The 72,089-nt window shown below is 36.5% G+C and overlaps 4 protein-coding genes and 1 long non-coding RNA gene across 6 annotated transcripts in view; 3 read left to right on the top strand and 2 right to left on the bottom strand.

Annotated features, from left to right (window-relative positions):
• Positions 1 to 4,263: 4,263 nt before the first annotated feature.
• On the bottom strand, positions 4,264 to 10,311 carry LOC136208768 (uncharacterized). The gene is made up of 2 exons (XR_010677279.1): positions 10,173 to 10,311; positions 4,264 to 4,583 (listed from the first exon to the last, which is right to left on the bottom strand). It is a non-coding gene; the product is annotated as an uncharacterized lncRNA (long non-coding RNA).
• On the top strand, positions 4,410 to 9,120 carry LOC136208767 (uncharacterized). Its single transcript, XM_065999960.1, has 7 exons — positions 4,410 to 4,809; positions 5,564 to 5,955; positions 6,056 to 6,086; positions 7,233 to 7,306; positions 7,431 to 7,615; positions 7,906 to 7,986; positions 8,723 to 9,120. The coding sequence occupies exons 1-7, from the start codon at positions 4,410 to 4,412 to the stop codon at positions 8,781 to 8,783; spliced, it is 1,224 nt and encodes a 407-aa protein (XP_065856032.1). The 3' UTR covers positions 8,784 to 9,120.
• A 6,878-nt stretch (positions 10,312 to 17,189) lies between the features above and the next one.
• LOC136209832 (uncharacterized) lies at positions 17,190 to 44,673 on the bottom strand. 2 transcript variants are annotated; one of them, XM_066001431.1, is made up of 35 exons: positions 44,216 to 44,673; positions 43,220 to 43,935; positions 42,353 to 42,478; positions 42,177 to 42,262; positions 41,549 to 41,657; positions 39,328 to 39,423; positions 39,152 to 39,214; positions 39,011 to 39,070; positions 38,002 to 38,070; positions 35,535 to 35,616; positions 35,222 to 35,274; positions 35,034 to 35,132; positions 33,717 to 34,949; positions 32,344 to 33,345; positions 31,940 to 32,275; positions 31,210 to 31,468; positions 30,822 to 31,044; positions 30,335 to 30,719; positions 29,349 to 29,498; positions 29,017 to 29,238; positions 28,657 to 28,878; positions 27,556 to 28,209; positions 25,907 to 26,161; positions 25,463 to 25,807; positions 24,677 to 25,083; positions 24,172 to 24,601; positions 22,042 to 23,349; positions 21,160 to 21,420; positions 20,788 to 21,078; positions 20,227 to 20,703; positions 19,105 to 19,536; positions 18,691 to 18,969; positions 17,998 to 18,549; positions 17,704 to 17,913; positions 17,190 to 17,608 (listed from the first exon to the last, which is right to left on the bottom strand). In XM_066001431.1, the coding sequence occupies exons 1-35, from the start codon at positions 44,271 to 44,273 to the stop codon at positions 17,489 to 17,491; spliced, it is 11,670 nt and encodes a 3,889-aa protein (XP_065857503.1). In that variant the 5' UTR covers positions 44,274 to 44,673; the 3' UTR covers positions 17,190 to 17,488. The 2 variants fall into 2 exon arrangements, with proteins under 2 accessions (XP_065857503.1, XP_065857502.1); XM_066001430.1 differs by having other exon boundaries at positions 24,677 to 25,086.
• Positions 44,674 to 62,197: 17,524 nt separating this feature from the next.
• LOC136208292 (pentatricopeptide repeat-containing protein At1g25360) lies at positions 62,198 to 65,076 on the top strand. Its single transcript, XM_065999106.1, has one exon. The coding sequence runs from the start codon at positions 62,318 to 62,320 to the stop codon at positions 64,709 to 64,711; it is 2,394 nt and encodes a 797-aa protein (XP_065855178.1). The 5' UTR covers positions 62,198 to 62,317; the 3' UTR covers positions 64,712 to 65,076.
• Positions 65,077 to 69,494: 4,418 nt separating this feature from the next.
• LOC136208844 (V-type proton ATPase subunit E-like) overlaps positions 69,495 to 72,089 on the top strand; it is an 8,223-nt gene continuing 5,628 nt past the window's right edge. Inside the window, exons 1-4 of the mRNA XM_066000097.1 lie at positions 69,495 to 69,730; positions 69,900 to 70,000; positions 70,615 to 70,771; positions 71,099 to 71,295. Coding sequence (XP_065856169.1) covers positions 69,629 to 69,730; positions 69,900 to 70,000; positions 70,615 to 70,771; positions 71,099 to 71,295 — 557 coding nt within the window. The 5' untranslated portion in view covers positions 69,495 to 69,628. The remainder of the gene's footprint in view (positions 69,731 to 69,899; positions 70,001 to 70,614; positions 70,772 to 71,098; positions 71,296 to 72,089) is intronic.

Genomic DNA, 72,089 nt, shown 5'->3' on the forward strand with positions numbered 1-72,089 from the left:
TTAATGCACTCTCTAAAAATAATATAAATAATTGACTTTTAGTGATTTAAGAGTGATTAAGACATTTCATCTCCAACAATACTCTTTATATTCACTTCTTATTTATTATTTTATCATTAAAATTATTAATTGTTGTTATATTTACCAATAGTGTGAGGAGAGAGACTCCAAAATAAAAAATTATTAATAAAAAATAAATTAAGAAATACTAAAAGGTGAAGAGATGCTCTCTATTAATAGAGAGGATGGAGATACTCTTAGAGATTTGAGGAGCTACTAAGAGGCTGTTGGAGCTGATTTTTCATTCTCCCTAATCAAATTTTAACTTAAGAGTCAACTTAAAATTGTTGGAGATACTCTAATGGTCACCAAACTATTGTTTACTCATATTTTTATTTGTGTTTTTTTTAACTTGGTTGACACACTAAATATAAAATTGGTGCTTTGAAATTGATGGGTACAGATATTGAAATTGTCTCTTTCAAATGAGATAAGCCTTCTTCACGTTCTCTTGATCAAATATTCAATTTTTGACTATTTAAATAACCTAATTAGTCAAATGCTGCCAGCCGCCTGCTTTCTATTAAATTTCTTTTTTAGCATACGTTAATTAGCATGCCTCAATTTGAATATTAATAAAATTTATATTTTTTAATACTAGTTCTTATGCTTAATAAAATATATATTTTAGTCGCATGCTGCAAATAATTCATTTTATATATATTATATTATGCTTAATAAAATATACTATATTTTAGTCGCATGCTGCAAATAATTCATTAAAAATATATTTATTTGTTTCTTACGTTATTATATATTGATAGCATGTGGGAAATGATTCAAAGTCACAGTATATCCACGACTTGATATCCTAATTGATTCAGCGGACTACATACTAAATCCTTGCTTTAAATACAAATTTTGTCATATTTATTTAATTTATTAATTCGGAAGTTGAAAACTAGCAATCATTGAATTGATTAGAAACTTATTATTGGAGATATTAAAAAAAAATGACGGAAAACTTAGCCCTACCCTCAAGGACGGCCGTCCAATGACACGCTAGATAAGTTATCTGATTGGCTGACTTCGAAGACCTTCAAGAATACCCTAATGAGGGATTCAACCACAACAAATACTAAGATTGGAATCAGGACACTCGTCGATTTTCGTAATGAAGGCTTGACTTGCATCAACTTTGATAACCCTTACTTTTTGGGATAACTATTGCATCAGAATTGGTAAGCTCTTGGTCCAACAAATAGATGGATGTGTTAATTATCAAGTTTCTAGGAAAAAACGTTGGCTTTATTACATTCCAACGAAGAGCATTCGAATTATGGAATCCCGAAGAGGAAGGTTGACATTATGCATCTTGGTTTTGGTTTCTTTCTGGTACAATTTGCGAACTTGTCCGACCGTGACTATGTGATACAAGGGACCCTTAACTGTTACAGAGTCACTATCTAATTGTTCGAACTTGATCACCTGATTTTGTCCATTCCAGTGCAACTGTGACATCGACCATGGTCTTGCATTAATTGATTTTAAAATGGTACAAATTTAAAAAATTAAAATAAAATGACGTGCAACAATGAAAGAAATAAATAACAGAACATCCCTTTTTTTACAACAGTCCATGAATTTATAGAAGCAAACATTACAGACGTGTCACTGATCAAAGCAAACACAAAACAGTACTCATTAAGCGCTTGGGTAACTTGGAAAAAACTCTCTTATTTACTTAACATATTCCAAGAAAACAACTCCAAAACTGTGAATCCCAAATAAATAAGTAAACAATCTCCTAAGAAATTTATATAGACTCAAAACTATAATCTTTTACAGCCTCAAAAGAGTTCAAACTAGGATCAGATGCACAAGCTCAGCTAAAGCTGTTTAGTTACAAAAATAGAAGCTGTTTACCAATGTTTCCTAGCATATTCAGATATCTTTGATGACTTGGAACATAACAACTCAACAATGGCATGCTTAGAAAATCTTGAAAAGCTTATCAACTTTTAAGAAACTTTAAACACAAATTCAGCTCCATGATCTTCTATAATGACGACCATCCTTTCCAACACTCTTGCATTTTTTCAACAGAAACTCAATAAAGTTGAGTGCAAGCTTAAATTTATCATCATCTTTCCCTTAGAGACCAAAAATTTTAACAATCAAATGCAGATCCCTTTGAATTCCAGTAGTTCTCTCCAAAATCATTCAAGTCTAGAAAATCATAATACGTTGCACAATCAAGATGCCGCAAAGTTATAACTAATTTCTCAAGCTCTCGAAAACTGCGAAGAGCATATGCAATTCCAGAAACGTTCTCAACAATATTAGGACCGCCATCAAATTTCAAACATTTGCCTCTTATCAATGGAGAAGATACACCTCTCATCTCATAACCTGCTAGAATTTTGATAAAGCAGCGCCCAATATTTAGCTCCTTTACATGGTGAAGCTGCTCAAGCACCATCCTCCCCAAATTTTCATTTCTTTCGTACACCCAGTAACAATTTAAGTCAATAGTAGCACAAATTGCAGGTGGAATATTAATCAATTTAATTGTTGCAACATCCCAAGAATAGAAATGCAATTCCTCAAGGTTAGGACATGAAATTACAATTGCATCAGTTGCGGCAATCTCTACTAAAACTAACTTCTTCAAAGAGTTTGAATCAATAACAAGCTGTTTAAACTCATAACAATGGATTAACTTTAACAATTGAAGTGATGGGTTGTCGGATAGAACTTCTTCAATTTGTCCATCAGAAAAACTAAAAGAGCCGCAAAAATTACTTGTCACATCAGGAAATTCTACAAGGTTTGAACAAGAAATTTCAAGAACAAACTCTTCAGGAGGATCTACTAAAACTAATCTTTTCAAAGATTTGGAAGCAATACCAAGCTGATCAAACCTGCTGCAGGAGTTAATTTCCAATTATTCAAGTAACGGACTGCCTGCTACAATACTTTCAATCGTTTGAGTAGGCAACGAGCAAGATTTTATATACAAATCTTTGAGACGTTCCCAATTTACGCTCCTATTAGGGATCAAATTACAATCAGTCATATGTAATATAATCAAGGAGTCATTGTTGAAAAAGAAATTGGGCAAGTTGATTTTGTTTTGGCAATAGAAATTCAAAACTAGCTCCTCCACCTCTTTTCTTATCGCGAAACGGAGTTTGGCATTATAGTTAGAATCCTGAGCAGTAGATTTATGGCATTTAATGTGGAATTTCTTGATCTTTGAGCAGTCATGAAGAATTAGGGTATTGTCAATACCTTCATCAGAAAAATCAGATAAATACAAAATGAGAACAGATACATGAGTCCACTGTTCTTGCCACCGTTTTGACAAGAAGCTAGTATGGATAGCTTCCTTGGTTGATGGCAAAAGGAGAGGATACGCTGAACAATGGAATCTGGCAAAGCATTGATTCGGTCTTCTTTCGGCTCCACATTCACCATTTTGCTTCCCATTTCGTCAGTCCTATGGGAAGAAAAGATTAAGCACTGATTCAATCTTCTTTCTGCTCCACCTTCACCGTTTAACGTCTAAACCAAAATCACTGTTTGACTGCTGTGGAAGTGGAAGAGAGAAAATCTTTGAGAGCGACCAAGACTTGTCTCAACAGAACATCCCTTTAACAGTAATGTTGTAACTGAAACTGGAAAACCCGAAATTCACCGAACAAAACAATGAGCAGAGTCGCGGACTAAGTCGCTTTCTTTAAAACACGTGGAACTGCCAGAATGTGCAAGCAATGTAATTTCCGGTTGCCTCTAGGATAAAACAACCATCTCGTATATGAATTCGTATTACACCGTACGAACTCGTTTCTGTCTACACTCTATAAATGCTCAGTTTCGATTTACTCAAAGAAAATTGTATTGTAATTCTCTCTTTGGAATGACAGTCTCAACATGTATTTATACAAGAAAAAATAGTTGTTATGCTCTGGTTTAATGGAGAATAAAGAGGGAGAGAAATCAAGGAAGATTACTCGTTATTAAATCTTAATCATTGACTATGACCATTGACTATGACCACTGAAGAAACGATAGGAGAAAAGGAATTTAATTAAAATAAAAAATAAGATCCGAATTATTGAAAGTAATAATAAAAAATATAGAGTCCACACCATACCAACCCAACCCGGCCCAGATTGAACACTAAGGTTGAGCTTTTTTTCATAAATTCAAAATTGGACCAAGTAGACTAGCCTAACAATAACCATTGCCCAACAGTAATTTACTTAGATTCTGAATGATCAAATAAATTTGATCATTCATCATTAATAAACTTAGATTTAACGGTGAATCAAATTCATTTAGTCATTAAGTTGAGATGAAAACTACTGCCTTTAAAATTGACATTTTATATAAATCCTCTAGAAATGGGCTTTGTATCGTTGGTCCCAAAGTCCAATTTCATTAGGCCTTTTTGTAAACCTCAAAACTGCACATTCATTTGTCGTAAAAGTTGCAAGAGACGCACGTGCGGCCCGGGCTCCTACCTGCAAAATTTTCGATATTCCTTCGTCGGTCGCCGTAGCAGCCTTGTCCAGAACCTGAAAGAAAAAAAGCTGATAAGTTCAAAAAAATTCAATCGAAAAAGAAGGAGACTAATAATGGGAGATGGGAGAGAAGGCGACTGGGAGTGCTGTGGATGCAATAATAGGAACTACGCTTTCAGATCCTTCTGTAATAGATGCAAGCAACCTCGACTCCTCGTCGATATCAAAACCCCTGCCGGCTCTAAATGGCTTCCTCGTCTCGGTGATTGGATCTGTTCCGGTTAGTCATTCTCTCTTTTCTACTCTCTTTATGCATTTCTTCATCTTTGTTTTATAGCTATTCGAGTTATGATGATTGGAGGAAGATCATGTTCTTTTACATGGAATTCCTTTAGACTTTTATGTATGATAGGTTCAAATTACTTATGGTGTAATCGTTAATTGTTTAGGTGTTCAGGGTTTTTATGTTTGATAGTTTCTGCGAGGGATATATCATCTTCCTAAAATTTGTTTTTATTTCCACATTATTGCTTTATTCTGAAAGAACTTTTTGCTACTTGTTTCAGAACCTTTTCACAGTTTGGCAATTTGTTGCGTAAGTAAAGCTGCCAACTAAACATGATGATAACCATTTTTCAAAACCTTTTACTCTGCCACATTGTTGTTGACCCGAGCTTCACATGGTGTTCTGTGTATATAGTTTTTAAGATATCCACGATAATGTAGGTGGAAATTTACTGTAAACTTGTGTTGCAGTCTTTTATAGGTTGGCTTAAGCAAGTATAACTTTTTTTTTTTGGCTCATTTAGTTCATTTCTTTGATGATGATTTTTCAAGTCTATTTATTGTCTATGATTTTGTCACATGTTATTAAATTCTTGTCAAATTCAAATAAAAAAACTTGCTACCAATTAGGTGTTTTTTGTATGTGTATTTTCGTATGGGATGGGCTGGTTGGTGTGCACGTACATGGCGCCCTTTTCAATCTTCGTGGCTGCATTGCGGGTTGTGTGTGTATGACAATGGATCAATAGGTTGCACTAACAACAATTATGCATCAAGAGAAAAGTGCAAAAAATGCGGGCAAGCAAAGGAGGTAGCAGCAATGCCAGCAATTGTAATGCCTGGAGCTTCTCTCCCAACTTATTCACATTATTTTGCCAGGGCTCCAGGAGGACCAGAACAAAAGATGAATATTGGATTACTAGGCAATGGTGCTTTACATCAGCCACACCCTTTGGCTTCAGCTTGGTCTGCAGTAGGACCTGATAAGTATGGAACTCAGTCAGCTTCTACATGGCCTTTGGGTCGAAGCCATATATCTGGACCTCCGTATGCAAGTCATCCTCTCTTAGTTCCGAAAGGATGGCAAAATGGTAACTGGATATGTAATTGTGGCTTCCACAATTACTCTTCGCATACACAGGTATGAAGATGATACCCTAGTGTTCCGATGTGCAGATATTCTTGTTACAGATATATTTTCTTTTATGGTGTCTCTGACCCGGTTGTTTTTGCAATTGCAGTGCAAGAATTGTAATGCTTCTGTACTACCAGGTATGCTCTATGATAAAGAACGGCCTAGAGGGACTACTAAGGGCAGAATAGGAATAAAAAATAGTACACATGGTTATTGCTAGAGGGAGTGATTAAGCTGTTTAACCTTGATAGTTAACCCATCAATTCTATTTTGCAATCCATCTGTTGTTCTCTTATCAAGAATGTTGAACCGAGTTTCTACACGTTTCCATTCTTTCGGGCTTTCGATCCGGAAGGTTGGACCAATTGATAGAAACTAAATCACTAAATCTCATAGAAATAGGAAATTAGAACTAGTGTTGATGAACTTTTTAGAAATTGACCAAAAGAAGGAAAAGATAGAGGAAAATGAACAAAACAGCTTCTGCTCCCACAGGGAAAAGCCCCTGCCCAAGTCTAAGCTGAGACCCAAAGATTAACTCCTAGATGAATTACCTCAAAAGCTCCCCTCCTCTGTACAAAACTCATTTATATATAATCACTCTTTTAGCAATAATCACGTGTCCCCATTTTTATTCCTATTCTGCCCTTAGTCCTTCTAGGCTGTTCTCGATCACTCTAATTCTTTAATCCCATAATAATAATTTGTAGGCTATTGGAACAGTTCTGCCACTACCTGTTTTTTACATACTGTAGGTTAAAAGAAAAATGATTCTATGATGGTTTTTGTTGCTATTTTGTAGAAAGCTATATCAAAAGTGTGATATTATGGGCTATACGTGCTGCACAACATTTTAATTTTGTTTCAATTAAGCACACTTAATTCAGTTATTTTGTCGTAGTGAAATCTTGTTTCTCTAACTCTCAGTCTGGTTCATGTAAATTTCACACGTTTTTTTATTTACTTCTTGATCATTATCCTCTCAAATTCTACTTGGGTGCATGAAATTTGTTGTTTACAATCCTGTATAGTTATAGTCTACCTGTACCTGCATAGTGTTTATGGGTAGAGGGTTCAATTTAGTAGATGCTTTTGTTGTTAGGAATCTTCAATTCTCTTAATGTTGTTTACTATAATTTGTTTAACTTGTTTTCTATCTGATTTAATTTATGTTGTAATTTTAGTTCTCTCATTCTTGAATCCTTCCCTTTTGTTGTTTGGGATGTGTTACTTGCTGCAATTTATTTATAATAGCCTTTTTGACCCTCTTTGTTGTCCTAAAGCTCTTGGAACAAAGCGATTGGCATCTGAGGAGTTTTCTCACGACTGGGAGAATAAGAGATTGAACTCAGGAAATGTACGTAATAATTTCTTTCAGCTTTCAGTTTTTTTTTTTTTTGTTGGATTGTTTCAAATCAGTGCTTACTGCTTACTAATTGTAGTTGGTTTTTACTGTTGCTTATTTCAATAAATGCTGACAGAATATAAAGATAAGTGGACAACAGCAAACATATGTAGGAATTGACCAAATGATAGGGGCCATGGGTGTTGCGAGACCAGGAATGTATTCTACATATATTAGTATTGGCTCAGGTGTATGTCCAAATTGGCAAGCACCAGTGCAATTTCCACAACAAGTGGCACAGCCTGTACATATTGGAAAAGGGTAATCTTGATTGAGTTACTCCTCCCCAGACTAAAAAAGTTATCAAATTAAACATCTCTATTGAAAGTAATTAGCTCCTCATGGTCATGTATAAGTTCATTGTGCTGAAATAAGCTGTAGCATGTATAGTTTACTAAAAGTTGGAATTGAAAAGAAATATGCCGTAATGGCGGTCACCTGCTTGGTCTTATGTTAATGTCTTTGGATCAAATTAAATAATAGTGGGACTTCATGTCTTCTATCAATTGCTATAGCTGCTATATTAATATGTTTTCCTCGTGTTCTGACAGCGCAAAGCAATGGCGTAATGGAGATTGGATGTGTACAAATTGCAGCAATCATAATTATGCGTCTCGATCACAATGCAATAGGTTAGTTTCAAAATTTCCTTCACTAATACCCATGATTTACCTAACTGCATTTGAAAGGTGGCTTTTCCCAAAATCATCTAGTGTAGTGGTGTTATGACTGACTTATGCCCATCAAATCTATTCTTCCCATCTCATTATTTTGAATTATATTTTATATGACCTCAAGTTCTCAACAGTTTTGATAAGCATTGAATTAATGGTGCTATAAAAGGTTTACTGTTAGCTTTGGATTTTTGTGCTGTCCATACTGGGGATCAACTTTTCCATATAAACGAGGAGAGTGATAGAATGTGTTGAATCTCTTAGCAATTTGGGGGATACTGTTGAACTGAAGAGCAACTCATAGTGACTACATTTCAATTACTTAATATTTGTTTGGCAAAAGCTATTGATTTGGCCCCTCTACTTGGCAAAATTTATTCAATTAGCCCATGTACTTTGATTTGGTCTCCTTTAGTCCTTGTAAGGAGCAGAATTTGGTGAAAAATAGAAGTGCAGGCGCTAAAAGAGCCTATCAAAGTACAGGGGCCAAATTTAGGCAAGTACAAGGGCTAAATTATACCTTTTGCCTTATTTGTTTATTTAAAGTACATGAGCTTCTAATTACTTGCCAGTTGGATTTTGTTTGGCAAGGTAATTTTAGCACCTCGTCCTTGTATAAATTACATTAACACTCTTGAAATATAAAATGTCAACATTGTGAAGTCTTTTGCTGCATTTTGAACTTGTGGTATAGGTGTAAGACTCAGAAAGATGCTATTGCACAGCCAGTTCTACAGCCAGTCAATGCTGTGTAGCCGTGAATTGGAGGGTTGATAAGTTGTGTTCTAACATTGATGCCCCGACCCCCATTGAGGTTTCTATTTCATTTTTGCTGCAATGTTTGATAATGGAAAAAGCAGAATTTTTAACTGCTGATTCAATTGCCATATACCGAAGATATTGTGGAAATCAGTGGTCTGGTCATTGATAAGCCAAATTAAAAGAAGCTATCATTAGCATGATAGCTATGTTTTGGTACCGAAGATTATACACACTGTTTGTTAAGATTTGTGTATCAATTGGTCTACTTCCTGTAATTGAATGCCAGTTTTTTTGTTGCAGTGGAAATCTGATGTTTATTGTTTCACATGACTAGGGGGTGTTAATGAGCTAGTATAGTTCGCAAACTATACGGGCTCAGCTTGGTCAAAATTCGATTTGAGTGGGCTTGGCTCGAAATATTCCCGAGCTTACTTAAGCTCAGCTCAAAAGCTTCTGAACATGCTCAATTATTTTTAAATTACTACATATATTTTTGTTAATCTTTAACGATAATGATCTCTCCCGCAATGTCGCGTCATAGAATTTGACACAACAAATGCAGTTTTATTAAGCTGCCACTTCAAACTAAAAAAAGGTTGCATCGGTAATAGAATTGGTTTGATTGTACTGTTGCATCTAGAAACTTGAGGCAATGTTGTGCAAAAAATCAGTGTCCAATATTTAATTCAAAATAAAATAATTAATGATTGGGAAAAAAAAAGGTAACTAGTAAGGAATTCTAACTCAACTCAGATTTTAGGCATTTGGTTAGTCCCGAAATCAGGAATTTAAAATTCACAAACGCTAGACATTAGTTAGTTTCTCCATTTATAGCTCTTTTTCTTGTGTTAGTGTAATCCACATTAGGAGCATTAACATCTAACCACGTTGACAACGAGGTCATTTGTGAGTGTCTTCACCTGCCAACTAACCATGTTGGCAACGTGATCATGTGAGTTTGAATTTTATCTTTTTCTATTTTCTATGTTACTTAATTTATGTATGTACCACGAATTTGGTTAAAGTTTCGATGTTACCGATTAGTAAGACTTGAGATATTAATGAACCATTACCCTATCTATGACTGTTGAGTTTAATCAATAGACTCTTGTTTATTGATGTTGTACTGTATTCATTCAATCAATGCTACAAAATTTCTATAGAGTAAAAAGCTACCGGAAACATCTATTATTACATTACATGAAATGAGGATTGATTGATTTAAGAGTCCTTAAAGATAGCGGAAGGAGCCAGTGGAGGAGTATCTAACTGATAAAGATTGAAAGCCGGCCCGACGAACCGGAACAGAATCCAACCTCCGATCATAATAAAAATGGAAGCATAAGCAAACTTATTCAACCAAAACAGCGCACCTTTCTCACCTACATAAAGTTCAAGTGCCTTCTCTGTCAGGTCCATATCCTCCCACTTCTTTTGAGGTTTAGGAGCTGTCGCCTTCACATCTGCTTTCATCTGTTTGTTCCTCTTTTTTGAACGCCGTTTGAACCGTATCTCCACTGTTTCCGGTGGCGGTGGCGCCGGTGGTGGATTGTTGTCTTCAGTACTACCTCCTGTGGTATTGGTGGAATTGAGCACCGGAGATAGTCTCCGGCGAGGTTTGAGAAAGAGATTTGTGTTGATGGGAATGGGTGGTGGGAGTGAATGTGATTTTGAAGGGAGGAGTTGAAAAAGCTTGGACTCCATTGTTGTCTTCCTTCGTTGCGGAGGAGAAAAAAAATTGTTTTGTTTGTTGGCTAACGTTATCCCTTTTTTGTCATGTAAATGACCATCCTGCTGACCAATCATTTAGTGCCACATGTCATTATAATCGTGGTACATTAACCCCTCTTTTTAAAAGATTATTCACACTCAGAGTAGGGTTGGGTAAAAATAACCTGACAAACCGGTAATCAAACTGAAAATGATAAATTGAACTGAAACAATGGTTAATCAAACCGATGGTTTTTGTTTAGGTTGAAAAAATAGTCTGGATTTGGTTTCGGTTTAGGGTGTTTAAAAACCACAGTTTACAGTTAATCAAATTGTTTAAAATATATATTTTTTTTGTAATTACAGACAAAATAAATACAAATTATATACAGACAAAATAAATATAAATTATATACTTAAAATCTAAGGTAGATACTTTGTAATTATAAATTATATACTGAAAAAAAATTATACTTTATAATTACGTGTAAATTACTATTACATACAAATTATATACACAGTATATACTTAAAATTATATACAAATTATCAGGCCAATATTATACTATACTAAGTACTTAACTTATTCTATTCTTATTCTATTCTAATTTCTATCTTGAAATTACGTGTAGTTTAATACTATTTAATAAATTAGGTTTGGGTAAAAATTATGATTAACCATTGATTTTTGGTTAACTATTGAGAATTGGTTAAAAACCGTTAGCTGCAAAACTTAACCGAAATTAATGGTTAACCGTTTATACTGTTAACCGATATGCCTGGATCAGTTTTAGTTTCAATGGTTAAAAAACTGATAGTTTCGGTTCGGACATGAACCGGTTAACCGAACCGTGTCCACCCTAACTCGGAGAACTTTTATTATATATTGGATCTAATACACTCGACCAACAAAAAATGGATGGATATCAATTCATGAGAGATGATTGATGTTAACAAATAAACATATATAAATGGTATTACTTGATTGGACGAGTGTATTGCACTGGAAATATAGTATAATTTCTCTTCACACAAGGTAGTGCATTATTAATCAATCTCCAAATAGAAGAAATTTACTTTTGGAAGAACATTAACCAGCCACAAGACTTTGATATCGATCCATAAAAAAAAATAGAATTAGAATATAAATTACAGAATTAATATTATGCAATGTTATCACAGTCTCATTCTTCAACTAATTGCAGTTTTCAGTGTAGTGCCTAGACGACTTATGATATTTGCAGTACTGCTCTTTGTCCGTCTAGGGCTTGGGCGACCTATCCACTAAAGATTGTTTGCTTGAATGCATATGCTTACAGAGTTGCGGTTGTGGTTTCTTATCAGAGTAATGGACCTCACAGCCCGTTGAGTGGCCTGCTTTTGTTACCTCTTTTGAATCCATCCGCTCTTCCTCTCACCTTGGGTGGAATGGAAGAGGGCCATCATCTCCTTGTGACTTGGAGGAGTCATTTGGCTCGGCTTCCTGTTTAGCTTTCTCCTCCCTCTTGTCTTTCCCATTGCTTTTGTATTTTTCAGACTCCTCATAGCCCGTCGGCCGGTCATTATCATGATAACTCAGAAAGTTTTGTGTCATGGCCATCAGTTCTTCAAAAATACAGGGAAGCTTGTGGTAACATTTCTTCCTCATGGGTTTGCGAGTTGTCTCTTTCGCTAGTGCATCATGGGTCACCTCTAGGCTCATGCACTTGACCTAGGAGGCAAGATGATGGAACCGAGTGAAGAAATTTCAGAGAGGCTTCATTGTTCTTTGTCGTAGGTTGTTCAGGTCGGAGCTAATCCTTCTTACCTTTGTAGCTGCCACAAAATGAGACAGAAAAACATCCTTGAGTAGATAAAAGGAGTTAATAGATTCAGGGGTTAGGCTCTTATACCACTCTTGTGCACTTCGGGATAAGGTTTTGAGAAAAACCTTTCACATGATGACCTCGTCTTTAGAGTAGAGGTTAATGGTACCCATGAAAAAGGCAATGTGGTCGTTGGGATCCTTCATGCTGGAATAGTAGGACAGTCTAGTAGTATTCAAGTCTTTAGGGAAACGGGTGTTGATGATTCTGTGGACTAGTGGGGTTTTGCTAGAGGTGACATTCCCACCCATCACTCCGCGGAGAGCCCTCTTATCAAGGAATATTTGGACCTTAGACTCTAGCATTTCTTCGACCTCCATGGGGACAATATGGCCGAGGGTCGAGATTACTATTGATCAGATGTTAGGTTGAACTTCTGCCGAAACAGATTGAATGGGTTGGACTATGATTGCAGCTTCTTCTACGACAAGTGATGGTGCCCTGATGGACGACACTATAGAGTTGAAGTGGAGGGTTATGTTTGTGCAGACACTTGGCCCCTCAAGAATTCCCAAATCTTCATGTTATCCTCCTAAAGGACTTGTTGTTGGTCGATAATCTTCATTTGGGCTACCGTTTGAACGACTTGAGTGGATTGAAAGCTCATTATCATATTGATGATCTGCTTGGAGGGTTGGTTGATTCTTCGTCAGAGTCAATCTTCATCAGCATGGGGCCCAAACTCTATGGTTATACTATTGGGCTTTGTTAGACTTCAGTTGAAGGGGGACTAGTGTTGGCAATCAAGGGGTTCACCATCTCCTTGATCGGTGTATGGGTAGTTTGTCAATCGGTCATTATTGTGTTTCACAAAATAATAGTGGGAGGGATGATTTTCAATAATGAGAAAGGAGTTGTATGCTACTCCACGCTCAGCACACCAAATAATAGGGTTATGGAATTTCTGGCTAGTGCCTTCCTTTGGCTCTCCTCCTGTACCGGGAATGGTCCATGTGGACACTTCGACGATCAAGTCAGTATAGAGAAACTAAAGTGGAGAAAGATACAGGTTAAAAGAAAGTTAAGATTGGAGGAAGAACGTACAAAGAGCTAATATTGTAGACAAATTTTTTAGTAAGTTCGCTAAGACGTAAAAGAGCAATTGTCGTCTTGCCAGAGGTTATTAAACTTGATTTCTTGATTTGACGTGCATCGACAGCATGACATGGGGTAATGAAGGTGGAGAGTGTGGTTTATAAGGCAGTGGAGAATGTTAATCTTGGTCATAATAGCAGTGAACCATATATTCGAGCAAATGTTAATCTTAGTCAAAATATTTTCCAAGTTTCTCTAATGCTCCTTTTCGGACCTTTACTTCTCAATTTCTTAAAGAGAAATGATCTAATCTACAACCTTTCCGGTGATTCCTCATTCTTCTCTCGCATCGGAGTTCTGGTTGCCTAACATCGTTAACTATTCTTCGTTCTCTATAGAAATAATTGATGTCATACAACTAGAAACGAGTGTAAATTGAAGAAAACTGATGGTGATTAATTAAGTTTTTAATAAAAAAAACGAAAAAGTCCTTTTTAAGAGTTTTTTCTCTATTGGTTAAGAGTTTAGTAACAGCTAAAAACATATGTAAATTCAAGAAAAACGATGGTGATTAATTAAGTTTTTAATAATATATGTTCAATGTCGTTTTGATTAAGAATGTCTCGGTATTTGACGGATTTATTTTCTCTGATGTTTCTTTTCCTTTATTTGTTTTTTCTCCTTTCTCTCCCCAATCATGGAATCCAAGAATGAGTCTGTATACAAAAATAACTTTGGAAGAAGATAGTAATGTAGGGGTAGTTGTTAGCCGTGACGATGTTGAGGTCCAACCAACACCAAAAGCTCTAAGCTGGAGTCTTGTCGGTAGATTCTCACCAATAGAGGTATTATAATTCCGATGATGAAGAAAACAATGGCGGATTTTGGTAGTCATCCAAAGGATTGTGTGTGTAAAAAGACTCTGTTGGTTTTGTTCACGCTCGAAATGGTTGTCTGTCTTTTACATCTGATGTGCTTATCATTGAATGCATCAATATCCAAGTTGGCCTGATCTTGGGGGTTGAGCAATACATGTAATTTTGCATGTGGCCAAGTTGGCCTGATCTTGTGTTGAGCTTGCCCCTTAGATGGGCTTGGAGGTCAGCTTCTTGGGCTATGCATGTCTGCAGGTCCATCTTCTTTGTCATTGCCCATTGTATACATATTTCTATCCGGCTTTTTTATATTATTATTTTAATTTGGAAAATTTATATAAATACCAAAAATTAATATGTTTTCTCCAAATTAAAATAATAACAATAATATAGCCGAGAAGATAATAACAATATATATATATATATATATTATTTTAATTTGGAAAATTTATGTACCAAAAAAATAAATTTTTATTTTAAGAATACCAAACACACATTTTCTTTCTCATAAAGCAATAGATTAGGAGAAAGCTCTATAATGGTATGTAAACAGATCATTACGTTGATATAATCTGAACGGTCTATTGGGATTAAAAAAGCTAAGCTGAAAATGAAAAGTAATTCAGACATGAGTGACGTTAAAAATATTATAAAAGATGACCATGCTGAAATCATTAAGTTATTAAAATACACAATGGAAGTGGAGAAAGAGAAACTTCAACTTCAAAAGAAAATGTTTGACCTACGGGAACGTCGTTTAGCCATGCAAGAAAATAGTATATTGATGCAAGATCCAAATTCAATCATGGATCCACTTTTACGTGCTCAGTCTCTACAAAGTAAAAATGATATTTATGCAAGAAGATTGGCGGCAATGCAAGATACTCAATCACAACCACCACCTACCTCAGCTGATTTCGAATTTTTCGTGTTTTTTAACAATCTTGGATGAAGTGGAAATGATTTAGGACCTTATTGAGTTGTATGTTATCTATGTTATTTTCTGTCTTTGTTGTTTTTCTAGTTTGTTTTCGTTTTTTCTAATTCGTGTAATGTTTTTCTAATTCGTGTAATGTTTTTATAATTCGTGTAACGTTTTTATAATTCGTGTAATGTTTAAATGTTTTTATAATTCATGTAATATTTAATGTTTTTATAATTATAATTAAATATTTAAATGTACAACACAATAAAAAAAAATCAAATAACACTACAATTAAAAATTAAATAACACGAATAATCAGATTTTTAAAAAAAATAATCAGATTTTTTAAACAAATATTATATAAAACAAACTATAATATGAATTTAAAACAAATATAATAAAAAAACATAAAACATAAAACAAAATAAAATATCAATTAAGTAAAACAAATAAACAGATTTTTTTAAAAAAAATATATATTTTATATTATCTTACCTTGCATATATGCAGTACTACAATGCTTGCGGCATCTTTACCGCAAGCATATCCAACTCCATTGGAGCTGGATTTTTCGAGAGCTCTCTACAATTTGTGATATAACATAATTGCACATTCATCTTTTTTATCTATAAGTTGTTGGGAGATATTTTAGAGAGAGATCAGTTTTTGTGTCCTAGTTGATGTTACTGATACGTGTAAGAATGTGGAAGAGAGTATATCCTTTGATGGAACCATGTAAATATGGCATATATCAACTGTACGTTGTGTAAAACTAAGAGTGAAATCAAATTCTGGTACATTTTAATTATTTAGAAGCAAACAATGGAATATATATAAATTTAAAAAGAAAGAAAAATATTAAAAAAAAAAAAAGAAACTACAACTAAACAAAACAAGTATTTAAGTTCAATTCTACATTTAACCATATCATTCTTTAATTTTATTGTAAGATTAAAACCACTAAGATTGATTCTTTCATCTTATTGTCAAAGTAAAATACTCAGATTGATTGAATTGCCTTGGATTTCTTTCTAATTAACCTTAGAACACATGATTGTTTGAATGTTGATGTACAAACGTTGTAATGAACGTCGTAATGGAATACTCAATATAATGGATGTTCATTACCATTGTTTCGATTAGTTATTATTTTTGTAGTAATAGAATCATAATTACATCACTCAATTTTTCTTTATAAATTTATATAATGGGGATTACATAACATAATGAGGAGATCATGAAAAATGCAGAGGGAAAATGTGAAAACGGAAAAACACGAAAACACGAAAGCACAAAAAAACATGAAACACGAAAAACGAAAAAAATGAGAAAAACGCAAAAGATGGGGAAAACATGAAAATGCAGAAATGGAAAATGAAAACGAAGTGAAAAGCTAAAATCGTAAAAAACGCAAAAAATGAAAAAAAACAGAAAAAACGTAAAGACGCGAAAATAGAAAAAACGAACAAAAATTAATAAGTTTTTAACCATCATATGGATGATGTTCCCATACATATGAAAATTTTAAGAATAATTGAAGCTTCTAATTACATTTGACCAAACAAACGTATTGTAATAATAATTCCATTTCACCAATTTTTTTAGAAGTTGCCATTACAATGTTTCCATTACGTTACAACTTTGGTTACATTACAACATTAATTACATTATATTGCATTACATCATACCAAACCACACCTTAAAAATAACCTTTTAGAAACTCTTAACTGATATAAAATGATCAGAAATCTTCCTCCTTTTGCCTCAACCCATATGGCTTCTTGTATAGCCAAAAAAGAGGTTCAAAATGGAAGAAAACTAACAAACTATCACCAACCATATACATTGCATTAGTACATGTTTTTGTCTGAATTTGCTTCTTAACACATCAGCATTTTTAACAAAGAAGGTTCAAAGCCGTCATGGCGCCGAAACGCAATCCCCGATTTGCAAAAAAAACCAAAAAAAAAAAAAAACATGTATCCGGAGAGACTACAAATGCCCACAAGAGCAAGGTTGTACAGCAAGCTCGTTTCATCAACAAATACAAAATAACGAATCCAGCAATATTAAAGCAGCTGCCTAGAAAATAATTAATACAAGTATCAGTTTCCTAAACTAGTAAGAAAGTAGAATTAGAAACTAATACTTACAACAAGTTAACTAGCAGCAATTCCAAATAATTAAGTTGTACTATGTACACCATACCATTTACAATGGAGAAGTATCCGCGCCTCTATTCTATCATATTGTATTCTATTCTATGCTATTCACTTTTGTCTACCTTTTTCAAAACCATGGATGCCATGTAGGATCCATCATGCACAAGTTCCTCGGAGTCAAGGCCGCTTCAACCAACTCTGTCACACCTCTCTGCACAGATTGCGGCAGGTCAACAGCATTTTCCTCCTGTTTTTACCACAATTATTACATGAGCTTAGCAAATTGACCAACAGAACAGAACCAAAACTGATTTTTAGCAAACCAAACTTGTCATGTATTACCTCTTCCGAGAGAAATTGTGGAGCAATTGTGTTGATCCTGTTGATGACATGGTCAACATTGGTAGTCACTTTATGCTTGAAGTCAGCAGGATTCATATTACCCCCACCAGCAACAGGTGCCAGAGGCATTGCAAGAGGTCGTCTCCAAGACCAAGATAGCAACTCATCACGGAAAAACATGGCGAGTTGATGCCATAAATGTTGACTTTGCTGCAAGAGAAAGAGAATCAGGAAGATTACTAACAACATTACATTATGACACTTGATGGAACTTGCATTCCAATGAAAACTCACTTTAGATGAAACAACTGCCTGTGCTGCAGCACACATTGCAGACACGATAAGCCCTTCAACTCCAAAATGTGAGAAAAACGCCTGCATATTTCTTGTTAGACGAAAAGGTACTGGCTCATTAAACTCGATCATTCCATTTGCATCATATGCTGGGTGAAAATCTGTTTGGAAAATCTTCCCAGTGTTCTTAGCAAACAATATCTTATTCGGAGACCTTCCTCCAATTTGGAGCATGAAAGACATGAAACTTGAAAGGGCCAACTGGATAGCAAATTGCTTCTTAAAAGCCCACATATGATTCCCACTCAGCAGGGTCTTGTACATGTACTGGGAAAAGATGCTGTCAGTCACTACATTCTTTGTTATATCATTATAAGCTTGGTGGCGGAGATCTAGAACAGTTTCAGGTGATATTTGGCCAGATATAGCTTGGTTTAATTGCTCCTTGAAGTAGGTGATTGGGAGATCTGCTTCTCGGTCATTCCTTGCACAATGATTCTCATACACCTCAAGAAAAGTGCTGTACATTAGATCATCTTCAACCATGCGAACCTGTTGATGTAGTAATGGTCATTAGGATAATTGTTTATATGGGCTCTGACATGCATTATAATGATGATGAAAATGATGACCATAACATAATCTTCTTTTCAATGAACTCGAGCAAGACTGGTCAAAGGCCAATTTTGTTACCTGGGACCAAACGGGAATTATAATTGGCGTGTGAATACATATATGGCGACGTCTTGATTCTTTGTGCTTATCAAACATCTGGTTCATTACACGGAAAAGCTGCAGTATACGTTCATCACTTCTAGCATTAGGTGTCAAAGATGTCTGCACAATAAAATGGCGTTGAGAGCCATCAGATCCAATCAATGTTAAGCGCCTGAAACTGCTCCCATGCCTTCGAACAATAGGAATATCAGCTCCAACCCTATCTAACTTCACTGTATGGTCTGGAGCAATTTCCTGAAATTGGTTAAGGTAAATACAATTAGAGACACTGTATTCAAGTGATGGCACAAATTTGAAAGTCCAATCAATCAAATAGGTCATTGGAGAAGGAAACAAAACTTTTGCTTTCAAAAATTGGTAATAGTATACCTGATCGCTGAAATACTGTCCTGGAACCTCTACATCAACGACATGGAAGTCGCGCAAAACTCTGCTTTCTTCTTCAAGCTTCAAGACAGCCGGAAACCTGTCCTCAACATTGCTCTGAAGAACATTTTTCCAATGTTTCAGTCGCTCTGTTAGTTCAGAAAGGGTGGCAGGGAATGTAGCTGTACTGTCTGGATCAAGATCACGTTCAAAATCCTGCTTATACTCTCCCACAAAATCAACATGCTTGTTCACAGCATCAGCAGAAAAGCAAGCTCTACACACGCCAGAAAGTTCCTTCTTTAGAGATTGAGGAACCTCTGCTGTAGTGGCAGTTGGGTACTTGTAACAGCGGTGAAGCAGTGCATTAACCACTGCAAGAAGTCTCTCCTCTGGCAAAGTAACAAATCGTGAACCGATTTCTGTGAGAAGAACCTGCAAAGAGGAAATTTAGCTTTAACCATGTGTTGATGCAGCAACATGAAAAAAAAGATATTGGAAAGAACTTGTTGCCTGTAACATATAACTGGACATCAATTGCATAGAAATCTAGAGTGTTAAACAGACAAATATGCAATAGAATTGTCAGAAATAATAGAAGTTAATATTGGGCTCTAGCCATCAGCTTAAGCTTTTAAGTCAAATGGTTCCTTGACATAGTATCAGACCTCTTACTAAACCAAGTGGTCGAGAATTCGAATCTTGACAACTTCATTTGTTACTGGAACTTTAACACACGGTAAGATGGGCTTGTGTTGTACACTCTTGAAGTCCAAGGGGCCTTCGCGTATGGGGAGATAATAATAAAAGCAGTTCTTGGGCATTACCTATCAGCTTGAGCTTTTAAGTCAAATGGTTCCTTGACAAGAATAATGATTCTACTTTTCCTTCATTCTCAGACTAATATCTATATTTTGCATGAAAAATACATGAAACTAATTCCAGCATTCTGGCATGGCAAAAAAGAAATCAGGAATGGAGAATAGATGCAGTTAGTGCAACACTAAATTTTCTTCAAATTTTGTCACAACACAACTGGCAATATTAGGACTGAAACACTAAAAAACAAATAATAAATAAATAAAACAATGCACCACTACAGTATGAAATCCAGCATATCATCACCTCAAGCTCACTAGCCAAATTGGTGTGCTTGCTTCTAAGAGCCTCCATTATGTCTTTCGCCGCATCAAAAGCACTGGCAGCTGAAGCAACAAAACCCAGAGCACCACGCCTCAATGCATTCTGCCCATTATCGTTCATTGTTGAAGAATTTTGTTGCAGAGGTTGATCATTCGCAGAATGCACACCGCTCTCTATTGTAGACCTTTCAGATTCCTGCCCATGAGAGTTTCCACTATCATGGGTCCCAATCCCACCTCCAGATTGGGAGGTTTGATGGACTTGATTGTCTGTTGTTAAGGTGGAACCACCATGACTCTGTACCCTTGCACTCCCATCAGATATCCCTAGGGATCCTGATCCAGCACCAGAGACATTTTGCTGCATTCTTTGCTGAGCCAATGCCAGTCTACCCAGCTCAGATTTATTTGCAACATCACGACGCTCGAGCAAATATGTACGTAGCCAGTAATATAAAGCCTAGGATTTGAAGATGGCACATCACCAATATCAATACGTGGATAAATGTCATTTTGTAACATAAACCAAGTGGAGGACACCTACCTGTGGATACACGGTGGCAATTTTCAGCAAAACAAGTTTGCAGTGAGGTGCCTCTGTCCTCTGCAAGGAAAGCAACAGTTGAGGAATCCAAGAAAGCCAAACCCAGTGGGGTATCTGGTCCAAGTATTTATCAAATGCCCTCCCCACAGGCTCATTGGGAGTATCAAAGCTCAGAAGGTACAAAACTCGAGCTAGATGGCTTCTGGAATTGGAAACACCAAATTTTATGCCTTGAAGGAAACAGCTAACAGCATATTCCAGCCAAATCTCATCATTAGTTTCTTTATAAGCCTGACAAACCATATAGCAAATCAGTATTATTTAAATATCAATTAGCAACATAAAAAGGCAACTAAGCATAAAAATGCATACCATGTCACAATAATTTCCCCAGCTTATCCACCCTTTTGGCAAATTTTTGAAAAGGCTGATAGCATTGGAGTACGCAAGATTAGCATTTTCAGAATCATTTAGTTTTAATAGGAAATCTCCCTTGATACGAAAAATCTCTGCTTTATGTTTCACCGGAAAATATTCCAGGTTAGTGCTGTTGAGCAAATTGAGACCACTTGTAAGCTCACCCTTCATCTCCAGATATGCCTTTGCCTGTTCTCGTATCTTAACAAAGGCTTCCTAAAAACATGAAATGAAGAACCACTCAGATATACAATTATTCCTAGTTCTCAATGAGATAAAAGCAGTCGTAACTGTTATTTAGCAAACTCAAATCATGCATGTATTTGAATTTTTCCAACTGATTGTTCCAAAATGTTAAATTTATATACTATCAATCACTACAGTTCCTGTGTATTAGAAAGACCTATCAATCACTACAGTTCCTGTGTATTACAAAGACCTATTTTCACGCTCCCTGCTTATTTCCAAACCTATCCATTTGAATCCTTTGTAGAATCAGTACTAAAAACTAAATGAGGTCCCGCAATTCTAATTGGAATCCATCAGTATCTGGCCAGAAAAATGGTCAGCAGACCGTTCTAACCCTCAATCTTATTGCAACACATAGTCATTGAACTCTAAAAGGATGCTGGGGGTACATTCAAGCCAAATAGACCATTCCATCTTGCATAAAGAATCAATGCAGGTGCCAGACAACCGATTAAAAATCCAAAAAAGAATTAGAATTTATTGTTTCAAACATATCAAGTGATGAACTTGAAAACCTATCAAATAGTGCTGAACAGTCCTAAAGAAAATAGTCGCATCCTAATTTTTAGACTAAATGCATGCATATACCTGCACCTCCATGGTAGAATGGCCATACATCTTCTCAAGAATTGTCACACAAACATCATTAAGACCTTGCTTACGAGCAATATGTGCAAGTTTATTTACACTCCATGCTTTGTCACGATATCCAAGGTGATGAAGTTGTGAATTTGTATTAATAAGATCCTTGAAAGCATCAATGACAGCATTATACATTTCATTCCTCCATTGCAGCAAATCATACCATATAGACATATTATCCCACTCATTTGGAGTCCTAAGTCTCCATGTCTCAAGAATGTCTTTCAGATCAGCATAGAGATTTCCATGATTTCCATGCACACCAACACCAGAATTGCTAGAAAGTTTGTTTCCACTGGCAATGTCAACCAGAATTCTAGCAGACTCTTGAACTTCAACTAACTGCTGGAATTGCTGCAGAAGAGGAATCCTAGCATGAACAGACATTTCAGGCAACTGCCACCACTGCGCTAGCGCAAGATCAACACCTTTTCCAACAATGTTTTCAGCATCGCCAATACCATTTGTATTTCTATCATGAAGGGCAAAAAAGGCATGAATTAGACGAAGCTTCGGAGTATCTTCTACCTGAGCCTTGGCTATTACATTGTCCTTCAAATATGTCCAATCTGGTAATTTCCAAAGAGTGTCAAGAAGAATTTCATAATTCTCAATACTTTTACCGAAATCAGCCAGTGCATCCCACTGACTGAGTTGAGTCGCACAATAGAGCCATTGTTCTTCCCAAAGGCACATCTCAGCTTTGGGTACAGTATTGTTATATGTGCCTTGAGTTGCCTTGACCATGGCTTGGTAAAATAGACTCTGAGCACGCTGCCAGTAACCATGCTGAACTAATGAAAGTCCAGCTCTGGTTTCAGCAGTAATTGACCTTTTCTTCCACAACCCACATCTCATATCTTCTTCATTAAGCAAACGATAAAGCTCAGCCAGTGACTCAGAGCACTTTGTGTCATTCATGAACAATATGACATGACTTTCCAGTAACGCCAAAGCAATGTGCCATGCATTGTAAGTTTTTCCGATATATTTAATAAGTTCACTCGGCATCCGAGGTTGAGGGTGGCTGAGTTGGAGGCCTTCTAGAAGTGCTTGAACAACATTTGGTCTACTGGCTTGCTGCTTCTTATGATAATCTTTTGATAGGAGAGTGATCATTGGTTTGGCTAATGTTACCTGTTCGTCTTTCTGTAAGGTCACCCACACAATGGGAAATACTAGCACCCACAAATGGTATGCAACATTAGCATCTGTATGAGCTAGCTCTCTCAATGGAATAACAAGATCAGCCACCTGGAACAAAGTAAAGGAATTAAACATATGATAAGCTCTTAAACAAAATCCTTTATTTGTCTCTCTCAGGTTGGGCATGCAGAGAAATTTTAACTTGACAGCTACGCAGACAAGTTAGTATAGCATCATAAGATATTCAATCAAGTGCAACACAATTTATTGGTAACTTACTCTCATCAGCCAATGATGTTTAAAGAGCGGTACCCTAAAGGCAACGAGACCTCAAATTGTATGAGGCGCCCGCTCAAGCAAAGTGCGGTGCAACTTAAAACAAAGGGTGCAAACATATATATAAAGACAGTTCACAAGTTCCATAAAATAAACATCGACTTGTACCAGTTACAAATCTTCTTTTTGCTTATAAAGCTGTTTGACTTTTTCCCTTTTTGAAGTGTAAGGTATCAACATCAGAATTGATGAAAAATAGTATTTACAGTACTAAGAATGCCCCAAGAGAGAAAAAAAAAAGGCATGCCTTTCTGGGCATTGAGGCACCTCGCCAGATGGTTTTGAGGTGCTCCTAATTCTCCTCACCTCCCCTGGGCACCTCGAGCACTTTCAACAGCGCTCCTCTCAATTACTGAAGATACATATAATTAAAAACCTAACAAGTAACAGTCATTTGAAGCAGAATCTTGCAACTTAACTGATGCATATCAACCAATCATAATGAAAAACCAGACCACATAATGAAAATCGGAAAACAACTTAACGCATATCAAGCAATCATAATTAACTAAGATATAAAAATGATAAATTAGCTACTGAAGCAAGTGACAAAAATAAAAAATAATTATATCTAGAAAAAATAAATGCAATAACCTGAAGCTTGCTCATCTCATTCAAAAACTGAGTGTGCTTAAAGACAAGGCTATCAAATGTTAGGGGTGCTTCTTCAAGACCCTCAGGAAGATCAGCAATCTGTTGCTGCATCCCAGAACCATCCGGAATGGAACCAGAGACCAAGATTGGCAACACTCTGGCAGAGTTTGGAGCGAGAGTGATAGGCTTGTCCTCAACTAAGATTGCAAGAAGAAGATCAAGACCTTGTTTGAGCCAGAAGACGTCACTTAAAGCTTCCCAATCCTGGAGTTGTATAATATACTGCAATCTCGTAAACAAGTTTTTCCCAAGCGATTCGTGATAAAGTGAAAAGAATTTCATCCTAATTTCAGGATCCTTCGCCCGCAAACCAAGCATGAATTGTCGTTCCACCTTTTGAAACACCTCTTGACGTAATGCCAGTGGATATCTGATAGTCAGTCAAATCATATTATTGAAACCCTTTTGCAATGCAAATCCCCAAACAATTCAAAATATAACTTACTTGTTGGAATCAGAGCAAATCCCATAAAGAAGCTGAAGATATTTCCTCTCCCACTCATCCAAAGCGTCAGGATGGAAGTTTTGCTTATCAACTTGTGAAAGCTTTTGAAGCAAAGAGACTATTTCCTTAGGATGGAGGAAAGCACTAGATGATGCTGATCCCTGTTTGTTAAAGTCGTCTTCAATCCATCCTTTAATCACATCTAAGATGCATAGAAGTACGCTAGCATCAGTACCCTTCTCTGAGAGCAAGGCGTTCAAGGTTTGAGATACAGATCGTTTGCATTCCGCTACAACCATGACCTTTTCACTTATAAGCTTCAGTACAGATTTCAAATTCAAGATAACAACTCCAAGATCAGAACCTTGACGAGAAGAAGAGGCTGAATCTGGATCTGTTCTCTGACCCTGCTGTAGAGAATATCTCAGACAAATAAAACAACAAATGTATAGATCATCTGGAAGCAAAGAAGAATCAGTCTATAAAGGTATTGACGACTTTAAGCCTTCAAGTAAAAATGGCATTAGGCTAACAAGTGAGAACAAAAAGTAAATCAAAAAGTATTAACAGATGTAAATAACAATTTAAAGTCAATAATACAAAACACAATTTCAGAGACAAAATTTTCCTTTTCTTTGACTATTCTGTCAAATTATATAACTTTTTCCAAAGGTTGATAGAAAAGAAATGGAGCATGAAATAATTAACAAAGAGACATTTATGTAAACTAAGTGATGAATTCATAGTATTAATCATAACACACATACAGAAGGGGCAGAGGCATACTTGTCTCAAATGAGAACCAGCAGATGATCCCATATCACGTGCTAGGCGTTGAAGGATGCGAACCAACAAATATGGTTCAATGTATTTCTCCACCTCAGCCAAGGTCTTAATGACAAGCAGCACGAAGCTAACTAAATTAGCAGAGTTGTCCTCACCCGATGTTTGGGAAGCTGTGAGAATATTAATATGCTTTTGTATCAGTTCATCAACTTTCTGGTACAACAACTTCACATCTGTTGGTGTACTAGCTGCATCTGGTGGAAAAGCAACAAAGACCATCTTCAACAGAGAACAGAGAGACTTCCCAGCATCTAACATTTTATGTTTGAAACATGGTTCCAAAATCTGAGACAGAGAAATGAAAAGTCGGCAAAATAACAATTGATAATGATGCTGGAAAAGCAAAGAAAAAATAACATAAGATGCTTATTGTACGGTACATACTTGAGATATCTGGCTGATGTTATTTCTAATGAACAAATGTGGTTGCTTCTCTAAAACCTTGTTCATAACATCCAAGCCTTGTGCAAGTGCTGTCGAAGGGTCCTTTGACGGCTGGGCAGTGCTAAGAAGTTTTTCCAAATAATTGAATTTGACATTTGCATTTGGCCACACCTCTAGAGCTTGTGAAAGTAGATCTAATGCTTGTTTGTACATGATGCTGGCTTCTTTATCCTTAGGCTCTATAACCAAGGCAACCTGTTTCCACATGTATCGAGCTTTATAACTTCACCAATAACAAAATTTTAAGCACGGAAAGAAAAATACGCATGGCAGGGTATAAGCTGTTATGAATGAAAGTCATGAACTTGCACAATTGTGGTAACACGACATGAGGGTCATCTTTATACAAAATGATTGAGCTACCATGAGTAACACACAGGTCGCGGCAAGCAACATTTATTGAAATTGAAATTATGCATGCGATTGCAATTCTTGCCTAATAAGCAAAGTTCTATCTTTAAAGTTTAGCCACAGTCAGCTTAATGTAGGTAAGGAGATTTTTTAATTAAAGGAGGTAGAAAGTATACTGGAAGTTCAAATTGTCTGAAAAGAAAGGAGAAACAAAATTTTAGGCTCTCAAGCTTTACCTGATTATTTATTGAAGCCACTACATTTCAATTGTATTATATTGACTTCTCATCCCATTAACATTATTCACATTAAGCACTACTCCTTCAACTAAGACAATAAAATCACCTATCATACAGTTTTGTCCATTTCAGCCCTCAAAACAAAACATAGAAGTCAATTATGTTCAACAAAAAAAGAAATAGTAAGCATTGGCAATACAAATAAGCAAAACACAAGAAGTTCAGGGGCTTGAAAACCGGTAATTTCCCGAACAAAACAAAAAAAAAATGATAAATAGAGTAATCAGTTTGTAACATAGTTGTTGAAGGCACGCCCTATGCAAGGCTCAAGGTAGTGACCTTAATTCCCGTAGGCGAGGCTCAGTTTAAAAGGTCTCGCCTTGTGTGCCTCGCCTGGGCTTTGGAGGCTCACATCAAGGCACGCCTCTGTAACATTTAGTGTTTTGATTAGGGGTTTTTTTAAAACGCTTAATTAATCTCAACCACTGATCTAACCTAAGTAAACTTAATTTTAAGCTTTGATCTAATCCAAGTAAAAGTGAAACAAAACAAGAATATGAATGTGAAGAGGAGGAGGAGGATCTTGATGAGGATTATTAGTTTTTTTTAGTTCTTTTTGATTGACAATGAATGCTTATTAATTTATTAGCATTAGTTAGGTACTTAGGTTTAGGTTAAGTATATGTCACTATGAACTTAACTAGGTGTTTTTGACATTGAATGTGGTTTTGTTTATGTAGCGCCTTAGTGTGTCTTGCGCCTTTAACAACTATGGTTTGCAAATGATGAAGCTTTGTACTTGGACAAGGAACACAGTGCAGATATAGTTGGTCCCTCTACTAGCAATGATCTAGGTTCATGCAAAGCCAATAAAGATACAGAGGTTTACATGATTAGAGGGTCTGTATAAGGTAACCAGCAAAAGCAAAATAAATAAAGGGAACATATTTTCAACAGCAATTGCTCATATAAAAGAGAAAATATGAAAGGAAGTCTCACTCTTATGAGAAAATTTATAATCATTTCTTCCATAGCAGCATTCGGCTTAAACTCCTCATCTGGTTGTCCACCAGGTCCTGGTGTTTCTATATTAGGGATTGATGATGCGCCACCTGGTGACATGACACAAAGAGATTGAAGACCAGGCTCAACCTTAATTCTCTTGTTTGGATCTTCAGGGAATGTAGAGCCATCCAATGCACGTTTTGGATCAGAACCAACTGGGCCAGGATTGAATGCATCATTATTCTGACTTGGCAAATCACTATCGGTCACAGCTTTCATTTCGTTTTGCCTTTGTTTTTCCCAAGCCACCACCAATCCAGCAAGTTCAATAGCAAGGCGCCTATTTTCTGCTGTAGTATTATATGGCAATCCAAGTCTACTAAGAGAATTGACCATCTGAGGCACAAACTGCGCTCTGCAGCTATAAAAGAGATCTGAATGCCGTACAATCAATTGGAAAATGTGAATCAGATTTGGAATAGAGTGACCTTCTTCAACCAAGATCTTTTTTGTGTATCGAATCCAAATTGGCATACGAGACTCCCCAAGGGGAAGACGCCGCGGTAATGCTGGCATTAGTATATCAAGGGCCTGCTTGACCAGCAGTTTATTTTCTGGCTGGCATGTTCTTAGCAGTGCAACAAAAACCTGCATTTGTAAATTATCTCAAGATAATTCTTCACATAAAATAAAACAAAAAGATACATAAGAAAAAGTTTGCTGTGGACTTGAATGAACGTGTAAATCTCTGCCTCACTGCACATCACGGCGACAAAACAGCTAGAAAGTAGACTACTAAAGATCTTATGAGCAGAAAAGCAAGAGCATGCAATCCTGCTCTAAGGCTATTCCATTATTATCACCCCCCTAATATACCCTATATGCATTCCCATCTATACATCATTAAAAATCAAGTAATAAGCAGGAAAACATTCTTCCAATCACTTGCAAAAAAATTGCCAAGTCCAGCCACCCATTCCCAAACGAAGAAAGAGGAAACCCAGTGAACATGACATAAAGAACCAGTGAAACCAACAAAAAATATAAATAAACACCCACTATTGTGATGAAATTAATTGTGATTCGTGAAGGTACCTGAAGAATGATTTTTTCTGGGGCCTGATAGGCCTCCAAGAAGTGGCAAACATTGACAAAGGCCCACTGCTTACTAGCACTATCTTCACGTTTGAGATGATTCCAACCGAATTTAATAAGTTCCTTTCTATGGTGAACAAGGTCACTTTGAAGATATTTAAGGAGTAAAGTGGCAAGCTGCAAAAGTTCTATCCTCAGAGGTTCATCATATTCAGCAGAAACCTAAAAAGTAGGGCAGAATACATGAAAATTAGGTGGAAATTACCAAATTTTGAAGAATGCATTCAGCAGAATCAAAAGAAAAAAATATTAACAGCCAATTTTACGGAGAAAGGTGATTAAAGAAAATTATAAAATCACCTCTTCTGGTGGATCAAGAAGTTTGTCAACTATTGTTTTTATACTACCAGGATCAACAACCTCCCAACTTTGGTTGTTCTGGAAAGCATGTGCAAGCATTGGCAGAACAAGCATTTGCATTATGACCACTAGATGATCATGAGCAAGTTGTTTTGATTGGAAAAGGTTTAAAAAATGCAACAGAAGTGCTTTCTTCAAGCTGGGAGCATAACCTTCGGCAACCTGGTACAGGGGATATAATCATTGTTGCACACACAACAACCATCAAATGGAAGTATAAAAGGGGAGAAATTTGCAACACTAATACAATCATATCAAGAACTAAAAAGTACCTCAATAATATAAAACTCTTTCAGGAAAGTATAATCAATGCGAGTATGAAACAAGAAGATGCTGAGAATATCAAAGAGAACATTAGCTTCCGTCTTATCATGTCTTAAGTAATTCAGGAAGCATTTGACTAGCCATTTGCTCTCTTTTACCTGCAATTTAAAATATATCCAAAAGCCAAAAATTAGTCAGACATTATCATATCTCCATAACAATAATAATGAAAAAAAAGGAAGACACGTCTTGAGACCTTTAAGCTTCACTTGTTGGCCATATGAGTCCCACATATTCCAGTTGTAATTACTGAACCTTTATACTATTATTATTGTCAGATATTATTATATTAATATGAATTGGGCCTTTAGCTATAAGCTTAAGCTTTTAGTTCAACTGGTTCCATGACATGGTATCAGAGCCTCTTTAACCAAGTGATCAAGTGTTCTATTCCTGGCCGCCTCATTTGTTGATTTAATTTCAACACATAGTAAGATGGGCCTGTGTTGTTCACGCTTAAAACCCAGTTGGCATTCGCATGCAGGGATGTGTCAGATATTAATATGAATTGGGTGAAACAACAAAATATTATCTGTGAAAGAGAAAAATTAAGGCTTCTTTGGTCAATAACAAAAACATCAAAATTAAAAAAACATAGGTTCCAAATGAGTAATGTGTCAAACTCCCAGTCTAAGTTAATTAAGTTCGCATATGTTCAGAAGTAGGCTGATCCAATTAAATACATAACTAGTCTCTCCAATATCAGAGGCAAAATAACCAATCATGCATGAAACAACATCAACGCATACCATAAGTCAATCAACCAGGTCCAAAAAAGGGAAAATAAATTTCATGTATGAGACTTTAAGCGAGATTTATAAGATATATCATTTATAAGATATTAAGTAATGAATGAGATTCCTGCTTTGCAAGGTTTCTCTTTGATGATAAGGTAGAAACCAGTACTTCAGGCCCAAAAAGTTATACAACTTACTTGTACTAAGTTCAGCTCCTGTTCATTATGCAAACGAGATGTCCTTGCAGGTGACTTCCACACAAGAACTAAAGTATCAAACACGGTACGATTACTATGCAACCAGCCAGGAATCAACTTCACCAATGTCTTAATGAGGCCAAGCCCTTGAAAATAAGCATCAGAAGTTGCCGCAGGGGAAACAGTTGGTAAGTTAGAACCATCTGCAGTAGAGGCGATGACGCCTTCGTCGCTCGTTAAAGGTGCAGTAGAAGATCCAGGTGCTGCTGTTGCATCAGGTTTTGGCAGGAACTCGGGAAAGGCACTTGCCAGTATTTTCTGTGGAGATTTTGCAAGTTCATCTCTTAATGGCTGGCCAGCATCAGACCGTATTATGTACATGAAGCTGCATATTACAGTAAAGTAGGTAACGAAAAGGATTAGCATACTTACTCATTGGGTTTTTAAAGTTCTCAACTAACAACTTTATTCGAGGATTTTAACCTACCGCCTGAAGTATTTTGGATCACTTAGTCGAGCAAGAAAATAATCAACAGCAAGTGTTGCATATCGATTTAAAAATTTTGTCAAAGGAAGTCGATATGGACTGTTGATTTCACTGTACACTTGCCCAGGGGGAAGAGCTCTTTCCAATTCAATAATCAGGGTTACTAGATCATCAAGGAACTTAGATGCAGCATGAGGAAGCAAATGAAAAAGCTCAATAATAGCTGCAAGGAGTCAATAGAAAAGGCAACAAATTATGAATACATATACATAATAGCACATGATCCTACAGACCTGCTATGCAAGTATCCACCGATGTGTATGATGCATGCATATGTATGAACTTTCATGCAACTCTTCACTAATTAGATAGAATTTAGATGCATTACCTGCTGCAATTTTAGGCTCTTCACCAGCCTTCCATGACTTCAAATTTTGAGCCAGTTTTTCAGGTTCCAACCATTTCTTAAGGTGCTCCAACAGCTTACCACCCAAAGTGACATTAAACCAATTGGATAAAAGTTCAAGCAGACGAGCCAGACCCTGCAGAAGAGGCATGCTTAGATTTTTCGTGTGCGCCAAGTTGACTAGAATGGGCCTAAGGCTACTCTGCAGAAGCTCTTTGGGCATCCTTTGTTGATTAATAACCTACGAAAGAAAAAGGTACATCAAATAAGCACTTGAATTATGAAGATTCAAATTCAAAATAGAGGCAAACTGGATCCAGAAATAAAAAGTAAAAGTACAGAAGAAACTAGGACAGCTCATAACATAAAAGGTCTTATTGGATTAGATGGAATGAAGTACAAGATAGACAAGTCCTATTCATATCCATGAGCATGTATACTTTTACGTCAATTTAGAAGCAAACATAACACAGATTATTAGTATAGCTTCGTAAAGTATATACAAGAGCTGAGAGGGTGCATCAACACTCTTCTTATTAGTAGGCCACTTGGAATGTAGAACCTACTTATATATGTATGTGTGTGTGTGCGTATATATATATATATATACATACATGTACATATAGTGAATGACAACGAGGAATGAAAAAATAATAGTAAAAGCTAAAACAAGAACAACATGTCCACAAACGGAATGAAAGTTCAATAAAACCTGTCGCAGTCCTTCCTTGGCAACTGTCACAATTTCTGAAGTTCGGCATGTCAAAGATTTGAAAAACATGGAAATGATCTTAGCACGCAGCTCAGCATGATTAGGTGTTTTGAAATCTGCCCAGGCCATAGTAGTACAAAGCAGCTCTATGCAAGCTGTTCGAAGTTTATTTAATGAGTTGGCCATTTTAGGATTCATAAACTTTACGACCCAAACAGTTTCATCAGCCTCAGCTATTTGCAATGCTTCTTGGAGAAAGTTAACAAGTTCCTGAGTCAACTTGAGAAGAGGGGGCCTCAAAGCCAAGCAAAAATTCAAAGCTGTAACTGTCCCCACCTATAATTAACCAACTCAAGTTAGTGAAGAAAATTGATAAAATACATTAATCCTCATTAGACCAATACCTGTTGATCAACAGTCTTTGAACGAAGAGGCCGCATGATAAGAGGCTGAAGTAAGGGCTGATACAGAGGCTCAAGCAACTCCGAAACCTCACTACCAGTCCTACTAGCCAAAAGAGATAAACATGACTGCACATTCTTCCTCACAATGATAGATGCATTGGGATTGAACAACTCTGAAGCCAGAAAGTCAACCACTCCCTGAAAACTCTGTTTGCGTGAATCACTGTTTGCCTCGTCAACGTTATTAACAACCCGGAGCACCTGTGTAAGCACTTGACTAGTCTCTTCCTGTTCTTTGCTTGCATAAAGAGGGAGCCTTTTGAGAACGTATACCAGACCACGCACAATTTTGACTTGGAAAAGGCACAAAGTCTCAACAGTGACTTTTCCTACCAAAGCACCAAGTCCCATAACACCTCCCATTTGCGCTTGCCATGTGCTTCCATAACAACAATGCAAAAGACGAGGTAAAAGTTGCTCAAAAACTGGGATACGGACACTTTGAGGTGGTGAATAAACAGGATTCATAGATGGACTAGAAACAATCATCGGAGTACCTGGGCCTCCTCTTGACATCACAATATCAGCATGTTTTGACCGAGCAAGGAACAGAAGCGTTTCAGCGAACAAATTTAACGCATTAAGAGCAGCTTTGGCATGGACTCTATTCTCATCAGCAAGAACATCAACCAAAGCATCTAAAAATATCAAAGGGTCCAATTCTTTCAGATTAGAAGAAGTACTATTCTTTGATCGGGAACCTACAATTGCATTTGATGAAAGCAAAGAACCCCCATGAACAGTTGTTTGCATTGAAGGGTTAGCTGAGTTATAATCAATATGAAATATCATTGCAAAATGGCGGCAGATATTGGCAATGAAATCATCTTTAGAGTCATGGAGCTCTGGTTCAGCACTGGCAGCAATTATCGTCATTAACAGAATTTTAAAAACCGACTTCTCAGCCAAAAGTTGGGTCTTCGTCTTCACACCTAAGTCAGCCTGGCAAAAAACATTGTTCATATTTCCAAAGTGAACATTCATTTTTCAGAAATTTTACATGCATATATATATATATATATATAAGCTATATAAGGTATAGTTATATTTTACTTTCATGGCATTCTTTTTCCTTCTTGTGTTAATTAGTAAGGAAGCAAACTGATAAGTGATACAAGCAACATTTTCACATAATAAAATTTACAGAAAATATGAATTTCACAATAATAATTTAAGAATCATCACAAAGATTTGAATCATTAGGATGGGAAATTGATTGAAAAATTAGAACCAAGACTGATTCAATCCAAATAAGTGTTATGAAGAAGTAGCAAATGCAGCACCCATAACATTTTAAGCAGTTTCTAACTGACCTTTATATCAGCTGTCTCAGACCTGCGCAAAGATGAATCAACAGTAGAAACCAATAAAGTTGACAACTGCCTGGTGGTAGATCCCTCATCAGCAACATTGCCTGGCAAATTAAGTTGAGAAGATAAACAAACACGAAGAAACTTCAATGCCTGTCTTCGATAAAAAGCATCCATGCCACTGTTTCTATGCATGACTGCTGAAACAGCAAGATTTATGCATCGATCTAAGGGAACCAAAAATGGGGTTGAGGGCTCAAATGTCAGAATTAAGCGAAGGCCATGCTCGGGATTCTCCTTACACTCAAGGGCTAGGGGTTCTTTAAGAAAACGTCTGTTACGGCCACCTAATTTGCCAAGGAGTTGCAGTGCTTTTCCACCCCAAGGGTAGGGTGCAGGCCTCAAGTGAGACCATAATGCTAAAATCACCTCTGACATGACATTGGCCATACTAGGTTCTAGGAAATCAGGATTTAAACTATCAACCCAAAATTCAAGTGTTCTTAAACCAAGACTAACTAGGTCATCATTACCCTTCAGACACAAAACAAGAGGCTTCATGAGACGGGGAAGATATGGTAGCAAAGCACTCAAGCGTGCAGGTAATGTCAAGCAAAGCTCCAGCAAAAGGTCCCTCATATCCTCCCCCGTTGGACCCTCAAGCATTGTCAACAACATATTTAGGCAGGGTTGTAACATAGGAATCAAGTCTCGGAGAAGAAGCTCAAATTTGCATCCTGCTAAAGCTCTGAACATTGTACGAAGAAGTTGCATGTAACCAAGAGGCTTTTCAACTTCAGTAGCATTCTTCATGCAAACTTCCATAATAACAGGCACATGAGGCTGCAGAATACGTTCAAAATCTGCAGGTGCTTTGGCAACAGCACCAAATATAAATCGAAAGAGATGCAAAACCAGTTTAGCTGCAGGTGAATCTGGCTGCTTCAGAACATCAAGTTTGCTGCTAACAAGAAAATTAACCAAGACATCAGCAAATGGCCGGTACACTTTCTGAGACTGCAAAAGTGACGAAAATATGTGGACCAGTTGTGTATTGCTGATCATGCATTCAAAAAGATCAGGCATACACAAAGAGAACATGTCCATAAGATCTCTTGGTTCCATAATGGCTAGAATTTGGGAAAAGAGATTCAGCATGTCTCTCTCCTCATCCTTCTCCTTGAAGAGAGCCAAGCAATGCACACCACTCTTCAAGACACCAGAGGCTTTCCATACCTGGCCAAAGCCCAAAATGATGTCAGATCAAGCTAAAACCGCACCAAGCACCCACATGAGCTGATCACATATGTATAATAATACCTCATCCTCTCTCATTCCTTTGAACGCTTGAGGTGATGGCACGCTAGATGAAGGTGAGACAAGTGATTGGGAGTGTGCTCCATGTGTGAAAGGAGAAACCTGAACAATGGAATCATCATTTTGATAATAGTATTACTAAAAAATGAACATATATGTATAATGTATGTATAAGTTAAAACACAAGGTACCCGTGATTGTGGCAAATGTGCATGAGTGATACTCCATATTATGGTCTTCATACCTAAAAGACCCAGCAAAGTTTCTTAAGTTACAGGAGAAAATAAATTGAAAAGGCAATGAAAGAATATATGTCCAATCATCTTCCAGAAAATCATCAACTATCTCCACTATAACTATTAATGTCAAATAAAAGAAACTATATGATTGGGCACACAATAATTAGAAGGACAAGGTATCCTCCACCAAGAAAATGTAGTAGAAAGAATAACTGAAAGCAAATAAACCCTACAAATTATAAAATAATGGAAGAGAGTCAATTACCCATAACTAAAGTCTTGATCAGATTTTTGCAGTCACTAACTTCCTTGGAATGTTCCACTGGAACTTGCAAATTCAAAACAGCCTGCAATAGCTACTTGTAAAAAAGGAGGAGAAGAAGAAGAAAAGAGCATGTGGAAGCCCAAAGACCATGCATGTGAACTTGGCAGTTTTGGATGAGAAATTTTAGCAAAATACACAGTGACTTTAATTGGAAAATTTACATGGTTTAGTCACTAACACTGTCAAATGAAACTTGAAAGTGTTCTAAGAAAAAAAATTGATAGAAATAAATAAATTGGGGGAACTACAATGTGGAAAATAATTAATCCTTTAAACCTAGGTAGCAAATTATAGACATCGGATGTAAGAAAAGAAGTCTAAATCTTTTATTAGTTAAAATCGAAATGCAGCTAACTTTTAAGAACTTCAAAATTAAATAGATATTCCCCTCTTTCTGCCTAACCTCGCACTAAAATAAATCTCTTTCATGAAGTAGTATTTGAAAACCACTGAATTACAACTATTAAAATAATATTGCTTTCCAACCATTTCCAAGCAATTGAATCCTCCTACAAGTCAAGTACATTCTAAAGTATCAAATAGAAGGTAACCATCATACCCTGCCTATTTGTCATCATAAGTAAAACCCACAGCACAAAACCTAACAAGTCAACAGCTTGTTCGTTTTTTCAAAACTGATTTTGGGCTCAAACACTAAAGCCTTCAGCTTGAATGACATAAATGAGTACTCATATCAATTTATCATGTTGCGGACAAACTCGTATTATAGAGGGCCATTAATTCAAGCTTCCTCGAGATATGAAGTTAGTTTTGGATTGGGGATGGAAAGTCATATCAGGTATAAAGATTGGTTTTTCAAAGGTTTGATACATTTTGTATTAAATAGCTTTTTCTATTTTATAATTGTTTTAGTATGAACATATGTGAATTTAGATAGCTATGATAAGAGGAACTTTAGGCATCAAAAATAGGGATTAATAATAATATATTTGTCCACTTCCAATCCTCATTCTTCTACATGAACTCTTTATCTTCCAATGCATGAACTGGAGTAGTTTTCTCCCAAAATAACAATGATCTTTCAATAATTTTACAAGCAGTAGAGTCGAACATGAACCTCCCATAAAGAGAGAGAGAAGTTATCCTTGGATCGGGGATAGATGTTAGGTACAAAAAGGCATCATTTTGCCCCCAGTACACCCTTGTGGTGGGACCCCTCCCCGGACCCTCACTTAGCGGGGACGCGTAGTGCACCAGGACGCCCTTTTACTGTAGGAGTTGTTTACACATTCTTGAGAAGAATCGAACCTGAACCTCCCCCATAAAGAGAGAGATGCATGTACCACCAAGACATAGCTGAATGGTATTTTATATTATTCAATTATAAATTAGTTAAAAATGTAAAAAGCCCAAATGTTGGATTCAAGGTTTAAGTCTACAGGTCTGTTAGGATGCCTCAGCTGCATACATCACTGCACTTCCACTTGACACCCAGCCCTTTGCTCATTAAGGAGCACAAAAAAAAGGATAAAAGGAAACGTCGACCGACAAAAGAAAGGCGAGAAATTTCCAAGATATAATCTATCGATACGTAACCTAATACCATGTCAACAAAGTAGTTTCTTTAAAAGCAGGAGCACTATGAGCTTGGCATTAAGAATGGATAAATTATTGGAACAAAAGACATAGCACCACAATAATCGTTCTAGAATGTGACTACAAAAGAATCTTATTTAAGTATCAGAGCTCCAAACATAATGTACTCTTTTGAACTTTACTTTCTTTAACTTAAAAGTTGAATAAGTATTAGTATTAGTAAATCTATTTGAATCCCAAAATCCACAAGGGACTTGAACATATTAGCAGCAAAAAACTTCTATAGTTTCTATCAATCAGTGCGCTTTATTTGAACGTTTGTTTTCAGTATTTGAATGTTGCATCACTTGTAAAGAAATATATCACATATATGAAAATGCATAAAAGAAGGCTAGGAAAAATTCTGACATTTTAGCACCTTTATAAACTCAAGTGTCTAATAAAAGAAAAAAAGTACATGTTGGTTTTGCTAAAATCTAAAGAAATGAAGTGTTGAATTTTAAGAAAGGCCAATAGTCCAAACCATGAAACTTCTTTTGTCAGACTCCTTAATGATTTACATGTTGCACATTGTTAAAGAACGTGTGCAGTGTGTGTGACAGAAAAACTACAAACAAAAAAAATCCTCTAATCAATATCTTATTAGAATAATCAGAAGAAATAAGTGCACAGTTTAACATTTGCATCATAATGAGCTTTATTCCTAAATTACTTACTTCAACTTAAGTCAACAAAAAGAACAGAGAACAGACCTTTTAATTAATGACCTATTCAACTAGTGTTTTAACATCAGAGGTCTAAAAGCAAACAATCAGTAACCTCAAAGAAAAAAAAGTCATTAAAAAACAACCTGCACAGGGAGTTCAAGCTTTGACCTCAGAGTAGCACGTTCCTTTCCCTCTTCACCCTCCTCCAACAGCTTTCAGCAAATAGAATTGAATCATATTAGCAGAAATAAAATATATAAAGAATGGGCAACTTAGAATTGAAGAAGAAATTCATCTCATGGCTCAACCGAAAAGGAAATAAAGCAACCATCTGCGCTCTATATAGTAACTTAACAACAATTGAGGAAAACGATAACCAAAGATTGGTGTATAAAACTTGAATGGGTTTCTTAGGTCATGTATCCAAGAGAGTAAGAAGCAATTGCAATTCTTCTAAGGCTACATCATTCTGAGAGCATAATTGGATAATTCAGTCTTCCAATTTATCAATCATTACACTCAAGCACAAAAAAGCAGAAGAAAAGAGGTATGATAAAAACTTAACAGAATGCAAGTACCCCACCTCTCAATACTTAATCAGACAATTCAGACCCATCTACATAGAATATTGCACAATCAATCAGGAAAAAACAATTAAGAAACCACCTAATATCCTTCTACAAACAAGGTAAATTAACAGGCATAAACACAAACAGTTCCATACTTGACCTTCAGAAATAGGCAACGCATGCAACAAAGAGTTTCGAATAATTGAAAACAGATCCTCACTCAGGATCTGACCCACAAAACAAATACATAAATAAACAAATAAACAGTATCAACGCACTTCCATAATTTACAAAATGAGAGAAAGCCACAAAACTATTGCATATCCACCAAAAAGAAAAGAAAACGGATAGAGGGGAAGAAAAGAACATGTAAAATGGAACTAATATGGCTTCAATGTTGCCAATATTGTAAGCCAACTGGTACATTATGTCAATGCAATCCAACTCACGATTAACTAACTGACCACAACTGGAAATTATGAAAGACATGTTTAAATAAGTAAACAAGTACTGTTAGCGCAATGCATCTAAGGTTATTTTCTACACATTATCACATGGAAAACTAATCAGGCAGCACATATACCTGTGGAATGGTACGCTTGAAAGTGCTAAATTTACCAACAAAAGCATCCAATATACGCCCCTATAAAACAACAAGAATCAGTCCAAAAAACAAGAAGAAGAAAAAAAGGATGGTTATCTGGCAGCCAATTGAAATACAAACCAATAGAACCCGAGCTTCATCCATAGATGGTGGATCTACACCTTTTTCAAAAATTGGTTCTACCTAAGCACACAAAAAACGCAAGATGACATCATTGATCAATGGTTAGACATATCAAACATATACACATGCAATAGCCAGCTTCAACATAAGAGGGCTGGAGGTGGGAAATGCACCAGATTCAACATCAACCGCGCACATGTAGTGTGAATACTCAGTGACAAGGACGCATCATGCATGTTACTTGAGAACAGGTAAATGATCCGTGATAACTGCAACAGAGTAATACAAGTTGGTTAGCAGTTAGCACAAAGATTTGCAAAGACTGAAGAGAATAGAAAGTAATGGACAAGACATACTTGAGGTTATGAATCAACAAAAAACATAGTAAATAGTAACTAGTAGACATAACATAGAGAGAACAAATGCATGAAAAAATAAAAGACTAACAAATGGCAAGACACGGTATTTCTTGAATTCAGTATGTTTTGAGCAAAATTTACCTATGGCCTTTTACCTAATCCTATACACTTCCGAGTACATTATCAGAAGCTATCAGTACATACATTCACCTTGGTTTTTTATCATAATACTGATCATAGAGATTGTCAAATCTGGTTGTCAAAGGATTCACACTTAATAGCATATGTATTATGTATAAAAACTTTAGATTATTAAGCTTGAATAACCTAACTTGTAGAAAAAAGCACTTACGAGCTACTTCATCTTGATTTACCCAAGTTGGAGTATAATCTAAACTCCATGCTGATTGCCTATTTGAACATGCGATTTCAATAGTTTTTCCATCCTACCCTTTGTTAATCAAGCATTTCTTTTCAAACAAGAGCCCTATAAAAGACTTATTGAAAGCAATGTGCCCCTATTTCTATTTTTATTTTTTTGGTGATTTGAATTCAGTGGGTGCATATAATAAAAAATCTAATGTTTTTATCAGGGCTTAACATCTATAATAATCTACATGTAGCAAAGAGGGCTAAATAGAATAAAACCATAAGTATGCACTTGTGGGTGTCCGTTCAAAGGTAATTCCAGGCATCTTTTATGTGTATCCAAATTTTTACAACACATATTGGCAGATAGACCTCGCACAATGTACGCATGAGCATGACATTACCACCCCTTGCCAATCATAAACAATTCAAGTTTCATAAACCCAATCAGGATTGACTACAAGCACGGTTAAAGCCGTCATCCCCAAAAACATACTTTACTAATTACAAGTTACAAATGACATCCACCTACAGAACTCAAGCAAACTCAATTGTAAACTTATTGAGCTCAACCATATGAATCTGTTTGTCCATTGCATCTAGTTTAGAGCTACAAATTTAGAAGACTGCAACTCCTTTCTGTGCACTAAATCAATCTTAGTCTGCTCCATGCTACCTTATCTCGCAAGACTTCGATGCACTTAAGTGGCCATAGCAGTATATTTATTTATCAACATTACACAGGCCAAGCCAACAGAAACTCCCTTCCTCCCATTAACCAAATGAACAGTTTTTTTTCATTTTAATTTTTTTTATCCTAATACCAAAAGCATATTTGTTATGCAAGTCAATAATATTTTTCAAATCCATATACCCTCATTTAAGTTTGAAGGAGAAAGAAAAAAGAGCTACGACTCAAATATATGGAAGCCTATGCTTTCCAAATGAAAAGATTTTAACAACTATTGATTAACTTTTACAACTAAATTGAACTATTAAACTACCGATTAACATTTGGTATGCAAGTCAGTAAAAAATTTCAAATCGACATCTAATTTAAATTTAAAGGAGGAAAAAAAAGAGCATTCACTCATATATATAGAAGCCAGTTCTTTCCAAATGGCAAGATTTTATATTGATGAACTTTTTCAACAAAATGAACTGTTAAACTATTGAACTAAATTTCACAATAAATTTGGGTATAACTTCTCTTTGGCAAACATATACTATGGAAATTTATGTGAAATGATTAAAGTTCGCTATTTGGTTACAACATTGGAACATCTCACATAGTAGATATAAGATTTGAATGCAGGTTCAAATGATTCAAGCATTGAAAAATATTTATGAAATAATTATAGTTCAAAGAATTTGTATTTGTAACTGATAAGAATATATTACCCTTGCATTTAGTAAGGGACAAGGATATATTATATAAATGAATGGGCTATACTTATGTGTGTGTGTGTACACAATTGTTTCTCTGTTCCTATTATTGTTATTCTATTAGAAAGAATAATCAATGTTCTAAACAAGTAACATACTTTTTATAAAAGATGTTCCTAACTTCTAATAAGAATAAAGGAAGTGTTTGTACTCGTAACCACAACGCCACAACCCCAAGAAGCGCAACCACTAATTTGAAACATCTCACATAGACCAGTACCTGTGACAATGAGAGTTCACCCCGAACATGATGAACAATTTCTGCCAGTAAACTATAAGCCAAAGGCCTCAAAGTCTCATAGCATGCTCTACCAGTTCCAACCAGAACCCTGGAACAAAGAAGGGAAAAAATTCCATTAAGACATCAGCAATAAACAAATCCTCCAAACGATAAAATTTAAAAAGCAAATGTTTCAACTTATTTCAAATGTTGTCTTGTTATCAATCATCAAGAAGATTCAAGTGACTTAAATACAACACAAACAAAAGTAACATGAGCTCTTATGCAAACTATCACACAAATGATTGGCAATCAACTCCATCTAACAAAATAACTGAAGATCATACCAAGACATGAACCTATTAAGATCAATTCAGACTTTTAAAGTAGTTTAGTTGCTTTGTATACAGAAGCTTCTTCATTGAGGATGTAATTTTTTTTTCCTCTTGTTTTATTTCTTAAATTTTCGTTTTGTTATTCCCTTATGTAGAAAGATTAGGCTAATGGTTTGAAGATATTAGAATAGTATTCTTGTTAATCCAACACATCTCAAGACATTTGAAAATTCACATGTTCTCTCTATCATTTATATTTGCAGGAAACCACATAAAATAGCATAAAATTTTACCTCTCTTCTAAAAGTGTATCGATCAATGGAAATAAACCCCTCTTGAAATCTGTACCAAGGACATGCTTCAAAGCAACTAACAACTCCTGCATCAACAACCTCAAATATCAGCGTTAACACCATAAGAAAGGAAAAAATCAAAGAACGGAAAAACATAAAAGCAATAAAACTTTTACCTTTCTAATAGATACAGAATCAGAACAAGTAACAAGCAAATTCACAATACTTTTACATATACTTTCTTCATGAGGCCTAATATAATCAGCAAAACTCTTCAACAGGTAAGTCAAGAATGAAACTGTCTGCAACAATTGGAAATAAAGAATATTAATGGACATTATTTGAAGTAAACAAAATCATTTGTGCTAGTATGCATAGTACTCTCAATTATGCTCATATCTCCACTTTCAACTTCAAGATATATGAATCAATGTCTCCCTCTCCCAATGGCATACTCCCCACGAGAAAAATGCAAGGATAAGAAGATTGGCTCCGATTACAAATTTTTGATAAATGTGCAAACAGCGGAACATCAAAGATCTTTTGCCAAAAATATCATTTAGCTCTCTAGTGCTAAAAGACCAAGGTTTGGCTCCTAATCAGCTACTATACCATGCCTTCATATCTTTTGATGAGACTAGACTCCTCACCTTTGAACTGCTACATTTTAGTCTCAAGCTACTTTGGAAGCACATGGCAATTGGCAAATGATAACCAACGATAAACAAGATTTGATATTTCCTCGAGTAATGTTATACATGCCATCTTTTTGCTGGCTGGATATGAGATAAGGACAGGAGTGTCAATACTAAAGATCTTTTGTTCAATTCTTAGATCAAGTACCACAGAATGCAAACTGAAAAACTTGAATTATTTTATAGACAAACCAGCCATATATTTAGCTGGTCAATTGACTGACAAATTACCCTTGCCACTGATAACTCCACAAAATTATTGGTCACTTAACCAATATGAACAAAACATCAGTACTTTTGAACCAAAAAAAAATATATGAAAGGATAGGATAAGCGACTGACACTCACCTTAACCTGTGCACCCTTCAGTTCAATGAAGTGACTCTTCAAATTAGGAGGAACCTTGTCAGGGCCTGGGACAGATATTGCAGCAACCATCAAAGGCAACAAGTGAGGAATATTAGTTTGAACAAGTCGACTATACAATTGAAACAAGAACATCACTACAAGTGGACTCTCTGTAACTATCTTGAATGAACGATTGCTTGGGTTAAGCTGCCCATTTCCACTGAATGAAGAAGTACCAGTAATCATTTGATCAGAAGAAGTTTCCATTGGCTTAACATCCTCCAAAAGAGTTGCATTATCAAAAAAATGACTAACAGTTGATTTAAAATTATGGTATATCTTGCATACAAAGTCTAAAAATGGCTGAACTTCATTTTCTAGTGTCGGCCTAAAATTCCTAAGAAGATCAAAGATAATTCGAATGCAAATCAATCCATTTTCCTCATTATCTGTCGTAAGCACTTGCATTGCGACCTTCAAGAGGTCCTGAACAAAGGGACGGAGGACTTCACTGTGAGGTAGACGATTGAGTATCTCCACAACAATGTTTCTCAGCTTGTGCTCAGGATTGTCTACAAACTGCGGCTTTGTAATTTGTAAAAGAATAACTGAGAATGCCCGAAAGTAGCATTTCAGAAAATTCAAGTACTCCGCTGTGTGGGCAATCTCAAGACTATCACGCACTTCCATTGCCATCTGCAGCCTCGTCTGAAGCGCTGTTTCAAAAATAAAAAAGTAAAATGATGAGAACTACAAATGCATGGCATAATGTGTGGTTAATATAACCAACTAGTAGGAAGATAGAGAGAGGGGTTGTGAAAATGCATCATGAAATAAACCACATTTAGTAGTCGAAGTAAGGGATATATCATTATGCTGAGTATAAAAGCCAATTTCCTTTCGCAATTTTGTTTCTTCTTGTACTTTTGCATAGCAATTCAATTCCTTCACCAAAAAAAGGGGCAACACATGATAGAATTAGGAAAAATAACGTACGCAGGTCAGGCTCCACCAAATGGCGGGAATGTTGCTCGAAATTCTGAATAGGACTCATGGCGTTGCTTAGCTTCACTACACTTAGCAGTCGAGACTTGAAAGAGAGAGAGAGACAGTAGCCAACCCAAACAAAAAGCCCTAACAGTGATCCTTGAAACAACGGGCCAACTCTTTGTCAATTCACTCTCTAGGGTTTCACGGAAACTCCTATCAACTCGAAATTTCCAATTGAATAAGCTAAACTTGGTGTAATCTGTTGAGGTTTAGCAGGGATTGCACGGGAGGTTTAATAAGAAAATTGACTTCGAAAACAGCTAAGAAGGTTTCATAGTGAAATTTATCGATCAAAAGAGATATTCTTACGCTTCTGCACTACATGATTTATAGCATTGCTTGAACGTATTTTTTCTCTTTTTGTTTTTGATTTTCTGGCCCCCGACTATTCGAGGAGTTCTTCACTGGCAAAGGAAACATGCCATTTATAAGAGGGAAAGCGTCTTGTTCCTTTTTTTTTTTTTTGTATAAAAATTTAAAAATTAAATACATCTACAGTAAAACATTAAGGGTGTTGTTAAACCGAGTCCCAAATTCCCACCCCTAGCCCCTTGAAAGGACGAAAATACCCTTTCATGGGTTTTGGGGAGGAAAAAGCTATTTTTTTTGCTCTCCCGACACGCGGGCGTGTGCCTATCACGCCTCACCTTGTGGTCGGGCGTGATAGCCCCACGCCTCACCGTGTGGTCGGGCGTGATCGCTACACGCCCGACCACACGGTGAGACGTGGGGCTATCACGCCCGACCACAAGGTGAGGCGTGATAGGTACACGTCCGCGTGTCGGGAGAGCAAAAAAAATAGCTAGTCCGCTATTGAATTAAATCCGTAAATACCTGTTACGTAAAAAAAATTAGTCCGCTGTTGAATTAAACCCGTAAAAAAATTAGTCCGCTATTGAATTTAACCCGTAAATACCTGAATTAACAAAATAAAAATTTAACTAAAATTAACAAAATAAAGATTTAGTTAAACTAAATTAAACAAAATAAAATTTACAACATAAAAATTTAGTTAAACTAAATTAAACAAACTAAAAATTACAAAAAATTAATTAAATTAATTAAAACCCCTCGGGCGTATGAACATCACGTCCGAACCATAGGTCGGGCGTATGAACATCACGCCCGACCTATGGTGCGGGCGTATGAACATCACGCCCGAACCATAGGTCGGGCGTGATAGCCTCACGCCCGAACCACAGGTCGGGCGTGATATTCATACGCCGGAACCGTAGGTCGGGCGTGATGTTCATACGCCCGACTGCGATTCCGGCGTTTTTAAAAAATCACCCACAGATTCAATTTTTAAGTTTAAATCAAAAAACAAAAACGGTAAATCTTATTATTTTCGCTTTCCCTTTACGGTTGTTGTTACACTCCATGTTTTGGTTCACAAATTAGTCCGGATTTGATCAAAGAGTGTGTAGGGTATTTGAGAGGTTTTGTGTTTTTTCAAATTTTAGGTAAAGGGTAGTTTGGTCTTTTCATGGGACTAGGGGTGGGAATTCATGGCTGAGTTTAGTAATCCACAACATTAATTATGTCTATAAATTAATAATGGTACGTAAAGATATTAATCAATAAATTAAGGAATAAGATACAAAAATAGGTCTAAGGTTTTTAGGAAAATACCAATTTAAGCTTAACGTTCAAAATAGCACCAAAATAGGCTTAATGTTTATAACATAATATCAATTTAAGCTTAACGTTTACAATATAGCATCAATTTAAGCCTCACGTACAAAATAGCACCAATATAGGCTTAACGTTTACAAAATAATATAAATTTAAGCTTAACGTTTACAAAATATATCCAATTTAAGCTAAACATCACAATTAAATTAACTATATTATATTGTTTTACTATTAACTTTATATGTTATCTTTTTATTTATTTCTATTTTCTTATTTATTATAATACAGTTAATTAGTAATTTGCCTATTAAAACCTTATATTTGTTTTTCATCAACGATTCCATGACTATTAAATTTCGAAATATTGTGGATATTCAATTATTTTTAATTTGTATATATTACATGAGCCATGGAATTTAGGAGTCATGGAATGGTCGATGAAAAACAAATATAAGGTTTTAATGAACAAGAATACTAATTAATTATATTATAATAAATAAGAAAATAAAACTAAATAAAAAGATGACATATAAAGTTAATGGGAAAAAATATAATATTATTAATTTAATTATAACGTTTAGTTTAAATTGTATATATTTTGTAAACGTTAAGCTTAAATTCGTATTATTTTGTAAACGTTAAGCCTATATTGGTGCTATTTTGGCTTAAATTGATGCTATATTGTAAACGTTAAGCCTAAATTGATATTATGTTGTAAACATTAAGCTTATATTGGTGCTATTTTGAACGTTGAGCCTAAATTGGTACTTCCCCAAAAACCTTAGGCCCATTTTGGTACCTTATCCCATAAATTAATAATTATTAATTTATAATGTTGAAACCGATCATAAGAAATGAAGCAATTATAGCATCAACCATTTTTTACAAAATTTTTTGTTACAATTTGACAATGGTACACCAAAACTTTTGAATGCAGTGAGAATAATTAGAGATAAAATTCAACTAGATTTAAATTTCAAAAAAAAAAAAGTACTGTTGATAACAACCCAAATTATTCTTGAATAAGGAATAAGGGAAAATTAATAGAGATAATGACAAACCATTATTTCTTCTAAAAGAGATATTTATGCATGATTAATGTGGAATTAATGATAATTAATGCAGGGGTGAATATGCAAATAATGAGGAAAAGGAAGGAGTTTCTAGCATTATACCACACCACGTGGACCATGGCGAGATACGCCATAACGAGATACGCCTGATGAGAGCGAGTAATGGAGACCCGCCATTGTTCTCAATGAGAGCGTACATACGCCTTGACGGATCCAAGAATACCAAAAGGCGCCTTTATTACCATCCATGAATGGGAATAAATACAATTAAATGACAATTAATAGCCATTAAAGGAGAATAAAGACTTGACTGTTCGAATACCTCAACTCTGATGGTTTCAATGCTAAATGCTGGGATTAATGGAGAATTGATAGCAATTAAAGATGACTAAGGACATGACTCTTCACCTGCTTCCCCATTAATGCTGAAGGTTACAAAAACCTATATAAATACCCCAGCTTCCTATGATCAAAGGTACACTTACTGATTCTCTACTTTTGTGCTTACAGTTTATTCTCAGAAATATTACTGACTTTGGCATCGGAGTGTCCCCGGCCGATCCCAACGGCGCCTCACAGGGAAGTGCTCCGATCAAGGATTTTTCCACAAGTTATCAATTGGTGCGGTGAACGTGGATCTCTAACAAACAGAAGATCACAAAATCTTGATTGTATAGAGTTTCACAAAGAACAAAACAATGGAGTCAACGGAATAGAAATCACAATCTCAAACTTTGGCTCAATCAGTACAACAAATCTATCCAAATATACAGTTCTTCATATATTGGTGGGAAAGAGTTTTCTACATTAAATCTGGAATTTTATGATGAAAAAGATAAGTTTCCTCCCCTTTCTTATTCCATTTTTAATTAAAGAAAATTGAGATCCTTCACTCTTATAAAGTGCTATGAATATCATTACATGTTATTATGATAAATCTAATAAACTGTGAAAGATGAAGTCATAAACACAAATCTTTCATTAAATCTTGCATGCTTACTATGCCCTCATATTTTTATGCATGACAAGTGTAATATGATATTATCATTTAATTAGTACAAACGCATGTATAAGACCCGTAATCTTGGGATTTACAAAAAAAATCATCCATTCAATGTGATTTTGTCATTTGATATTAAAATATCATAAAATGGCTCATGTAATTACAAATGATTTAGATCTGATTAGTCTTTTGGATGAACATGCATATAACTATTAGAAGAAATTACAAAAAAAAATCATATTTGGTTTTTTGTACAATTCACCATCTATATATGGCTTTTCTCCTATATAGTACTTTTAATATCAGAAATTCATATTTTTGAATATTGTTTTGTCAAACAGTTATTTCATTCCCTTTTTTTTATAAAGATGTGTCTATTCATATAAAAACTGTTTATTTGACATTGTTAGAATTTCTGTTACCAACACAAGAGACTTGAAAATATTGCGTCTATTTGTAATTATCATGTAATTGTCCCTAACTATTAAGGCCATTATGGGTTGATGAATTACCAAATTGGATAAACAAAACTTTCATGTCCTGAGCTAACTACAAAATAGTGCAAATGTCGGTTTCGGATCAGAACATTAATTTATGCGAAATTCTTAAGATATACATGAGAATTCCTTAAAAATTGGAGGATTGTATGTGAAGGTAGGTGAGAGTGGATTTTGAGTAATTTTCCTTACACTCCAAATTGGAGGAGAATCATGGTACATGTATTTTTCTTCCAAAATTACCATTTCTCTTTTATTTTATTCGTACAAATGAAATAATATAAGAGTAATTTTATATATAACTATATTATTAAATCATCACTTACCTTTCTTTAATTACACCTCATTCAAATGAGGCTTTAATGATCTCTGAATGCCATTAATGTATGGATGCACAATATTAATTGCAAGTAAATAGCAACTATGTAAGATATCTTACCCAATATAGAATGTCATAACTTTTATGACGTTTAAAATAAGTATGCTATCTTGGATATTAATGTGCATTGAAATACAAAAGGACATTATTCTTAAACCATTCTCATTATGGTTATTTATTAAGAATTCATTATGATATTCATGTGCAGTAGCAATCTTTATGGTTATGACTGTTATACGTGATATTATTATTAAAACAAGCACGATTAAAATTCTATTATGAATTTGTTTGACATATAATATTTACTCGGTTTTATCCTTTGACTAAGTTCATTCTAGAGTCAGGGACCAACGCGAATGAATTATTAAGTTGATTCCAAGATGAATTAAAAATTCCATAAAGAGAATTGCATCATACATGATATTTGCCAACAAGGCAAATGCAAACATTCTTTTGCTATGAAGTATGTTCCATGGATCAAGCCATTGATCCCCAAGGTAAGTGAATATAGCTTTTATGACTTACCACAATCTTTTAATAATGGACAGAATATGCCCCACTTCTGGAGTTCTTTCAGTGCTAACCCACAGGTACAAGGGAGTTGTTAATACTACAACCAGTGCAAACACTGATATGAAAAATAAAGCTCAATCCAAAGAAGTGTATATGCAGAGTCACTTCAGAAAAATTCCTTGACTATGTCATTGGCCAAAAAGGAGTTAGAGCAAATCCAGATAAAATAAAAGCCTTGCGAGGAAAAAGGTGAAAAGAGCGCCTAAATAAAAGCCATGCGAGGAAAAAGGTGAAAAGAGCGCCTAAATGAAAACCCCACAATGGGTGAGAAAGATCCAGAGGTTGAACGGGCGGATCATCATACTAGAAAGATTGTCAACAAGCATATCAAGGTATAAAACAATTCCTAGCAGAACCACCTTTGATGAGCAGACCAATCTGAAGGGGAGACCTGCATTTGTATCAATCTGTCATGGATAAAGCTATATGCACCGTGGTTATTCAAGAAGAAGAAGGTCAGCAGTTCTCCATCTATTATGTTAGCAAAATGTTGAAGGATGCGGAGACAAGATATTCGAAGCTAGATAAAATGGCTCCCACGGTTGTGACAACATCCATCCGCGTTAAACCATAGCTCCAAGTATAACCTCAACATGATTGATATCAAGATCAAGAGCCGGATTTACCATCACGATTCAACATTGAACACACGGATGATGAGATTGAAAGACGAGGGCATACCGCTCTAGATAGACAAGAGAACAATGCAGAAAGATATGCCATCCAGTTAATAGGAATTCGCCATTCACAGCACAGATCTTGAGGTACGAGGCGGACAGAATGTTTAAAGCTTCCAACTTGCCACAATATAAAGGAGAAGAGTCAATATAAACGGGACATTACATATCCCGAACCCAAAGGAGGGGAGCATGTAACTGTTGGAAGAAACGCCAAAGCGTACTACAGGTTGGCCACCACACTGAAGCTTGCTGGGAGCTGGCAAACTAGATAGCTTTGTCCAGAATAACAAATAACAAGATGACAAGCAGAAGACAGATCCCAAAAATAAATTCAAAAGTGTCATTAATGTCATAGCAGATGGACCAGTGTATCAGCCACCCGTGGAAAAAGCAAAAATATCTGTTTTGGATAAAACATCCCTCCATTGCTCCTTTTGCAGAAACAAGTCCAGTAATCTCTCCACATGCAGATGCATTGGTAGTAACAATGGCAATTCAAGGATGGGAGATAAAATAAAGTGAGTAAAGACACGGGCAGTTCTCGCAATGCCATCACCAAAGGTGCATTCGCCAAACTAAAGGTTGATCCGATCCAAATAGAAACAACCATTGTTGACATCATTGGAGTGACGGGTCACACTATCCAGACCAAGGGCCAGAGGTTGCAGCCCTAATTTCCATCCGTCGTCTGACAATGTACATTCCCACCAGCAAAGGAGGAGTAATGATTAGCGGGAACCAAAAGGCGGTTCAAGAAACCTACTCGGCGTCGCTATCGATCCGCCCACAATTCAAAGATGACGAAGGTGAGGAAGATGAACTTGTCACTACAGCTTTGGGCGACACAGAAACACTCCTTATTGCTGATGGAAAGCAGGTGCGGATCGCCAAAGGATTAAAACCTGAGATCAATGAGGATGTTACGAAAGTTCTCATTGAGTCTGAAAGCCTATTTGCATAGGAGAATGAGATCCCCATAGGAGTAAGCCCAGATGTAATTACTCATAAGTTAAACATCATTGAGGATGCGGTTCTAGTTGCTCAGAAAAGACGGAACCATAGGCCTAAAAATCAGTATTTTTACATATTCTTATATGTGCATTAAACTGTTATAGTATCCTATATTTTATAATTTATTCTTTCTCGCCATACTTCTTATATTCATTTGCCTAGCTTTTAGTGCTGATATACGCCCAGTGGCTGGCGAATGAAAAGTTCCACAGGTGGATCAATTACCTCAAATATAAGACAATTGATCCCATCACGGGCGGATCCCCTTTCCATAAAGATAAGAAGCGCAGACCCTCAGGAGCTTTCAAATGAGCTCAACTCTCTCCTCAAAGATAGGAAAAGGATTGACCACCATCAAAAGCGGGTTAAAATCGTCTCAAACATGAGATCATTACACCCTCAACTTTCTCCTCAAAGATAGGAGAACACTCTCATGGGCGGATCCATCTTTAGATGATCACCATTCGAGAAAGAGTTAAAACATTCCTTGGACGCAAGGACTTTACACTCTCTCACTCCCTTCCCAAAGAAGGGTTCACAAGTCCTACGGGCGGATCACTTCACCTCAAAGATAGGTAGCAAGTTGATCCCCTAAGCAGCTTTACTTCCTCTAGAAGGAATAGAACAGCTTCAAACCTTCACAAAGGTTCACACAACGGAGTATGGCTGGCCACCTACTCCATATTAAATCCTACAAACTTATATATTTACTTACGCAAACGTAAAAGTAAATGGCGACCATAAGGATTAAAACAATTGTACTTAAGTTTTACAAACAATCGGACAATAATCTCAGCGGCGGATCGATCTACCTCAAAGATAGGAAACAATTGATTGCCGTCAGAGACAGAGTTAAAACATTTCTCAGACGTGAGAACTTTACACTCTCAAATACTCTTCCCAAAGAAGAGTCTCAAGACCTAGCGGCGGATCGATTCACCTCAAAGATAGGAAGCAAATCAATCGCCTAAGGCATCTTAACTTCCTCACCAGGAATAAAAGCTTCTAAACCTTCACAAAGGTTCACACATTGGGGTACGGCTGGCCACCTACCCTAAACAATTAGAGAAATCCTAAACCAGATTCTAGAAAATTACTTGCTAAAAGATATAATGCATTAGTAAAAATAGTTCTGGAAAGCAAAGGGTTCATCCAACTAATGAAGCCCCGTCTTCATCTCCAAATAATGAAGCCTCGTCTTCATCCAATTCATGAAGCCTCGTCTTCATCCAATTCATGAAGCCTCGTCTTCATCCAATTAATAAAATCTCGTCTTTATCCAAACAATGAAGTCTCGTTTTCATCAAAGTAATGAATTCGCATCTTCATCGTAGAAATAACAAAGTCTCGCCTCCACAAAATGCACAAAAGTCCCTAAATGGCTGATCATTCTTACTGATCCCTAAGTGCGGGTCATTCTCCTCAATATGGCAGAACTGAACAAAAGAAGTCCCTAAGGCGAATCATAATCCTATGCCGTAGGAACAAATGGTCCCATAAAGGGCGGGTTATTCCCTTTCTAAAGGAAATATAACTCTCAAGAAGCCCCTATAGGATAACAATGGATACGGTTGGCCACCTATCCACAAGGAAGCAAAAACCCCTAAAAGTGCATCATATCCATATATGATCCCACATAGGGAGGATCTTGTTCATAAGATCCCGCATAAGGAAGCCCCAAAAGGCGTATCATTTCCATATATGATCCCCCATCTAGGGCGGGTCCACTTTCCTCCAAGATAGAAAAATAAAACACCATTTAGACAGCCCTAAAGAGCTTTTTATACCTTTAGGGGGGGCTTCTGATAACAACCTAAATTATTCTTGAATAAGGAATAAGGGAAAATTAATAGAGATAATGACAAACCATTATTTCTTCTAAAAGAGATATTTATGCATGATTAATGTGGAATTAATGATAATTAATGCAGGGGTGAATATGCAAATAATGAGGAAAAGGAAGGAGTTTCTAGCATTATGCCACACCACGTGGACCATGGCGAGATACGCCATAACGAGATACGCCCGATGAGAGCGAGTAATGGAGACCCGCCATTGTTCTCAAGGAGAGCGTACATACGCCTTGACGGATCCAAGAATACCAAAAGGCGCCTTTATTACCATCCATGAATGGGAATAAATACAATTAAATGGCAATTAATAGCCATTAAAGGAGAATAAAGACTTGACTGTTCGAATACCTCAACTCTGATGGTTTCAATGCTAAATGCCGGGATTAATGGAGAATTGATAGCAATTAAAGATGAGTAAGGACATGACTCTTCACCTGCTTCCCCATTAATGCTGAAGGTTACAGAAACTTATATAAATACCCCAGCTTCCTATGATCAAAGGTACACTTACTGATTCTCTACTTTTGTGCTTACAGTTTATTCTCAGAAATATTACTGACTTTGGCATCGGAGTGTCCCCGGCCGATCCCAACGACGCCTCATAGGGAAGTGCTCCGATCAAAGATTTTTCCACAAGTTATCAACTGTAGAGTCATATTTTGCTAAATTATTCTAAGTATATATCTATATATACTCGGCATATATGTATTTAAAAAATTATTAATTTATAGAGATAATAAAATAGTGTATTTAGAGTCATTAGATTAGATAGATGTTAAAAAGCAATCCTCTCTGCTAGGGAGATGGCGATAAAAGAGATCTGCTAGGGTTCATGCTTCTCACCACCACCGCCGCCTTTCTTCTCACCACCGCCATTGTCCTCCATCTGTGTTAGAAGAGGCGATGACGATCTGCTAGGTTTCCTTCTTCTCACCACCGCCGCCGCCCTTCTTCTCACCACTGCTGCTGTCTGATGAAGATTTTCCTCTCGTCGTCGCCGCCTGTGTCGGATCTATTGCTGATTTCATGCTCTTGTTGAGAGTCTACTCCTTTTGAGAGTTTTTTTTTCGGCCTCTGGTTAGGTTTCTTCCTCTCGCCGCCGTCGCCGCCGCCGCCGTTGCCGTCTGCTTTGTGGTTGTTTCTGATTGATGCTGGATTTGTTTTGTGGTTATTTTACTTTAGATTGACATTGGGTCTGTTTTGAGATAATCTGGTCGAGATCGTCGCCGGTGCCGCTGCCTGTTCGTGGCCGACTGCCGGATCTGTAATATTCCGTTCTTAGGGATCTGTCCATCACCGACTGTTTGTTTGTGTATTGAGAGTGTTTGTTTGGTGTTTGTTCCGTGGTTTGGTGCGTCCATCGCTGTTTGTTTAGTTCGTGTATTGAGTGTGGTGGTTGCTGTTTATGATATATAATAGACAAGGATTAGATAATATTGGATTTTGTAGCAATAATAATTGGACAAGGATGAATAGTATGAAGGGATGCAATTTACAAATGAGATAGGATACAGATCAGAGATTCCATAACTAATAAAATAAAAAATCCTTTATAACCTAATTGACAATTGAATAAGCTAGTACGTTGGGGACCTTGCTGTGTTTGGTTTTCTTTTTTTTGTTTGATCAGAAAATTTAATTTACTAAAAGGCGATGGAAGATCAGTTCCAGCAATTGAAGATTGTCGGCGATGGGTTCGAGTTTGAGACGACAGACACCTGAGGAGAAAAGACCGATTATAAGTGGTGCATGGTTGGATCACTTGTGACGAACAAAAACTTTAATTTTGAAATTTTCAAACATCGAATGGCTAGTATATGAGGTCGGGGAAGGGTTTAACGATTTCTGAGATTGGGGGAAATTTGATTTTGTTTAGGTTTTATCACCCGTATGATCTGAAATGGGTTAGTGAAAATGGTCCGTGGACTTTTGATAATCAATTGTTGATGTTGTATACTTTGAAAGAGGGGGAAGATCCATCTGCGGGTCAATTCACACATACAAACTTCTGGATACAGATTCACGGTCTTACACAGAATTTGTTTACTAAGACAGTGGCACGAGCATTGGGAAATTTCGTTGGGTCTTATGTATCTATGGACTCAAAAGCGAAATGGATAAATGAGCATAGCTATCTCCGTGTGTGAGTTAGCGTGGATATCATACAACCATTACAAAGGGGAAAAAGGTAAGAAGGGCAGGAGGTGATTAGTTGAACTGTGTCTTTAAATATGAAAAATTGCCAACTATATGTTTTATATGTGGTCTAATTGGACATTTGGATAGACATTGTGAGATCTTTTTTCGGAGTGAGGAAGAGGACTTAGTAAGGGCTTGGGATGCTTCTATAAAGGCTCCCTTACGTCGTGTTAGTGTGATAGGAGGAGAAAGATGGCTGAAGGAAGATGTTAGGCCCGAAGGAATTAGGGTATATGGCTCAAACAGAGATGCTGGTAGTAGTACAGTGGGACAGCTGAAGGAACCAACTCCTAGACATAATCTCCGGCATCTATCAAGGAACTTTGGTGTAAGCTTTTATGATCAGGAGGATCTGAAAGTCCATCCAATTAATCTCCTGCATTCAGAAACTGGATTAGAAGTAGGAGAGGAAAGGAAAAAACGAAGGGGAGAACTTGTGGTATTTCAACCAAAACCAATTGAGACTATATAAGGGGTAACTATTCAAACTATGGAAGTTCATGATCTATCCCCAAACCAGGGAAACGATAAATGATAATAAAGCTTGTGAGCAAGAACAAAGAAACCCAAAAGTACAAGATAAAGCTAAACAACAAACAGGAAAGGCAGGCCAAATGGTCTGCCCAGAGCAATGAAAATCTTTAGTTGGAACTGCCAAGGTCCGGGAAACACTAGGGCAGTTCCCATTCTGTGTGAGCTCATTAAAGCTCATAGGCCTGATGTTATTTTCTTGTATGAAACTCTAGTTTGTCAATCTCGCATTGAAGCTATCAGGGTACGCATTGGTTTTGAAGGATGTTTTGTTGTTGATAGGATTGGGAGAAGTGGAGGAATATGTGCTTTTTGGATGAAGGCCAGTATGTTCTCCTTAAGGTCATTTTCACCAAATTACATTGATTGACTATAAATGACCCTAGGGATGGAGACTGGCGCCTTACTGGTTTTTATGGGTACTCGGAAAGAGCTAGACGAAGGACTTTTTGGGATTTACTAAGGAGTCTTGCTGCCGGCTCTTCTCTCCCATGGTCTATTTTGGGAGATTTTAATGATCTACTTGTTCACAGTGATAAAAAAAGGGATAAATGAGCATCCAGAGTGGTGTTACAAAGGATTTAGAGATACTCTGACTGATTGTGGCCTTACTAATATTCTGTTACAAGGTTATCCGTATACATGGGTATGGTACAGAGGTAAACCAAATGAAGTTCAAGAGAAGTTAGATCGAAGCCTCTGTATAGAAGTGTGGGGGAGACGTTTTCCTGGTAATTTTTGTGTTAATTCTATTGCTCCCACTTCAGATCACTCCCCAATAATTTTGCATACGTCAACCAACTTAGCTATTCCGAGGCAAAAACAGTTCAGATTCGAGCAACGATGGCTAAGGGATGAGGAGATTTGGAATGTTATTAAGGAGGCATGGGGATCAGATAGGCGAACGGTACTGAGTTCGCGTTTAACTGATAAGCCCAAAATATACCTAAAATATCATTAATATTTACGGCAGTTTTGTCGTGAAATCGTGCTAATTATATTCGATTAGAGTACTTTTACGTCTATATATGTTTCTTTGATGCAAGGTACCTAATTATTTGGTTCAATCCAAATAGGAGCTAAAACGGACCAAAAACGAGAGAAAAATAAGAGTTACAAGCTAAAAGTACGAGAAAATCAGAAGACCGGTACGAGGAGACGGGATCAAGCGGAGACCAGGAATCAAAGCCTATGTCGCGATCGAGATTCCCACATCTCAGTCGCGACTCGCTATTTTCAGACACGGAGGACAAGTTCGTTTTGAATAATTTTTACTCCCCAGGTCGCGACTGAGATTCCAAAATCTCGGTACGACCATCAGCCAATTCAGCAGTGATTTCCCATGTCGAAATTCCAAGAAACGCGTCTATTCGAGTGGATAGAAACGACTCTTCACAGCGGACACGACCCTTCAAACACAAATCTTCAACATCTATAAATAAAGAGTTCATTTCAAAGTTCAAAGAGTTGGTTAATAAAGTTTTAGAGAGCAGATATAATGTTGAGATTCTGATTCAGAAGAGAGTCAGAGATTAGTTTACATTTCTGAAAAGCAAACTTGCTGTACATAAGATTGTTCTTAGATTAATTACAAATACAGTAGCGATTAAGTTTAGATTTAAGAGTTGTTCGAAGACAAGTTCACATTCTGGTAGTAGATCGGACAATCTCTATTCCGAAGATTCAGCGAGAAGAACTAACGGTTGAAGCGCCCCAGGGTCTGACAAACCTACGAAGTTTGAGGAAAGGATTGACAACCCGGAACTCAAATTAGTTAAAATGCTATCCATGTTTATTCTTCTCTGTTAACTTGTGAAGATTCATAATTCTATAATAATACATTTACTTTATTCAATATATATTTATGTTGTTACTTTGATGTTACCTTCGAAGTAAGGTTCTGGTGTTTTCATTAAAACGTATATATTTCATATAATTACAAGGAAACTTTGTTGAACACTTAAAAGAGTTTGTTTTTATGGATGATATGATCGTTGAGTCGGCTTATCAGACATAATATACCAATTTGATTAAGGTAGAAATTTGCTCCGATCCAGAGAGATTTCTACGGTTCAAAGCCTGTTAATTGCATAAATTTATGAATTGTTACATGTCTATAATCTTACCAAAGTTATAGTTGCTTTCTTTGCTTAATGCGAGTGAGTTTTGTACACTTCTATTTTAAACACAAAAGTTTCTGTCTTGTAATCAGATCTCAAGACAGAATTGTATTCTAAGTTCAACATATATTTCTTATCTAATTCTAACCAATACAAATCAATTAAACGATTTTCTATAATATAAACCTAATGACGTGAATTAAACTGAATTAAAATAAGTTTTCATGAAAAGCGTTCCCTGTGGGATCGATATCTTTTATTATTGCAAGCGAAACTGTGCACTTGCGGAAATCGCTCAACATTAACGCATGTGGCAGAAGTGCTTATGAGATGGAGCAGAAGTAGTGATGCCAATTTTCGTCAGAAAATTGAACAATTAAAAGCAAAGTTAATACAACTACGTGATGTGGGAGGTCCAAGTAATAGTGATGAGTATGAGTCGACCCGAGCTGAGTATGTGAGAATTATGGTTCAAGAGGAAGACCACTGGAAATAGAGGGCAAAAGTCTTATGGCTTCAGGAGGGAGATTTGAATACTCGTTTTTACCACTCTTTCGCTAATGGAAGGCAGAAGCAGAACAGTTTAATAGGGCTCAGGAATAATGCAAGAGAATGGGTTGATGATAAAAATGGGATGGGCCAGATTGCAATACAGTATTTTGAATCGGTTTTTTCTGACAGTAATAGCGAATGGAGTGAAGTGGTAGATTTAATGCAGCCACGCATCAGTGATCGAGACAATAAGCAATTACTGCGACCACTGACAAAACATGAATTCAAGAAAGCTTTATTTGATATGCATCCTGATAAGTCTCCAGGACCTGATGGATTTAATCCAGGTTTTTATCAAAAATTATGGGACATAATTGGAGATGATATCTTCATTGCTGGGTCAACATGGTTTGATCAAGGTATGTTCCCCTCTGAGCTTAATAATACTATCATTACTCTCATTCCAAAGTGTGAGAATCCTGTTATTATGACTGAACTTCGTCCAATAGCACTGTGTAATATTATACTCAGAATTTTCTCCAAAGTCTTAGCAAATAGATTGAAAATGCTTTTGCCTGGGATTATCTCTGAAAATCAATCTGCTTTTATTAAAGGGAGGTCTATTCATGACAACGTTTTGATCGCTTTTGAACTTATTCATAGCATTAACAATAATGTTGCTAAGAAAGCAGGTAGTGTGGCACTAAAAGTTGATATGAGTAAAAAATATGACAGAGTGGATTGGAATTATCTAAGAGAATTGATGCTAAAGTTGGGTTTTGCAGATAAATGGGTTAATTTGATAATGCATTGTGTATCTTCTGTGCAATATATGGTTAGAATAAATGATCAATTGGTTGGTCCTATTTGCCCAAAAAGAGGACTCTGTCAAGGTGATCCACTATCACCATACTTATTTCTGCTTTGTGTTGAAGGGTTGACGTCATTATTGAAGGCAGCTGAAAATAAGGGGGTTACTGCATGGTTGCCGAGTTAAGCGAGGGGCGCCTGCGATTTCACATTTGCTCTTTGCGGATGATGCATTCTTATTTTATCAGGCTACCATATCTGAAAGTAGAGTCTTAAAAAAATTACTTAGATCATGTTCAGTAGAAATGTGGCAAATGACCTGACTATGGGGATTTCTAGCATTTTGGGTATTACTAGTGCGTTGAATACGGGAAGATATTTGGGTCTTCCATCGTTGGTGGGTAGAACGAAACGAGCAATCTTTGCACACTTCAAAGACAGGTTATGGCAGCGGCTACAACGCTAGAGAGGAAAAGGAATATCAAAAGCTGGTAAGGCTACACTTATTCGAGCAGCAGGGCAAGCCATCCCAATCTATTTCATGAGTGTATTCTTGCTCCCTATATCGACGACGGAGGAATTACAGCGAATGCTGAATTCGTTTTGGTGGGGTAATAAAAAGTCAGGTGAGAGAGGACTGAATTGGATGGCATGAGACAAATTATGTGCTCCAAAATTGTTGGGAGGACTGAGTTTCCGAAATTTCACAGCCTTTAATCCTGTTATGTTGGGAAAACAGGGATGACGGTTATTTACCAATCCATCTTCGCTTATTAGTATAGTTTTCAAAGCTAAATATTATCCAATAGGGGATTTTATAGGGGCCTCAGTGGGGCATTCACCAAGCTTTATATGGCGAAGTATCTGGAGTTCCCAACTAATCATTAAAGAAGGAATCAGATGGAAAATTGGAAATGGTCAATCAATAAATGTGTGGACTGAGAGATGGTTGCGTGATGAGGAGGATGGCTATATACGAACCCCTATGGTGGAAGGGTTGGAGTATTTGAAAGTCAATGATTTGTTTATCCATAACTCCAGGGATTGAGATGAAGAGTTGTTGGAGGAAATTTTCGAGCATAGAGATATTACAAAAATTCATAAAATGTTTGTTGGTACTTTGAGTAGTGAGGATCGATTAATATGGAAATCCCATTCTTCAGGACGTTACACAGTGAAAAGTGCTTACCGACTGGCTACAACGCTGGAAGTAGGAGAGAGATTTCATGTTTAGGGAGTTTGGAAAAAATTATGGTATGCTGAAATTCCACACAAGGTCCGACATTTTGGCTGGCAACTAGCATGCAATTGTCTCCCAACACGTGTGAATCTCCAAATACGCGGGTTATAGGTATGTAGTACTTGTGTGATATGTAACGAACCTTGGGAGGATGGATGGCACCTTTTTATTGAATGTACAGGAGCAATAAGAGTGTGGCAGAAGGCGGGACTTCTGGATCGAATTAATACGGAGGTGGCGGTGGCTTAAAACTTGACAGCATGGTTTCATAATATGATTAGAGCAGCACCGGAACAAATTGTGAAAACATTTTTGATGCACCTCTGGAGTTTATGGCAGACTACAAATACCCGTCTTTGGCAATATGAGATTCGTACAACAGATCAAATAGTGGTTCAAGCTTGCACAGTACTTAATGATTGGTCAGAAGCAAATGCCTTGAGAAATCGCACTGGTACGAGAGAACATCAGATCGGAAATACAGTAACAGGTAATATTTCATCTGCTGGTTGCACGGCTTGACACCCACCATCGGAAGGATTTCTCTCGTGTTGTGTTGATGCTGCATGTTTTAACGCTGATGGTCGTGCAGGGATGGTGCAGCAGTACGAGATGCACATGGACAGTTTGTAATGAGGAGATGTGCGGGTCTGTTATGTTGTCCGACAACACGAGAATATGAGGCCGAAGCTCTATTACAAGCTATGCAATGGCTACAAGCTGATGGAATAAGGAATGTGGTTTTCAAATCTGATGCTAAACAAGTGATTGATGCAATAAATTCTACTTCTGTTGATGATTCTGAATTTGAGGATAGAATTATTCAAATACGATCGGTTCTAATATCAAATGACTCTTACTTAGTCAAATGGATACGGCGGTAAGCGAATGAGATGACACATGTGTTAACACAGTCTTCTCGTTTATCCACTTGCCCTTTTTTTTTAATTTATTATCGAGTTCTGTTTCTGTTTCATTATTACAATTTTGCCATGATCTGGCTCATTAATGCATTGCTTTTTTGATAAAAAATAAAATAAAATAAAACAGTGTATTTATAAAGGGTTGTTCCAAAAAATTATTATCTTATTAATTTATTAAAATTGATCATTTTTTGAATTGGCCTAAACCGGGACCAAAAGAAATTATTATTTTAAAAAGATTATTACTTTATCGATTATTAATTTATGAATGTTTTACTGTATTAGTGTTTGAGTTTAGCTTAGCAGATTAGTCAGACAACTCCTTGAGGCGTTGACGATAGGCCGGTACCTTTGGAAAATCTTCCATAACGGTGTGGGAAAATTCTTGTTCAAGAGCAACGGCTCGAGAATGTTTATTGTCTTGGAATATGTCACGCAATCTATTCCAAAAAATTTCTTGAACATGCTCAGTAATCGGAAAAAATTGAAACAAATTTTTGATTAGCGCTTAAGTGAAGCCTAAACAATCCAAACAAAGAATTTCTTGAACATATATATATATATATATTTTTCCAATCATTCAATTATTTATCTTTGCGAAAGATTCAATGTTTTCTCAATACTCCTTTGGTCTATTTTTCGGTGTTAAAACTAGAGTGTCAAAATGAATTTTCGTGTCATAGTCATATTATATATTTATACTTTTACATGATCAGAGATGATATAAGTGACATAAAAATGATATCGTATCGAGTGTGTTGTCATTTCAGAAATTTACGGGTGTAATTAAAACCTTTTTATTATTTAATTTTAATTTTTAACGTTTAATTTTATAAAGTGGACATATAGGGTAACTTCTTCTATTTATGTTCTTAATACAGCATACCTTATTTAAAGGAATTAGCTAAAAGCCTGATCTGATTATAAGCAGACAAACATTAGGCCATTGCTTATAAATCCGACCTAAAAAATCAAATGCAACATTTGGCTTTTCCAATCTCTGAAGTATGAAACTTTATCCTTATAAACATGAAAACTATGAACCTCTTTCAGACAGTAGCAAACACTTATGCGTCCAAGCTTCAGTTATGTTATCCCCAAAAGCCCATTTCTTATTCCTTTGCCCGTACCATCCATGCCCACATGATAGCTTCTGGTTTCAAGCCACGTGTCCACCTCCTAAACCGTTTGATCGATGTCTATTGCAAATCGTCAAAACTTGTCTACGGCCTCCATCTGTTCGACGAAATTCCCCAACCAGATATAGTTGCAAGAACGACTTTGATTTCTGCCTATTCTGCAACTGGGAATCTAAAGGCTGCGAGGGAGATTTTTATTGCAACACCGTTAGTAATTCGTGACACTGTTTTTTACAATGCCATGATCACTGCTTATTCACATAATAATGATGGTCTTGCTGCTATGGAACTATTTCTTGACATGAAAAGAAACGGGTTTTGGCCTGATAATTTCACTTTTACTAGTGTTCTTGGTGCATTAGCACTTGTGGCTGAAGATGAAATTCAATGTCAACAGCTGCATTGCGCAGTGGTTAAGTCAGGGACAGGGTTTGTTACTTCTGTTTTGAATGCATTAGTATCTTCTTATATTAAGTGTGCTTCTTCTCCATCAGTTGTGTCTTCGTCCTTGATGAACGCAGCTAGAAAGTTGTTTGATGAAATGCCTGAGAAAGATGAGTTATCCTGGACTACTATTATTACTGGGTATGTGAAGAATGATGATCTTGCTGCAGCAAGAGAGATTTTTAATGGGATGACTGAGAAATTAGGGGTGGCATGGAATGCACTTATTTCGGGTTATATGCATCGCGGTATGTATGTAGAATCAATTGATTTGTTCAGGAACATGTATTTATCAGGAATTCAGTTGGATGAGTTTACATATACTAGTATCATCAGTGCTTGTGCAAATGGTGGGTTTATTCAACTTGGTAAGCAAGTGCATGCTTACTTTCTAAAAAACGTAGCTGATCCTTCACCGGACTTTTCGTTGCCTGTGAACAATGCGTTGGTTACGCTATATTGGAAAAGTGATAAAGTTGATGAGGCTTTAAAGATGTTTAATGCTATGCAAGTGAAAGATCTTGTATCATGGAATGCAGTTTTGTCGGGGTATGTGAATGCGGGGCGCATGAATGATGCTATATCGATTTTTGAGGAGATGCCGGAGAAAAACATATTGACATGGACAGTAATGATATCTGCGTTGGCTCAAAATGGGTTTGCAGAAGAGGGTATGAAGCTGTTCAATAGAATGAAATTACTAGGTTTTGAACCTTGTGATTATGCATTTGCTGGAGCAATCACGTCTTGTTCTGTGCTTGGAGCATTGGAGCATGGACGCCAGCTCCATGCTCAGCTTGTCCGATTTGGTTATGAATCGAGTCTTTCAGCTGGGAATGCATTGATAACAATGTATGCTAGATGTGGTAATGTTGAAGCTGCAGAGTCATTGTTTCTCACCATGTCTTGTGTTGATTCGGTGTCTTGGAACGCCATGATTGCAGCTCTGGGTCAACATGGACATGGCCTTCAAGCAATAGAATTTTTCGAATTGATGTTAGCAGAAGGTATGATGCCAGATCGGATAACGTTTCTTACAATTCTCTCTGCTTGTAGCCATGCAGGGTTAGTTAAACAAGGCCAGCATTATTTTAATTCAATGAAAGATGTTTACAAGATAAACCCCGGTGAAGATCATTACGCCCGTCTAATTGATTTGTTATGTAGAGCTGGGAAATTCTCAGAAGCAAAATGTGTGATGGAAGAAATGCCTTCTGAGCCTGGTGCTCCCATTTGGGAGGCTCTTCTTGCTGGCTGCAGAATACATGCCAACATTGATCTCGGGGTTCAAGCTGCTGAACGACTTTTCGAGCTAAAGCCACAACATGACGGAACCTATATACAGTTGTCAAACATGTATGCTGCAGCAGGTCGATGGGATGATGTGGCGAACGCGAGAAAGTTAATGAAGGACCGAGGGGTGAAAAAAGAGCCTGGTTGTAGTTGGATTGAAGTTGAAAGCATGGTCCATGTGTTCTTGGTTAATGACACAGTGCACCCTGAGGTGCAAGGTGTTTACAATTACCTAAAGCAGCTGAACATGAAAATGAGAAAATTGGGGTATGTTCCGGACACCAAGTTTGTATTGCAGGATATGGAGTTTGACCAAAAAGAAGCTGCACTGTCTTGTCACAGTGAGAAACTAGCAGTTGCTTACGGTCTTATGAAACTTCCCCGTGGAGCTACTGTCAGAGTTTTCAAGAATCTTAGGATCTGTGGTGATTGCCATAATGCCATCAAGTATGTGTCAAAAGTTGTTGAAAGGGAGATTATTGTGAGAGATGGAAAGAGGTTTCATCACTTCAGAGATGGCCATTGCTCTTGTGGTGATTACTGGTAGTGCTAGCTGGTTAAGGTCTTTCAAAATGTTGCCTGCCTTGCCTTGACAATTTTAAAGTTGTGGGCAGAAACTGAGCACCGCTTTGAGGTTGGGCATGGCAGTTACTCTTCACATCCGAAGGGCTGACAGATCCAAAATTTACTGACTAAGGTGTTTGTGGCGGCCTCTCGTGATTTATGGGTGCTAAATTGATATTTTTTTAGATGTTTTGACATAAAAAATTAAACCCTATGCGCAATTTCCATGGAATTTTCGACGAGTAGGTGCTTAAGCCCCCTAATTCTTTCTGGATCCGTACCTAAGCATTTCCAGCCGTCTCCGGTTTGGTGTATATAATTCTTTTGAAAGGGTATACAACAACTGAATTTTATAAGATTTATGATTTATGATTAATTGCACACCTTTATTATTTGGTAGCTTACAATACATATATATATAGAATCGAATCTCAATGGAGACGGTTATTCAATTCCCAATTAACACAAGTTCTACTTCTTATATAATTACATATACAAATCTGAAAAGGTGTAGGAATCTTGGACTGCAATTCCTTATCGGATTGTGATTTCTTATCAGTCTCCTTCAAGTTGTAAATGATGTGGTCGAACTTTTAGTTTATTACGCAATAATTGAAAACAAACGCGATGAAACGGTTTAGTAAGAAAATCAGCTGTTTGATCTACTGTAGAAATGTACCTAACTACAAGAGCTTCACTCATTAACTAATTAAGGTGTAAAAAATATCAGGTGCTAGTTGGACGAACATGACCATCGAAGATTGATAAGAGATTAATTTGATTTATATTTTTATATTTTTTATTTGTTAATCAATAAATTATTATAACTTATATAAGTTGAGATAAAATATGTATTATATTATCTAAAAACAATAGTATAAAATTATTTAATATAGAAAAACATGTATATTTATGACTTAAACGGCGCCTAGGCGGTTTAGACGGTGTCCAAATGTTTTAGACGGAGCCAGGTGGCTAAAAATCGCCTAGAAACAAAAAAAAAATGCTAAGAGAATCTAATTGGAGAAAATTGAAAACGGATTCTCGATTTAAACATCTACACGGTTCAGAGGCTCTGTTTTTGAACATTGCATTGAATGTATATATACTTTTATGATATTCATATTTAATATATATATATTTTAACTTTTTACCTTAAAAACAAATCATCATAATAAAAGTAACGATTACAAATTCATCGTAAAAGTTAAAATTAGATAAATAGTCTGACTAATAGTAATATTTTATTGATTTAATTAAAATTTCTTTGCGTTACTTTTAAATAACTGATATTTTTCAATGTCTTATGTTTATAGGTTAGCGAATGGGACTGCTCATTTCATCATTAGGCATTCCCGTTTCAATGATAATTTTTTCTTTTCAAATGTAAAGCTGTTATGGCTAACATCAGTTTGTTTAATGAGAAGGCTTCAGTTTGTTTTAAAAAAAATTAAATAAAAAAGTGAGTTGACCTTTTAAAAAAATATAATTTTTCAAAATCTTTTTAATTATTTTATTTTCATTTTGAGATACCAACATTTTTAAGTTAAATTACACCATGACCAACAACAACAACAACAACAAAGCCTTAGTCCCGAAATGATTCGGGGTCGGCTAACATGAACCATCATATAAAACCGTGAAAATCAAGTCGTGTCAGCGACACAGATTCGCTCCCTCCACTCCGTCCTATCCACTACCATATTTTCCTCAATTCCCAATAAACTCATATCACTCTCGATCACCCTCCTCCAAGTTTGCTTAGGTCTTCCCCTACCCCTCACCACTACATCCCTTTGCCACTCTTCGGTTCTCCTAACCGGCGCATCAAGCGCTCTACGTCTCACATGGCCAAACCACCTTAGTCGGTTTTCTCTCATTTTATTCTCAATAGATGTAACCCCTACTTTTGTCCTAATTATTTCATTACGCACCCGGTCCTTTCTCGTGTGACCACACATCCATCTCAACATACGCATCTCCGCCACCGACATCTTATGGATGTGGCAGTGTTTCACTGCCCAACACTCCGTACCATATAACAATGCTGGTCTAATTGCCGTCCGGTAGAATTTTCCCTTCAATCTATTAGGCATGCCGGGATCACAAAGGAAACCCGTAGCACTCTTCCACTTCGACCAACCAGCTTTAATCCTATGGGCAACATCTCCATCTACTTCTCCATCCGTTTGGATAATAGATCCTAAATACCGGAAGCAATCCGAGGCCTGAACAACTCTCCCATCTAGGGTGATTGTCCCTGCCTCCCTACTCCTACGGCCGCTAAACTTACACTCCAAATATTCTGTCTTACTTCGACTCAACTTAAAGCCTCTAGATTCTAGAGTTTGCCTCCATAGTTCCAACTTCATCTCCACTCCTTCTTTCGTCTCATCAACCAACACAATATCATCTGCAAACAGCATGCACCATGGTATACCATCTTGAAGTGAACTTGTTAGTTCATCCATAACGATGGCAAAAAGAAATGGGCTTAGTGCGGAACCTTGATGCACTCCAATCGTAATAGGAAACTCTTCAGTTTTCCCAACACTAGTACGTACACTCGTGCATACTCCCTCATACATGTCCTTTATGATGTCAATATATTTCCGCGAAATGCCTTTCCTTATCAAGGCCCACCAAAGTACTTCCCTTGGTACCTTATCATATGCTTTCTCCAAGTCAATGAAAACCATATGCAAGTCTTTCTTCTTATTTCGATAGTGCTCCATTAATTGTCTCATTAGATGGATGGCTTCCATAGTTGATCTTCCCGGCATAAAGCCAAACTGGTTTTCCGAGATCTTCACCGTCCTCCTTAGCCTTTGTTCAATCACTCGCTCCCAAAGTTTCATAGTGTGACTCATTAATTTGATTCCCCGATAGTTGGCACAATCTTGGACATCGCCTTTGTTCTTATACAAAGGGATTAAGGTACTTTTCCTCCATTCTGATGGCATCTTATTGTTTCTCCAAATTTTGTTGAAGAACGTCGTCAACCATTCGATTCCTCTTTCTCCCAAACATCTCCAAATCTCAATAGGGATGCCATCAGGTCCTACTGCTTTCTTCAACTTCATCTTACTTAATGCCATTTTGACTTCACCCTTTTGAATTCTCCGCAGGCATTCATGATTTATCATATCGTGATGGATACTTATATCTCCAACATCTTGTTGGCGATCTCCATTAAATAAGTCATCAAAATAGGACCTCCATCGTTCCTTGATATCCTTATCTCCAACTAGGACTTTCTGGTCCACATCCTTCACACATTTAACTTTTCCGAGATCTCGCGTCTTCCTATCTCTCATCCGAGCAATTCTATATATGTCTCTTTCCCCTTCTTTCGTATCCAATCTTGTATACAGATCCCGATTCACCTTTGCTCTAGCATCTCGTATGACCTTCTTTACTTCCCTTTTAGCCTCTTTGTATTTTTCGTAGTTCTCGTCACTCCTACATTTCCCCAATAGTTTATAGGATTCTCTCTTACTCTTTACTGCTTGTCGTACTTCTTCTGTCCACCAAGATGTGTCCTTACCCGGTGGCATGCTACCTTTAGATTCCCCTAGAACTTCCTTCGCTACTTCCCTTATACTATGCTCCATCTTATTCCATATTGAATCTATATCTGAATCCATATTGCAAGTCCAAATATCTTTTTTGGTCATCTCATCCACAAATTTTTGTTGATTCTCCCCTTGCAATTTCCACCACTTAATCTTAGTCTCTACTTGAGGTGTTTGTTTTCTTATACATTTCCTACTTCGAAAATCTAGCACCACTACTCTATGTTGGGTTGTCGTACTCTCACCAGGGATCACCTTACAATCAATATAACTCTTTCTCCAAGCACTCCTTACTAAGAAGAAGTCAATTTGGCTCGCATTACCGCCACTCCGATAAGTCACTAAGTGGGATGTTCTCTTCATAAACCATGTGTTCATGATACTCAAGTCATAGGCTGATGCGAATTCCAAAATATCATTTCCTGCTTCATTCTTATCTCCAAAACCATACCCTCCATGAACACTCTCAAACCCATCTCGCCTAGAACCCACGTGTCCATTGAGATCACCCCCTAGTACCATTTTTTCATCCCTAGGAACCTGTTGCACCACTTCCTCTAAGTCATCCCAAAAAGCTTGTCTTATAGACACATCTAATCCTATTTGTGGCGCATATGCACTAATGACATTCACAACCTCATCCCCTATTTATTTTCACCATGACCATTTAACTTTATTTATTTTCACAATGCGACCACTAAATTTTAAAACATAACATAAAAATCACGGACTAAAGTTCAGTGGTCATGGTAATTTAGGCGTTATTTGATAAGCTACTTAATGACTTAAATTAAAATATTAAGCACTTATTTAATTTAAGTGTGTTTGATAACAATTATTTATCCACCACTTAATTAATAAATTAAGTTAAAAATTACTTATTTTGGTAAGTCGAAATATGTAACTTAACATTTTAAGTTAAACATTATCAACTAATATTTTTATAATAATTATATCACTCAATATTTTCAACACTTATAATATTCAGCACTTAAAATTCAGTACTTATTTTTTCGGCACTTAATTTTCTGTTTTATCAAACAGCACCTTAGTGTAAAATTCAGTAGCTTTTATATTACGTTTTGAAATTCAGTAACCACACCGTAAAAATTGAAAAAGTTAAATGACCTTGTGTGTAATTTACCCAAGATTTTTTATGATATAGACAGCCACCATAAGTTTGCTTTTCTATCCCAATTATCTCTCTGTTTCATAAACCGTACTTTTCCTTCTGCACAGTTTCATAGCTTTCCTTCTTCACTATCTCGAAGCAGACTGCTGCTTCATCCTTCTTTTGCATTCTTCTCTTTGATCAATCGGCCACAATGAATGATGCAGATGTCTCCAAGCAGATCCAGCAGATGGTCCGATTCATCCGCCAGGAAGCGGAAGAGAAGGCCAACGAGATCTCTGTTGCTGCAGAAGAAGTAACCCTCAACGATTTTCAGTTTTTTAGGATATCTAATTTGCTTTTTTTTTTTTTGTTTAATTGAGTATTGGATTTTGTGTAATTTTCTTTTATTTGATCCTGGACATTGAATTGATGCGATTTTTCTTTTTTACGACCTGATTCGATCTAATTTGAAATTTTGCTAGGAATTCAATATTGAGAAACTACAGCTTGTAGAGGCTGAGAAGAAGAAGATCAGACAAGAGTACGAGCGTAAAGAGAAGCAAGTTGATGTTCGAAAGAAGATGTAATTTGCCTTTTTTCTTTTTAATTGTTTACTAATAATTTTCTGGAGATAGGATCTTTGCTTTTTTGCACTTATGTTGGTATATATTGATTCAGTTGAAAATTGAGTTATAAGGGATGGGTTTTGAATAGACAACTTGGTATATTGGTAGGTAATTGCTGTATAGGGAGTTTCTTAGAGTTGAAGTTGATCTTACAATTAGCTGACAACCTTCAGAATCCATCTTGAACTAGATCAAAGTGCAACCATAAAATTGGATATCAGAGTTGGATTGAAATGGGGACATATGTGATTGCTTTACATGGTTATAAATGTCATGAACACATGATTCAGTTTGCCCTTTGAGTTTGAATATGAAAGAACCTTTGAATTTTTGGAAATTTTCTATTACTAATGTGTTTTGAGTGAGAGCTAACTCCTGCGTTGCTCCTATCAATTTGGTTTTTCTCTTAATAGGAGGCTACTTTTTTTTAAGAGGATGTGTTTGAACCCACAACCTCCCATCTCTGAAACTAGAGGTGTACCAATTGAGCTATGCTCCTTTGGTGGCGGCTACTATTTTTTATCACCAACAATGGTGTATGTGAAGTTCATGTGATTTTTTTTTTTGGCAGTGAGTACTCCATGCAGCTTAACGCATCTCGGATTAAGGTTCTTCAAGCCCAAGATGATGTGGTTAATGCCATGAAAGAGGCGGCAGCAAAGGATCTTCTAAATGTGAGCAGTAACCATCACGTGTACAAAAAGCTCCTGAAAGATTTGGTAGTTCAGGTCAGTAAATAGCTAAGCTGATTTTTCTGGTCTTCTTCTTAATGGGTTAGATGTATTCATATCAGACAATTTCAGTTGAGAAAATTGTTCTGTGTAGACACTGATGTTGATATCTCTAGCTATCCAACACCATGCTGCAACCTGATATATAAGTCATTATTAGGTGCATAGTTTAGTTTTGTAAATATCTCATTCTTGAAGATGGATAGCTGCTTCTAGGTTCGAATTTCATTTTGTTGAAATATTTACTGACTATGTTATATAGAAACAACTAAATTTTACAAATGAGGAATTTTTGTAATATTGAGTAATCTAATTTTCTGGCAGAGTTTGCTCAGACTTAAGGAGCCTGCTGTCTTGCTGCGTTGTCGGAAAGATGACCTGCATTTTGTGGAGTCTGTCCTGGATTCAGCAAAACAGGAATATGCAGACAAAGTAGATGTTCATACACCTGAAATCATCGTTGACAATACTATCTTTCTTCCACCTGCTCCTACTCATCATAATGCCCACGGTCTTTATTGGTATTTTCACCATTTGATCCTAAAGCGTTTATTCAGTTTTATATCTTGCTGTTTGCAATGGATTTCTAAGAAATTAGCTACTTTTTGGTGACTGTCTTAAATTTATGGTGGCAAACATGCTGAACTGATGCTTTAATGATTTTCCAAGGAATTTGTATCATAAACAGTCAAAATAATGAGATTCAGATGAGGAATAGAAATAGTAACCTCAGATAGATGATTTCCATTATTTTATTTATCAAGATGATAACTTAGAAACAGACGTACAACAGTAAAGAGAGAAATAGCCAAACAACAGAAAACAACATTAACAGTAGAGAGAAATTCTACTGCCCAAGCCATAGCTGGAACCAACTAATAGAATACTCATATTACCTGTCCAACTGCTCTCAACAACACATATAACCTCCTATTCTCTCATCCCAAGAAATAACTAACTATTGATAGTACCATAGTCTTTAAAGGTGTGCAACAAGGCGCGCCTTTGGCGCATGGTGCACCAGGCACAAGCCTTAGTGCCATGACACCCCCATGGCGTGGCGCAACCGCTGTGGCACACGCCTGGTGCGCCATTTTGCGCCAAGGGACAGTTGCCAAAGGCGCACCAAGGCACGCCTTGGTGACATAGCGGCAATTTTATGGTTTTGTTGACCGTTACACATCTGGAACATGTGTTCTGAAGGGTCCCAAATAAGAAAAAAAAAACAAATATTAAAAAGGAAGAGAGAGATTATATGTTTGAATCAAGAGTTTGATGATGCTAGATGAGTATGATAGTGATGATGAGGAGTGAT

Source organism: Euphorbia lathyris, chromosome 10 (genome assembly GCF_963576675.1).
Source record: "Euphorbia lathyris chromosome 10, ddEupLath1.1, whole genome shotgun sequence".
In the NCBI taxonomy this organism is placed as follows: Eukaryota; Viridiplantae; Streptophyta; class Magnoliopsida; order Malpighiales; family Euphorbiaceae; genus Euphorbia; species Euphorbia lathyris.

Bases quoted from the DNA above. Each gene is read 5' to 3' on its own strand.
- LOC136208767 (XM_065999960.1), top strand. From the start codon at position 4,410: ATGGGCTTTGTATCGTTGGTCCCAAAGTCCAATTTCATTAGGCCTTTT. The intron at 4,810-5,563 runs GTTAGTCATTCT...ATGGATCAATAG, and splicing joins CGGTGATTGGATCTGTTCCG to GTTGCACTAACAACAATTAT. The intron at 7,987-8,722 runs GTTAGTTTCAAA...CTTGTGGTATAG, and splicing joins TCTCGATCACAATGCAATAG to GTGTAAGACTCAGAAAGATG.
- LOC136209832 (XM_066001430.1), bottom strand. From the start codon at position 44,273: ATGAGTCCTATTCAGAATTTCGAGCAACATTCCCGCCATTTGGTGGAG. The intron at 31,045-31,209 runs GTAATGCATCTA...GACTCCTTGCAG, and splicing joins AGAGCCTAAAATTGCAGCAG to CTATTATTGAGCTTTTTCAT. The intron at 21,421-22,041 runs GTATATGCATGC...TCATGTTTTTAG, and splicing joins ATTCTACCATGGAGGTGCAG to GAAGCCTTTGTTAAGATACG.
- LOC136208292 (XM_065999106.1), top strand. From the start codon at position 62,318: ATGAAAACTATGAACCTCTTTCAGACAGTAGCAAACACTTATGCGTCC.